Raw genomic sequence first — 69,723 nt, forward strand, 5'->3', positions numbered from 1 at the left:
TCTGTATAATTGGCTCCAGTTTCATCCACCTCATTAGAACTGATTCAAATGTATTCTTTTTAATGGCTGAGTAATATTCCATTGTGTATATGTACCACAGCTTTCTTATCCATTCATCTGCTGATGGACATCTAGGTTGCTTCCATGTCCTGGCTATTATAAACAGTGCTGCAATGAACATTGGGGTAGACATGTCTCTTTCAATTCTGGTTTCCTCAGTGTGTATGCTCAGCAGTGGGATTGCTGGGTCATATGGCAGTTCTATTTCTAGTTTTTTAAGGAATCTCCTCTTTCTTTCCACCTTTAATTAGATAAAATTGAAAAAGATTGTGTATAGGTATAAAGATGATAAGCTGATGTATGCATGCATTGTGAAAAGATTGGGCTTCCCTCTATTGTTAAAGAATCCTCCTGCAATGTTAGAGACCCTGGTTTGATTCCTGGATCAGAAAGGTCCTCTGGAGAAGGGATAGGATACCCACTCCAGCCTTCTTGGGCTTCCCTTGTGGCTCAGCTAGTAAAGAGTCCACCTGCAATGTGGGAGACCTGGGTTCAATCCCTGGATTGGGAAAATCCCCTGGAGAAGGGAAAGGCTACTCACTCCAGTATTCTGGCCTGGAGAATTCCATGGAGAAGTCCATGGGGTCGCAAAGAGTTGGATGTGACTGAGCTACTTTCACTTCACTTCATGATTACCAGAATAGGATTAATTAACATGTTTATCACATCACATGGTTACCATTTTTAGTTTTTTTATGAGAACAGATCTTACTGTATTGACAAATGTCAAGTTTACTTGACATACTATTGTTAAATAGAGTGACCTTCTTCATTGAAATCCCAGAACTTGTTCATTGAATATCAGAAAGTTTGTATAGTTTGACCCAACATCTCCTACTAACTCCACATTAAATATCCTGGAGACCATCAATCGATTTTGAGAAGGTTTGATCTTTTTAGGTTCAATATATGTGTGAGATCATAAACAGCTTATCTTTCTCTGACATTCCAATTCACATACTGTCCTCAGAATTTTTCCATGTTCTGGAAAACATAATTCTTTACTTATAAAATATATGGACTTGTCCACATGAATAACTGACTAAAATTGCAAAACCCACTGATTATTAACTCTAAATCTCTCAATTTGAAATATTTTTTAAATCTGAGATTAATATATCTATCCAGAGTTAATTAGTTAATTGATGCTTACTATGATGCTGAGAAATGCAAAAAAGCAAAATGGCCGTCTGGGGAGGCCTTAAAAAGAGCTGTGAAAAGAAGAAAAGTGAAAAGCAAAGGAGAAAAGGAAAGATATAAACATCTGAATGCAAAGTTCCAAAGAATAGCAAGAAGAGATAAGAAAGCCTTCTTCAGCGATCAATGCAAAGAAATAGAGGAAAACACCAGAATGGGAAAGACTAGATAACTCTTCAAGAAAATCAAAGATACCAAAGGGAACATTTCATGCAAAGATGGGCTCGATAAGGGACAGAAATGGTATGGACCTAACAGAAGCAGAAGATACTAAGAAAAGATGGCAAGAATACACAGAAGAACTGTACAAAAAAGATCTTCATGACCCAGATAATCACGATGGTGTGATCATTGACCTAGAGCCAGACATCCTGGAATGTGAAGTCAAGTGGGCCTTAGAAAGCATCACTACGAACAAAGCTAGTGGAGGTGATGGAATTCCACTTGAGCTATTTCAAATCCTGAAAGATGATGCTGAGAAAGTGTTGCACTCAATATGCCAGCAAATTTGGAAAACTCAGCAGTGGCCACAGGACTGGAAAAGGGCAGTTTTCATTCCAATCCCAAAGAAAGGCAGTGCCAAAGAATGCTCAAACTACCACACAATTGCACTCATCTCATATGCTAGTAAAGTAATGCTCAAAATTCTCCAAGCCAGGCTTCAGCAATATGTGAACCGTGAACTTCCTGATGTTCAAGCTGGTTTTAGAAAAGGCAGAGGAACAAGAGATCAAATTGTCAACATCTGCTGGATCATGGAAAAAGCAAGAGAGTCCCAGAAAAACATCTATTTCTGCTTTATTGACTATGCCAAAGCCTTTGACTGTGTGGATCACAATAAATTGTGGACAGTTCTGAAAGAGATGGGAATACCAGACCACCTGATCTGCCTCTTGAGAAATTTGTATTCAGGTCAGGAAGCAACAGTTAGAACTGGACATGGAACAACAGACTGGTTCCAAATAGGAAAAGGAGTATGTCAAGGCTGTATATTGTCACCCTGTTTATTTAACTTCTATGCAGAATACATCATGAGAAAAGCTGGACTGGAAGAAACACAAACTGGAATCAAGATTGCGGGGAGAAATATCAATAACCTCAGATATGCAGATGACACTACCATAATGGCAGAAAGTGAAGAGAAACTAAAAAGCCTCTTAATGAAAGTGAAAGTGGAGAGTGAAAAAGTTGGTTTAAGGCTCAACATTCAGAAAATGAAGATCACGGCATCTGGTCCCATCACTTCATGGGAAATAGATGGGGAAACAATGGAAACAGTGTCAGATGTTATTTTGGGGGGCTCCAAAATCACTACAGATGGTGACTGCAGCCATGAAATTAAAAGACACTCCTTGGAAGGAAAGTTTTGACCAACTTGGATAGCATATGCAAAAGCAGAGACATTACTTTGCCAACAAATGTTCATCTAGTCAAGGCTATGGTTTTTCCAGTGGTCATGCATGGATGTGAGAGTTGGACTGTGAAGAAGGCTGAGCCCTGAAGAATTGATGCTTTTGAACTGTGGTGTTGGAGAAGACTCTTGAGAATCCCTTGGACTGCAAGAAGATACAACCTGTCCTTTCTGAAGGAGATCAGCCCTGGGATTTCTTTGGAAAGAATGATGCTAAAGCTGAAACTCCAGTAGTTTGGCCACCTCATGTGAAGAGTTGACTCATTGGAAAAGACTCTGATGCTCGGAGTAATTTGGGGTAGGAGGAGAAGGGGACGACAGAGGATGAGATGGCTGGATGGCATTACTGACTCGATGGACGTGAGTCTGTGTGAACTCTGGGAGTTGGTGATGGACAGGGAGGCCTGGAGTGCTGCGATTCATGGGGTCGCAAAGAGTTGGACATGACTGAGCGACTGAACTGAACTGAACTGATGATACTGAGCCTGAAACTCCAATAGTTTGGCCACCTCATGTGAAGAGTTGACTCATTGGAAAAGACCTTGATGCTGGGAGGGATTGTGGGCAGGAGGAGAAGGGGACGACAGAGGATGAGATGGCTGGATGTCATCACTGACTTGATGCACATGAAAGTGGGTGAACTCAGGGAGTTTGTGATGGACAGGGAGGCCTGGCATGCTGCGATTCATGGGGTCAAAAGAGTCGGACACTAATGAGTGACTGAACTGAACTGAACTGATTAGCTCTTAGCTTGGGGCTTCTCAGGTGTCTCAGTGGTAAAGTATTCTGGCCAATGCAGGTTGTTCAGTCCCTCAGTCATGTTCAAATCTTTGCAACCCTATGGGCTGTAGCCCACCAAGCAAGTATATTGGAATGGGTTGCCATTTCCTTATATAGGAGCCAATACAGGATATGCAGAAAATGCAGTTTTGATCCCTTGGACAGGAAGATATCCTGGAAGAGGAAATGGCAACCCACTCCAGTTTTCTTGGCTGGAAAATCACACTGACAGAAGAGCCTGAAGGGTCTGTCTGTTACCAAAGAGTCTTGGGATTCCAGCTGTTTGCTGCTCAAAATAGAATAAACAGGTTATGCTGGTGGAAAGGAAAATTTGCTTTATTTCAGACGCCAGCGACTGGGGTGTGGTGTTGGGCATAGAGTGTGCTGGACATCGGTTCAAAGGCAGACTTCCCCTCCATGGACAACCAGTGGGCCAAGAGTTTCATAGACAGAAAGAGAGAGCAACACACAGAAATAGCACAGTCAGTTATGACAGTCATCTTCAAATTGGTCAGCGGTGGCCTGACCAACATCACCTTGGTTGTTTTTAGGTACAATTAATCTTCAGTTCCAGGGTCAGTTGTTGCCAATTCTTTGTGGTCAATTCTTGGAATTATGGCAGCTCATGTCTGGGGTACTGTCTGGTCATCATGTTGTTACCTTCTCTGCCTGGGGATTTAGTGTCTTTAAGACAGCTCACAGGATATGGCTCAGAATATTATCTATGGCCATTAAGAAAGAACTAAGATCCTTGACTATGCCTAATAATTACATTATTATTTCTTCTCCTTTGATTATTTTCCTTTGTTTCCACATTTCTCACATCTCTGATTAAACTTAGTCTTGACTAAAGTTTTCCACAGGAAAAAGAAAAAAAAGGCAGGCAGAGAACATGGGGAGAGGGGAGGACAAGGACCACAGTGTCCTGCTCCTTCTTACATGGTGTTGCAAAGAGCCAGACACGGCTTATCAACTGAGCACCCACATTGCTTTAGCTTATATTAATTAGTCTAGAAAGTACAATATGAACAATATAATGTAAAAGACCTAAATGCTTAAATATATCTCAACAAACAAACAGAAAATCTAGTGTAATATTAAAAAAATTTTTTTTGAGTGAAAGAATGAACCATAAAATTTAGAAAATAAAAATAAATAAATAAATGAACTCTGGAAAGATTTTGGCAAAGAGGAGATATCATATATATTATAATTTTTGACACATAATGAAGCAGGCAATGTCTTGGACTATAATATTTTGGAAGATTGGACTTTATAACATGCATTCATTTACTAACAAGTACTTGAGGCAAACTTGTTTTTCTTCAGTCATGAATAAAATTTTGAAAAAGCAACAAATCTATGTATCTAGTGTCTTTTTCTGTGTATGTATAATATACATATTTTAAAACCACCTTTCATTTTTCAGTTTTTTCAGGGACTGTTCCACATCTCTATTTTCTAGGCTATTTATCAGAGGGTTTAACATAGAAATCACAAGAGATTAATTGTGTAAAAACAATGAGGTCATCTTGTCTTTATCCAGAGAATAGGATGGACTTGGACTGGAATACATGAAAAGTACAGTTTCCTGGAAAATTGCCACAGGAGTTAGGTGGGAGATACAGGTGTAGAAAGCTTTGAACCTTCCCTCAACAGAATGGATCTTCAAAATTGCTAGGATGATGTAACAGTAAGAGACAAGTACTCTTGAAACAGTAAACATCTCAGTGTAGCTAAAACTGGTTAATGTCACTAATTCATTGATCTGTATGCCAGAGCAGGAAAGGAGGAAAAGTGGAGGTGAGTCACAGAAGGAATGGTTAATCACATTTGACCCACAGAAACATAAGCAGGATGTTAATGCTATGTGCATCAGAGCATCTGCCATTCCCACTAGGTAAACCCCAGCTATGAGCAGAAAGCACACCCTGATGGACATGCTGACCACATAGAACAAGGGGCTGCTGATGGCCTTGTACTGATCATAGCCATCACTGCCAGCATGAGACACTCAGAATCATCAAGGATACAGAAGACCAACAATTGCACCACAACAGCCAGAGAGAGAAGAGACTTAAATTTTTCTTGGCAAATAGGTCCATGATCATCTTGGGGTGAATTGCTGTGGAATATTGCTGAAATATATAGGCTTATCTACATTGTGTTTGCATGGGTTTATATGTTTGTCATGTGTTTGCATGTGTATGTATCTTGGTTAATATGTAAAAATTGGAATGTGAGTGATGTGTATATTTTTTGGACCTAAAAAATATGACATATTGTTCACATGAAGTTCAGTTTATTCACAGGTTGTTATTTGTAAGATGAAACGACAACTACTTTTGAAATAAAACAGGAAGAACCCTTAAACTACTATTTATCCTTGGTAACTGTTGTTTTGTGGAGAAGGCAATGGCACCCCACTCCAATACTCTTGTCTGGAAAATCTCATGGACAGAGGAGCCTGGTAGGCTGCAGTCCATGGGGTCGTGAAGAGTTGGACATGACTGAGCAACTTCCCTTTTACTTTTCACTTTCATGCATTGGAGAAGGAAATGGCAACTGACTCCAGTGTTCTTGCCTGGAGAATCCCAGGGACAGGGGAGCCTGGTGGGCTGCCATCTATTGGGTCGCACAGAGTTGGACACGACTGAAGTGACTTAGCAGCAGCAGCAGCAGCTGTTGTTTTGAGACCCCCCTGGACTGTACCCACCAGGCTCCTCTGTCCATGGGATGCTATATGGTATGATACCATCTGACCATAGTCAAAATGAAGAATAACAGAATTCATCCCAGTTATTTAAACCTTGCCATTTTGAGACAGTGGTTATATAGCAAAAGAAAACTGAAGCAGTATGAATAGAATATAAGCAGAGGGGATAATGTTTCATTGATTATTAATTATTCCTGTTACATAATTTTATGAAATCATTTTAAGGCTATGATTTTCCTGTGGTCATGTATGGATGTGAGAGTTGGACTGTGAAGAAGGCTGAGCACTGAAGAATTGGTGCTTTTGAACTGTGGTGTTGGAGAAGACTCTTGAGAGTCCCTTGGACTGCAAGGAGATCCAACCAGTCCTTTCTGAAGGAGATCAGCCCTGGGATTTCTTTGGAAGTAATGATGCTAAAGCTAAAACTCCAGTACTTTGGCCACCTGATGTGAAGAGTTGACTCATTGGAAAACACTCTGATGCTGGGAGGGATTGGGGGCAAGAGGAGAAGGGGACGACAGAGGATGAGATGGCTGGATGGCATCACTGACTCGATGGACATGAGTTTGAGTGAACTCCAGGAGTTGGTGATGGACAGGGAGGCCTGGCATGCTGCAATTCATGGGGTCGCAAAGAGTCGGACACAACTGAGTGACTGATCTGATCATTATGTAACATAGATAGATGTTAGATTTATACATTAACTGAAGAAAATATTTGCAAAACAGATATGTAACAAGAAGTTTGTAGCCAGAATATACAAAAATACTTATAAATAATAAAAAGACAACCCAATTAAAATGAGGACATGATTTGAACGAATACCTCACCAAATAGATATACAAATGACAATTAAATAATTGTATAATAAAAAAATAATGATGAAAATCCAATATTTTGGCCACCTGATTCAAAGACCTGACTCATTGGAAAAGACCCTGATGCTGGGAAATATTGAAGGTTGGAGGAGAAGGGGACTATAGAGGATGGGATAGTTGGATGTCATCACCGACTCAATGGCCATGAGTTTGAGTAAACTCTGGGAGTTGGTAATAGACAGGGAGGCCTGGCATGCTGCAGCCCTTGGGGTCTCAAAGAGTCGGACATGACAGAGCGACTGAACTGAAATGAACTGAATGATGAAAATAATAATAAACAGCAAAAACATCAATTATGGAAATACATTTTGCAATTATATATGTCCTTTATGTTCAGGTTTCAAGTGCATGTTCTCTGTGGTGCTTTGCAATGTCATGTCAGTTGACCAGACTTTGAAGACGCAGATTATACACTCAGTAGCTAATTGTGTTTCTGAGATAACAGAGAAGGATGTTCCACATTTTCAGTAACACTTCCATGCATAAAAATAAAAGATAGGTAGGAAAACAAATGATTTTCTAGTAATTAACCTTTAGTCTGCAAGCTGCTACTTAGAAAAAGTTTTCAAATTAATTTGGATTAACTTGGGTATAGAAGGCTCTTGACTTGTTATTGGGCAGCACTTTAAAAAAAGGTATTTGATTTTGTATTATTCCTTTCTTTGCATCCCTTCATCACACCATCTCGTTGCACTATATGTATTTTAATTGATTAAATAAATATATGTATTTAAGATCTTTCAAGTGTTTAACATGGTTCAGGCATGATTCTCAGCCTTTAGTCAAACAGGTAACAGTCATTGATGTAGGTACTATACTCTTCTCACTTTACAGGTGAGACAATTGAGACAGAAAAATTAAGTAATTGATCAAAGTGAAATTGACTAGTTGGGTACAAGATATAGTACAGAAACCAAAGGAATCTGACTTCCTCACTAATATAGTAATTTTGTAATTATAATCTTGTTAATGAGATATTCTACACATGAAAACACACACAGACACAATATCTGAGGTTCTTACTATATCTTTTAAGACAACCTATTACAATCTGTTCTAGCATTAACTCCCAGCTCCTAATGGTTGGAAGCGACAGACTTTATTTTCTTGGGCTCCAAAGTCACTGCAGATGGTGACTGCAGCCATGAAATTAAAAGACACTTTCTTGCACCTTGGAAGAAAAGTTATGACAAACCCAGAGAGAGTGTTAAAAAGCAGAGCCATTACTTTACCAACAAAGGTCTGTCTAGTCAAAGCTATGGTTTTTCCAGTAGTCATGTATGGATGTGAAAGTCGGACCATAAAAGAAATCTGAGTGCCAAAATAACGGATGATTCTGAACTGTCGTGTTGGAGAAGACTTTTGAGAATCCCTTGGCCTGCAAGAGGCTAAAATAAGTCAATCCTAAAGTAATATTTATTGGAAGGACTAATGCTGAAGCTGAAGCTCCAATACTTTGGCCACCTGAGATGAAGAACTGACTCAATGGAAAAGACCTTGATGCCAGGAAAGATTGAAGGCAGGTGGAGAAGGGGACAATAGATGAGATGGTTGGTTGTCATCACCAGCTCGATGGACATGAGTTTGAACAAGCTCCAGGAGTTGGTGATGGACAGGGAAACTTGATGTTCTGCAGTCCACAGGATTTCAAAGAGTTGGACATGACTGAGTGACTGAAGTGAAGTGAATAGTTGGAAAGTTATTCAAATATAACATTGCAGCAGTTTTGAATCTTTTAAATGTTTACTTTATCTTGGGGCTATGAAATGTGTTTAAGTGTTTGATAAAATGCTTGTGTGAGAAGTTGTGTATGTGCTGGCAAGGTTGTTGGCAGGTTCTTAGCTACACTTTGTCCCAGGTATTGCAGGGGTAAAGAATCTGATTGTCAATGCAGGAAACAAGAGATGCAGGTTTGATCCCTGTGTGGGAAAGATCCCCTGGAGGAGGATATGGCAACCCATTCCAGTATTGTTTCCTGGATAATTTCACAGGCAAAAGAGCCTAACAGGCTATAGTCCATGGTGTTCCAAAGAGTTGGACACAACTGAGTATACACACAGCTGGAGTTTGTAATGAATCCTGGAACTTTATATCTCAGGAGGAATTTATCTTTGGTTTTAAGAGTTTTTTAGTAGTGTCTTTTATGTCTTTGTTTCTCAAACTATAAATCAAGGGATGCAACACTGGGATGATGATGGTGTAGAACACTGAGATGATTTTATCAGTGTTGGGAGAATACAAGTAGCTGGGTCATGAGTAAATGAAGAGCAGAGTTCCCTGGTAGATGGCCACGGATGTCAAGTGAGAAGCACAGGTAGAGAAGGTCTTCTTCCTCCCGTTGGAAGAACGGATCTTTAAGACTGAGAGGAGAATATAAAAGTAGATGATGATGACGATGAAGCAGATAATTTCCACTGAGCTGCCATATGTGGAGAAAAGCCACTCATTAAGTGATGTGTCTGTGCACAATAACTTAAGCAAGGGAGGGAGGTCACACACACAAAAAATGATTAATGACATTTTTATCACAGTATTTCAGAATAAACGCAAAGGATGTGTGCACCAGGGAACTCATATTGCCTCCAAAGTATGACAAGACGATCAACCATACGCAGATGCCCCGAGACATCACAGTCGTGTACAGTAAAGGGTTACAGATGGCGACATAGAGATCATATGTCATAGCAGCCAAGATAAAGGATTCGGTATCTGCGAAAGTACAGGCAAAATAAAACTGCAGTGCACAGCCATGACAGGAAATGGACTTATTCTGAGAGAGGAAGTTGACAAGCATTTGGAGAACAATGGTGGAAGAATAACAAATGTCTACAAAGTATAGGTTACTAAGGAAAAAATGCATGGACATTTGAAGATGCGGATCAACCCTGATTAGCATCATCAATCCAATGTTCCCCATTAAAATCATAGAGTACAAAGTCAGAAGCAGGAGAAACAAGACGAGTTGGAAACCCTAACAGAATAAACTCTGTTACCAAGGTATAGTTTCCATCTATAAAGTCCATATTCTGTGCTGTTTTCTTTTTATAAGAATTCTAACACTCTAAAATATTATATTAATGGAAAAAGAAAAATAGGTATAATGTTATTTTATTGCTTAAATAAACAACCAATTAAACAACCTCAACCCAAACATCCTTTCAAATATAAACTCTGAGAAATATATTTCAGAATTTAGCAGCTATATCTCATGGTTGATAATTACATTTTATTTATCTCATTAATGATGAGTTCTTCCATTGGACAGACATGCATGGATCATATCTGGTTTTTCTTACTTTTCTGTATCCCAAATATAATACAATAGCTGGTACAGAGGATGAAAGGAATAATGGAGTAAGGAATGAACTGATGATATCAAGAAAAAAAATATGTATTATTAAGAACATGTTGACTTAAAGAGAACATCTTGTAATGATAACTAAAGAACAGTTTACTCTTTCTGTCCAGTATTTAATAGATTGTAGTATGTTATATTCTTGACATGGTGATTGCAGTGATGTAATGAAATACATCAGCTTTAAAAAAAAAAATGAGAAACTAAAATAGATATTAATGAAATGAAAACAAATGTCAATTAATATCAGATGAGAGTGGGTTTCTAACATGGAAGACTATGGCAATTTCATAAATCCAGGCAAGATATTAAGTAAAGGAGATTAAAGTACTTAACTGCTTTTCTCTGGCATTTTTATAATTCTTGGCTTCTATTAAGCACACATACTGTTCATAGGATTCTCAAGGCAATGGAAGAGTACTAAGTGCAATACTTGTGTGTAATCTCAAAAATGACATAATGATCAGTTCTTTTCCAAGGCAAACAATGAAAATCACAGTAATTCAAGTCTATGCCCCAACAGCTAATGCTGAAGAAGTTGAGGTTGACCTATTCTGTGAAGACCTACAACACCTTCTAGAACTAAACACCAGAAAAATATGTCCTTTTTAGCATAGAGGATTGGAATACAAAATTAGCAAGTCAAGAGATATCTGGAATAACAGGCAAGTTTGGCAATGGAGAACAAAATAAAGCATGGAAAACACTAACAGAGTTTTGTCAAGAGAACGCACTGGTCACAGCAAACACTCTTTCCCAACAACACAAGAGATAACTCTACACATGGACATAATCAGATGGAAAATACCAAAATCAGATGGGTTATGATTTCTTTCAGCAGAAAGTAAAGAAGCTCTATGTGGTCAGGAAAAACAAAATCTGAAGTTGATTTTGGCACAGGTCATCAGCTCCTTATTGAAAAATTCAGGATTAAATTGACAAAAGTAGGGAAAAACACTGGGCCATTCAGGCATGGCCTATGTCAAATCTCTTGTGATTATAAAGTGGAGGTAATAACTAGATTCAAGGTACTAGATCAGGTAGACAGAATGCCTGAAAAACTATGGATGGATGTTCATAATATTATACAGGATGTGGTGACCAAAACCAGCCCCAAGAAAAAGAAATGCAGAAGGAAAAATGGATCTCTGAGAAGGCTTTACAATAGCTGAGGAAAGAAGAGAAGAAAAGCAAGGTGAAAGGGAAAGATATACCCAACTGAATTCAGAGTTCCAGAGAATACAAGGAGAGATAAGAAGACATTCTTAAATGAACAATGCAAAGAAGTAGAGGAAAATAATACAATGAGAAAGACTAAATTCTGGAGTCCAACTCCAGAAACCAGGGATTCAACCTGAAAAGATGGATGGTGTCAGTAAATGAGACAGCCTCTCAGTTTTCTATAGACTGCCTCTTTATTTCAAGTTTAAGATTGTCTTTTATACTTTTACAAAAACATTAGGCCAGAAGTTTGACATTTTCAGTCCCCCCCTCCTAGATTTAGTATCTCCATAAATAATTGTTGCTCTTCAGAGTTTGCTTCAGTGATTCTCTTGGAATCAGCCTTATTATCTATTATCTACCTCTTCTAATGAGTCCTATAGTTAATTTGTGATTACATAGTAACTCATGCTACCTTCCCTCAGTTTACTACTTATCTTCCTGAATCCTGTTTGCCTGTAACATCCTGAGCTCACTATCTCTTAAAAAAGCTTCTAGGTATAGTGTTTCTAAAAATTCATAACTTCTATTAGCTATAGTAAAATATGCTAACTTTACAAGATTCCTTAAATCTTTAACTTCTAACTATTTTAATTATTTCTAAGCCCTAAACTCAATAAACTCCTTTGCCATAAACATTCTCCTCACAAATAGGCTTCAGATATCAATCCCTCCCATGGCCTCAAGCTATGGTCTATGTGCTCATCCTGGAACACTCTTATGTAAAAGTCCTTGAACAAATGTCAATGATTAACTTTATGAGTGATTTTCTGAACAATGCTGCAGAAGGCTTTGTGCCTTCTCATGCTTCTCTCAAGAACAATAAGCACCTTAATATTCATTTTCAGTCAACTCAGCTGAGGAGAGGAAAAGACAAGTCAGAATTACAAGGTCTAACTCCTTCCGTGCCTGCGGAATGAGGAGAGGGGGGCTGGGGACCGCACCTTCATTTTGTCAGTAATGCCTAACACGGCTCCTGAAAACTAGAGAGTTCTTTAAAAAATTGGAAGTATCAAGGGAATATTTCACACAAAGATGTGCAAGATAAAGGAGAGAAATGGTAAGCACTTAACAGACGTAGAAGTTATTAGAAAGAGGTGGAAAAATACACAGAAGCACTATACAAAAAATGTCTTAATGACCCAGATAACCGCAATGGTGTTGTTGCTCACCAATAACTGGACAACTTGGAATGTGAGGTCAAATGGGCCTTAGGAAGCATTACTAAAAACAAAGCTAATGGAGGTGATGGAATTCCACTAAGCTGTTTCAGATCCCAAGAGATGATGCTATTAAAGTGCTGCACTCAATCTGCCAGCAAGTTAGGAAAACTCAGCAATGGCCACAGGCCTGGAAAGGTCAATTTTCATTCCAATAACAAAGAAGGGCAATGCTAAAAATGTTTAAACTACTGTACACTTGTGCTTATCTTGCAGGCCAGTAAATTTACACACAAAGTCCTTCAAATTAGACTTCAACAATACATAAACCAAGAACTTCCAGATGTACAAGTTGGGTTTAGGAAAGACAGAGGAACTAGTGATCAAATTGCCAACATTCATTGCATCATAAAGAAAGCAAAAGAATTCCAGAAAAACATCTGTTTCTGCTTCATTGGCCATGCTAAAATTTTTGACTGTGTGGATCATAATAAACTATGGGAAATTCTTAAAGAAATGATAGCATAGGAACACCTTACTGGTCTCCTGAGAAACCTGTATGTGGGCCAAAAAACAACAGTTAGAACTTTTCATGGAGCAACTGACTGTTTCAAGATTGGGAAAGGAGTTTAAAAAAGTTGTTTATTGCCTCCTTGTTTATTTAACTTATATGTAGATACATCATGTGGAATGTCAACTGGGTGAATCACAAGCTGGAATCAAGATTTCTGAGAGAAATATCAACAACCTCACGTATGCAGATGATACTCCACTAATGGCAGAAAGTGAAGAGGAACTAAAGAGCCTCTTCATGAGAGTGAAAGAGGAGAGTGAAAAAGCTGGCTTAAAACTCAACTTTCAAAAAATGAAGATCATGGCATCTGGTCCCATCATTTCATGGCAAATAGATAGCTAAAAAGTGGAAAATAGTGACAAATTTTATTTTCTTAGTCTTCCAAGTCACTATGGATGGTGACTGCAGCATAAAATTAAAACACACTTGCTCCATGGAAGAAAAGCTATGACAAATCTTGACAGTGTATTAAAAAGCAGAGACATAACTTTGCTGACAAAGGTTCATATTGTCAAAGCTATGGTTTTTCCAGTAGTCATGAATGAATATAAGAGTTGGGCCATAAATAAGGCTGAATGCTGAAGAACTGTGTTTTTGAATTGCAGTGCTGGAGAATACTATTGAGAGTCCCTTGTACTGAAAAAAGGTCAGACAAATCATCCCCAAAGGAAATCAACCCTGAATATTAATTGGAAGGACTGATGCTGAAGCTGAAGCTCCAGTACTTTGGCCAACTTATGTGAAGAGCCAACTATTTGGAAAAGACCCTGATGCTGTGAAAGGTTGACGGTAAAAGGAGAAGAGGGCCACAGAGAATAAAATGGTTAGATAACATCACTGACTCAATGACATGAATTTGAGCAAACTTCAGAGATAAAGAAAGACAGGGAATCCTGTGTTGCTGCATTCCATGGGGTCACAAAGAATCGAGCATGACTTAATGACTGAACGTGGAACACATAGTAAGTGCTGAATAAATATTAACTGAATAAGGTGGGAAAAAATTGGCCATAAGTTAACTTCTAATGCTTAAAATTTTCTATATATATATATATTATTTTCTTCCTCACTAACTATATAGGTGAGCAAACACAATTAAATGCCTTTAATTTTATCCTAGTATAATTCAGGGTGTTGAACCTAAGAGTTCTGTCAATTTCTGTTTCTGGAGTCTCAGAGCTTTTCCTGGTGTAGGAAGAATTTGAATATGACTTGTAAGAGAAAGAAATTTTATTTTAACCTTGAAGGATGACTTGGAAATCTGTAAAACAAATCAACAAAACATACAATGAGCTATGTTACCTTTGCCACAAACAAACGGGTCAAAACAAAATGGTTGGGGTCATTCTATCACTTGGGTAAAAAATATTGACAGCAACTATGCTGAGAACTTTATTGTTCTAGTCTTCTAATTCTTAAAACCATGCTCTGACATAGGCACAGAAAAGTCAAAGAGAAATGGAGTAGTTAGGGTACTGTCTTCTGTTATTACCTCAAAAAGTGTGACTGAGATGCAGCAGCTTGTCAGGAAAGTGGTTCTTATTCTTATTTTGTCTGTTTTCAAGGTATTCAGAGTGTTTATAAATGTAAGAGCTATCTTTATACTTAATAAGAATTTCATTAGAATCTCATACTAACTACCTTTGGGCTGTGTGCGATTGCACAATTAGGTGTGGAGAGAGAGAGAGAGAGAGAAGTATATTTCTATATATATATACAGCATATATGAACTCGGTTAGACTTTAACGTATACTTTAGAGTACTACATTTACTACATGTATACTATTATATATAACATATCACATATATATATGGATATACTTAGATCAGATCAGATCAGATCAGTCACTAAGTCGTGTCCGACTCTTTGCGACCCCAAGAATCGCAGCACGCCAGGCCGCCCTGTCCATCACCAACTCCCAGAGTTCATTCAGACTCACGTCCATCGAGTCAGTGATGCCATCCAGCCATCTCATCCTCTGTCGTCCCCTTCTCCTCTTGCCCCCAATCCCTTCCACCATCAGAGTCTTTTCAGAATGAGTGAACGCTTCACGTGAGGTGGCCAAAGTACTGGAGTTTCAGCTTTAGCATGATTCCTTCCAAAGAAATTCCAGGGCTGATCTCCTTCAGAATGGAATGGTTGGATCTCCTTGCAGTCCAAGGGACTCTCAAGAGTCTTCTCCAACACCACAGTTCAAGAGCATCAATTCTTCGGTGCTCAGCCTTCATAGTCCAACTCTCACATCCATACATGACCACTGGAAAAACCATAGCCTTGACTAGATGAACCTTTGTTGGCAAAATAATGTCTCTGCTTTTGAATATGCTATCTAAATTGGTCATAACTTTCCTTCTGAGGAGTAAGCGTCTTTTAATTTCATGCCTGCAGTCACCAACTGCAGTGATTTTGGAGCCCCCAAAATAAATTCTGACACTGTTTCCACTGTTTCCCCATCTATTTCCCATGAGGTGATGGGACCGGATGCCATGATCTTCATTTTCTGAATGTTGAGCTTTAAGCCAACTTTTTCACTCTCCACTTACACTTTCAACAAGAGGCTTTTTAGTTCTTCTTCACTTTCTGCCATAAGGGTGGTGTCATCTACATATCTGAGGTTATTGATATTTCTCCTGGCAATCTTGATTCCAGCTTGTGTTTCTTCCAGTCCAGCATTCCTCTTGGTATACTCTGCATAGAAGTTAAATAAGCAGGGTGACAATATACAGCCTTGATGTACTCCTTTTCCTATTTGGAACCAGTCTGCTGTTCCATGTCTAGTTCTAACTGTTGCTTCCTGACCTTCATACAAATTTCTCAAGAGGCAGATCAGGTGGTCTGGTATTCCCATCTCTTTCAGAATTGTCCACAGTTTACTGTGATCCACACAGTCAAAGGCTTTGGCATAGTCAGTGAAGCAGAAATAGATATTTTTCTGGAAATCTCGTTTTTTCCATGATGCAGCGGACGTTGACAATTTGATCTCTTCTTCCTCTGCCTTTTCTAAAACCAGCTGGAACATCTGGAAGTTCCCGGTTCACATGTTGCTGAAGCCTGGTTGGGAGAATTTCGAGCAGTCCTTTACTAGCATGAGATGAGTGCAACTGTGTGGTAATTTGAGCATTCTTTGGCATTGCCTTTCTTTGGGATTTGAATGAAAACTGACATTTTTCCAGTCCTGTGACCACTGCTGATTTTTCCAAATTTGCTGGCATGTTGAGTGCAGCACTTTCACAGCATCATCTTTCAGGATTTGGAATATCTCAACTGGAATTCTATCACCTCCACTAGCTTTCTTCGTAGTGATGCTTTCTAAGGCCCACTTGACTTTATATTCCAGGATGTCTGGCTCTAGGTCAGTGGTCACACCATCGTGATTATCTGAGTCGTGAAGATGTTTTTTGTACAGTTCTTCTGTGTATTCTTGTCATCTTTTCTTAGTATCTTCTGCTTCTGTTAGGTCCATACCATTTCTGTCCCTTATCGAGCCCATCTTTGCATGAATGTTCCTTTGGTGTCTCTGATTTTCATGAAGAGATCTCTAGTCTTTCTCATTCTGTTGTTTTCCTCTATTTCTTTGCATTGATTGCTGAGGAAGGCTTTCTTATCTCTTCTTGCTATTCTTTGGAACTCTGCATTCAGATGTTTATATCTTTCCTTTTCTCCTTTGCTTTTCACTTCTCTGCTTTTCACAGCTATTTGTAAATCCTCCTCAGACAGCCATTTTGCTTTTTTGCATTTGTTTTCCATGGGGATGGTCTTGATCTATGTCTCCTGTACAAGGTCACGAAGCTCAGTCCATAGTTCATCAGGCACTCTATCTATCAGATGTAGGCCCTTAAATCTATTTCTCACTTCCACGGTATAATCATAAGGGATTTGATTTAGGTCATACCTGAATGGTCTAATGGTTTTCCCTATTCTCTTCAATTTAAGTCTGAATTTGGCAATAAGGAGTTCATGGTCTGAGCCACAGTCAGCTCCTGGTCTTGTTTTTCCTGACTGTATAGGGCTTCTCCATCTTTGGCTGTAAAGAATATAATCAATCTGATTTCGGTGTTGACCATCTGGTGATGTCCATGTATAGACTCTTCTCTTGTGTTGTTGGAAGAGGGTGTTTGTCATGAGCAGTGCATTTTTTTTTGGCAAAACTCTGTTAGTCTTTGCCCTGCTTCATTTTGTAGTCCAAGGCCAAATTTGCCTGTTACTCCAGATGTTACTTGACTTCCGACTCTGGCATTCCAGTCCTCTATACTGAAAAGGACATCTTTTTTGGGTGTTAGTTCTTAAAGGTCTTGTAGGTCTTCATAGAACCGTTCAACTTCAGCTTCTTCAGCGTTACTGGTTGGGGCATAGACTTGGATTACTGTGATATTGAATGGCTTACCTTGGAAATGAACAGAGATCATTCTGTCATTTTTGAGATTGCATCAAAGTACTGCATTTCGGACTCTTTTGTTGACCATGATGGCTACTCCATTTCTTCTGAGGGATTCCTGCCCGCAGTAGTAGATATAATGATTATCTGAGTTAAATTCACCCATTCCAGTCCATTTCAGTTCGCTGATTCCTAGAATGTCAACATTCACTCTTGCCATCTCTTGTTTGACCACTTCCAGTTTGCCTTGATTCACGGACCTGACATTCCAGGTTGCTATGCAATATTGCTCTTTACAGCATCGGACCTTGCTTCTATCACCAGTCACATCCACAGCTGGGTGTTGTTTTTGCTTTGGCTTCATCCCTTCATTCTTTCTGGAGTTATTTCTCCACTGATCTCCAGTAGCATATTGGGCACCTACTGACCTGGGGAGTTTCTCTTTCAGTATCCTATCATTTTGCCTTTTCATAGTGTTCATTGGGTTCTCAAGGCAAGAATGCTAAAGTGGTTTGCTATTCCCTTCTCCAGTGGACCACATTCTGTCAGATCTCTCTACCATGACCCACCCATCTTGGATTGCCCTACAGGCATGGCTTAGCTTCATTGAGTTAGACAATGTGGTCCTAGTGTGATTAGATTGACTAGTTTTCTGTGAGTGTGGTTTCAGTGTGTCTGCCCTCTCATGCCCTCTAGCAACACCAACCGTCTTACTTGGGTTTCTCTTACCTTGAGCGTGGGGTATCTCTTCACAGCTGCTCCAGCAAAGCACAGCCATTGCTCCTTACCTTTGATGAGGGGTATCTCCTCACTGCCACCCTTCCTGACCTTCAACGTGGGATAGCTCCTCTAGGCCCTTCTGCGCTCATGCAGTCAGGGCTCCTTGGATGTGGGGTTGGTCCTCCTGGCCACCGTCCCTGGCCTCAGGCATGGATATACGTAAGTCTTTAATAATTACAACAATATTCACATGGTTACACTATGGATTAAATTAGGAATTTTATCCATCTATGTAAACTTTCTTGTCACATTTTAGACAGGCTGACATATAGTAGGTGTAGGATAAAAATTAATTGCAGTTACTTCACTGCTGTCTCATATTTAGCTTATATTTAAAACTATATTTACAACTATGTGGTGGGAAATCTTTATTAATAATAGTTATCTTTTATATAATTATTGTGATTTGAAATGCAATATTCTGAACACTACATATATTTACTTAAAGGTCACTGAAAAATATACTAACAAAATTACACAGCAGTTACTATCACTATCATTGTTCTTTTAAAGTTGAGGGATTTAAAGCACAGACAGCTGGAGAGCTAAGACGTAATGAAAACTGGATTGGAACCCAAGCTCCTTACTCCAAAGCTTAAGATAGATCTGCTCTCCATGAGTCAGATTCATATTATTAATTTTGCATTTTGCATAAGAACACTGAAGCTTAATATTTCAAGGCATTTGGGGAGTAGTTTACAGGTATAATACAAATTCAGATGTGTGTGAAGTCAAACTCATGATGTCAATCATGAAGGTGACTAGGGCATTAATAAGTGTGGTCACCATGAGACAGACTGAGGTGAAAGTTACTGAATGACTCACATATTTACTGAAAACACAGAACATTACTCTCAGGGACTCTCACTGAACATATTTTCTGATAGCTAAGATGTGCATGTGGAGATTTGAGTGAGAAGAGAAGGATGAGGGGACAAGTAGGAGAATATAGCAAATGTTAGATTCTTGCTTTAAACAGTTATGAACAACAACAACAAAAAAAGCCAGTCAAAATGCAGTGATTCACTAAATACTTCACAAACCCAAGAAAACAGCATTGGAATAGAAAGTAAATTAATTGAAACTATCAGGTAGCCAGCTATGTTTCATTTCACTATGTGTTAACAAAAATCTTAATTAAATAAAAACTGTTTCAGATCACTATATAAACTATAGAGTAACGAACAATATAGGTTTGTGGGAATGATACTAACTGATAAATGTGATTTCTTAAGTATTTAGACACATATTCTTCCTCTCATATCCACAAAAGTCTATTTTTGTACCAATAAAGCCAATCTGGTAACCACAGATTCTACTTACCAAGAAAGGAGCTATTTTCCTATTACCTGAATGAATAATTTCACCAACAGAATCAAGGACTTTTACATACATTCAAATATCATTAGGGAACTAATAAGTGAAGATTCCAATGGGATCTCGTTTCCAAGAAACTCCTAGGGTATAATTAGTAGGTTATTGCCATTGTGATTTTTTTTCTATTTCTGGATTATCTGTTTTATTGTTTTGATCTACATGTTTATCTTCACTGGATTATCATACTGTTATGATTCCTACAGCTTCATATTAAATCTTTTTTTAAAACTTTTATTTATTTATTTTTTGGAGGCCAATTACTTTACAATATTGTATTGGTTTAGCCATACAATGACATGAATCCACCACAGGTGTACATGTGTTCCCCATCCTGAACCCCCCTCCCACTTCCTTCCCCATCCCATCCCTCTGGGTCATCCCAGTGCACCAGCCCGAGAACCCTGTATCTTGCATCAAACCTGGACTGGCGATTCATTTCACATATGATAATATACATGTTTCAATGCCATTCTCCCAAACCATCCCACCCTCGCCCAAAGACTGTATATTCATGTCTCTTTTGCTGTCTCGCATGCAGCATTATCATTGCCATCTTTCTAAATTCCATAAATACTATATTGGAGTTTTTCTTTCTGGCTTACTTCACTATGTATAATCAAATCCAGTTTCATCCACCTCATTAAAACTGATTCAAATGTATTCTTTTTAATGGCTGAGTAATATTCCATTGTGTATATGTACCAAAGCTTATTTATCCATTCATCTGCTGATGGACATCTTGGTTCCTTCCATGTCCTGGCTGTTATAAACAGTGCTGCGATGAACATTGGGGTGCATGTGTCTTCCTCAATTCTGGTTTCCTCAGTGTGTATGCCCAGCAGTGGGATTACTAGGTCATATGGCAGTTCTATTTCCAGTTTTTTAAGGAATCTCCACACTTTTATCCATAGTGGATGTACTAGTGTGCATTTCCACCAACAGTGTAAGAGGGTTCCCTTTTCTCCACACCCTCTCCAGCATTTATTGCTTGTAGACTTTTGGATAGCATCCATTCTGACTGGTGTGAAATGGTACCTCATTGTGATTTTGATTTGCATTACTCTAATAATGAGTGACCAGAGCGCTAAGCACAGGCGGCTACAACCAGTGCACTAAGCATAGCCGAGAGGAGCTATCCCACGTCCAAGGTCAGTGGCAGAAGCCGGGAGGACCCCATGCCCAAAGGGCTGTGGCCAGGAGGAGTTACCCCGCGTCTGAGGTGAGGGGCAGCAGCCGAGAATGCCAGGCTGTGACAGCGCAGGAACAACCTAGAGGAGCTACCCCACATCCAAGGTCAGGGGGGGCGGCCGAGAGGAGCTACCCTACATCCGAGGCCAGGGGCGGCGGCCAGGAAGAGCAACCCCACGTCCAAGGAGCAGTGGCTGTGCGGGCTCAGGAGGGCCTACAGGAGCTATCCCACGTTGAAGGTCAGGAAGGGCGGTGGTGAGGAGATACCCCTCGTCCAAGATAAGGAGCAATGGCTGCGCTTTGTTGGAACAGCCGTGAAGAGATACCCCACGCCCAAGGTAAGAGAAACCCAAGTAAGACGGTTGGTGTTGCTAGACGGCATCAGAGGGCAGACACACTGAAACCATACTCACAGAAAACTAGTCAATCTTATCACACTAGGACCACAGCCTTGTCTAACTCAATGAAAATAAGCCATGCCCTGTGGGGCCACCCAAGATGGGTGGGTCATGGTAGAGAGATCTGACAGAATGTGGTCCACTGGAGAAGGGAATGGCAAACCACTTTAGCATTCTTGCCTTGAGAACCTAATGAACAGTACGAAAAGGCAAAATGATAGGATATTGAAAGAGAAACTCCCCAGGTCAGTAGGTGCCCAATATGCTACTGGAGATCAGTGGAGAAATAACTCCAGAAAGAATGAAAGGATGAAGCCAAAGCAAAAACAACACCCAGCTGTGGATGTGACTGGTGATAGAAGCAAGGTCCGATGCTGTAAAGAGCAATATTGCATAGCAACCTGGAATGTCAGGTCCGTGAATCAAGGCAAACTGGAAGTGGTCAAACAGGAGATGGCAAGAGTGAATGTTGACATTCTAGGAATCAGCAAACTGAAATGGACTGGAATGGGTGAATTTAACTCAGAAGACCATTATATCTACTACTGCGGGCAGGAATCCCTCAGAAGAAATGGAGTAGCCATCATGGTCAACAAAAGAGTCCGAAATGCAGTACTTTGATGCAATCTCAAAAATGACAGAATGATCTCTGTTCACTTCCAAGGCATACCATTCAATAACAAAGTAATCCAAGTCTATGCCCCAATGAGTAAAGCTGAAGAAGTTGAACGGTTCTATGAAGACCTACAAGATCTTTTAGAACTAACACCCAAAAAAGATGTTCTTTTCATTATAGGGGACTGGAATGCAAAAGTAGAAAGTCAAGTAACACCTGGAGTACCAGGCGAATTTGGCCTTGGAATAGGGAATAAAGCAGGGCAAAGACTAACAGAGTTTTGCCAAAAAAATGCACTGCTCATAACAAACACCCTCTTCCAACAACACAAGAGAAGACTCTATACATGGACATCACCAGATGGTCAACACCGAAATCAGATTGATTATATTCTTTACAGCCAAAGATGGAGAAGCTCTATACAGTCAGGAAAAACAAGACCAGGAGCTGACTGTGGCTCAGACCATGAACTCCTTATTGCCAAATTCAGACTTAAATTGAAGAGAATAAGGAAAACCATTAGACCATTCAGGTATGACCTAAATCAAATCCCTTATGATTATACCGTGGAAGTGAGAAATAGATTTAAGGGCCTAGATCTGATAGATAGAGTGCCTGATGAACTATCGACTGAGGTCTGTGACATTCTACAGGAGACAGGGATCAAGACCATCTCCATGGAAAAGAAATGAAAAAAAAAAAAAAAAAAAAACCAAAATGGCTGTCTGAGGAGGCCTTACAAATAGCTGTGAAAAGAAGAGAAGCAAAAAGCAAAGGATAAAGGGAAAGATATAAGCATCTGAATGCAGAGATCCAAAGAATAGCAAGAAGAGATAAGAAAGCCTTCCTCAGCAATCAATGCAAAGAAATAGAGGAAAACAACAAAATGAGAAAGACTAGAGATCTCTTCAAAACATTAGAGATACCAAGGGAAAATTTCATGCAAAAATGGGCTTGATAAAGGACAGAAATGGTATGGACCTAATAGAAGCAAAAGATATTAAGAAGAGATGACAAGAATACACAGATCTGTACAAAAAAGATCTTCACGACCCAGATAATCACGATGGTGTGATCACTGACCTAGAGCCAAACATCCCAGAATGTGAAGTCAAGTGGGCCTTAGAAAGCATCACTACGAAGAAAGCTAGTGGAAGTGATGGAAATACAGTTGAGCTATTTCAAATCCTGAAAGATCATGCTGTGAAAGTGCTGCACTCAAAATGCCAGCAAATTTGGAAAACTCAACAGTGGTCACAGGACTGGAAAAGGTCAGTTTTCATTCCAATCCCAAAGAAAGGCAATGTCAAAGAATACCCAAACTACCGCACAATTGCACTCCTCTCACATGTTAGTAAAGGAATGCTCAAAATTCTCCAAGCCAGGCTTCAGCAATACGTGAACCGTGAACTTCCAGATGTTCAAGCTGGTTTTAGAAAAGGCAGAGGAACCAGAGATCAAATTGCCAACATCCGCTGGATCATGGAAAAAGCATGAGTGTTCCAGAAAAACATCTATTTCTGCTTTATTGACTATGCCAAAGCCTTTGACTGTGTGGATCACAATAAACTGTCGGAAATTCTGAAAGTGATGGGAATACCAGACCACCTGATCTGCCTCTTGAGAAATTTGTATGCAGATCAGGAAGCAACAGTTAGAACTGGACATGGAACAACAGACTGGTTCCAAATAGGAAAAGGAGTACGTCAAGGCTGTATATTGTCACCCTGCTTATTTAACTTACATGCAGAGTACATCATGAGGAACGCTGGACTGGAAGAAACACCAGCTGGAATCAAGATTGCGGGGAGAAATACCAATAACCTCAGATATGCAGATGACACCACCCTTATGGCAGAAAGTGAAGAGGAACTAAAAAGTCTCTTGATGAAAGTGAAAGTGGAAAGTGAAAAAGTTGGCTTAAAACTCAACATTTAGAAAATGAAGACCATGACATCCCGTCCCACCACTTCATGGGAAATAGATGGGGAAACAGTGGAAACAGTGTCAGACTTTGTTTTTCTGGGCTCCAAAGTCACTGCAGATGGTGACAGCAGCCATGAAATTAAAAGACGCTTACTCCTTGGAAGGAAAGTTATGACCAAACTAGATAGCATATTCAAAAGCAGAGACATTACTTTGCCAACAAAAGTTCATCTAGTTAAGGCTATGGTTTTTCCAGTGGTCATGTATGGATGTGAGAGTTGGACTGTGAAGAAACTGAGAGCCGAAGAATTGATGCTTATGAACTTTGGTGTTGGAGAAGACTCTTGGGAGACCCTTGGACTGCAAGGAGATCCAACCGGTCCATTCTGATGGAGATCAGCCCTGGGATTTCTTTGGAAGGAATGATGCTAAAGCTGAAACTCCAGTAGTTTGGCCACCTCATGCAAATAGTTGACTCATCGGAAAAGACTCTGATGATGGGAGGGATTGGGGGCAGGAGTAGAAGGGGACGACAGAAGATGAGATGGCTGGATTGCATCACTGACTCAATGGACGTTAATCTGGGTGAACTATAGGATTTGGTGATAAACAGGGAGGCCCGGTGTGCTGCGATTCATTGGGTTGCAAAGAGTTGGACATGACTGAGCGACTGAACTGAACTGAACTGAATAATGAGTGATATTGAGCATCTTTTCATGTTTTGTTAGCCATTTGTACGTGTTCTTTGGAGAAATGTCTGTTAAGTTATTTGGACCATTTTTTGATTGTGTCACTTATTTTTCTGGAATTGAGCTGCAGGAGCTTCTTGTATATTTTTGAGATTAATTCTGTCAGTTGTTTCATTTCCTATTATTTTCTTCCATTCTGAAGGCTGTCTTTTCACCTTGCTTATAGTTTCCTTTGTTGTGCAAAAGCTTTTTAATTTTAATTAGTTCCCATTTGTTTAATTTTTGCTTTTATTTCCATTATTCTGGAGTTGGTTCATAAAGGATCCTGCTGTGATTTATGTCTGAGAGTGTTTTGCCTATATTCTCCTCTAGGAGTTTTATAGTTTCTGACCTTACGTTTAGATCTTTAACCCATTTTGAGTTTATTTTTGTGTATGGTGTTAGAAAGTGTTCTAGTTTCAATTTTGTACAAGTTGTTGACCAGTTTTCCCAGCACCACCTGTTAAAGAGATTGTCTTTTTTCCATTGTATATTCTTGCCTCCTTTGTCGAAGATAAGGTGACCATAGGTGCATGGATTTATCTCTGGGCTTTCTATTTTGTTCCATTGATCTATATTTCTGTTTGTGCCAATACCATACTGTCTTGTTGAGTGTGGCTTTGTAGTAGAGCCTGAAGTCAGGCAGGGTGATTCCTCCAGTTCCATTCTTCTTTGTCTAGATTGCTTTGGCTATTCAAGGTTTTTTGTATTTCCATACAAATTGTGAAATTATTTGATCTAGTTCTGTGAAAAATACTGTTGGTAGCTTGATAAGGATTGCATTAAGTCTATAGATTGCTTTGGCTAGTATACTCATTTTCACCATATTTATTCTTCCTATCAATGAACAAGGTATATTTCTCCATCTATTTGTGTCCTCTTTGATTTCTTTCACCCGTGTTTTATAGTTTTCTCTATATAGGCCTTTTGTTTCCTTAGGTAGATATATTCCTTACATACTGATAATTAAAGTAACAACTCAATTTAGGAAATTTTAACTCTTGGTAATATTGTGTTTGGTTTTACTGACACTTGGAATTTCATGAAGACCCCCTTTATGGTGGAAGTTCTTTGTAAATAGTATTTTTTAAAATGTAACTCCCATTATTTAAATTATTTCAAAAACCACACGGAAGTTCCCAAAAATGTTATTTGATATAATCAGCACTGAAATTTAATCTTTTTTGTGACATTGAAGAATAAGCCCAGTTGAAGCATCTGTAGAACTTTTAGTATGTGCTTTCTGAAAAGATGGAAGGAGTTTTAAATTAGGTGTCTTATGCCTGAGAGTATCAAAGAGAAGCAAAACCATCCCAGTAAGTTAACATATATTTTCATCATAATTTCATTAATCTTACAAGCATTTGTATGACAATATCACTAAAAAATTATATTTTTGCTGTGCTCAGAAAAACTTTCAGAACTTTGTGTAATTACACAGTATTAAAATATCAAAATATCAAACCTGGATATCTGTGTAACCCCAAACACACAGTTGTCTTCCTTTCACAATATTTGCCAAATCTTAAGTTACTCGGGGTAAGAGATTAAATATATACGCCAGAAACTTCTGAAACACAAAAGTAGATATTTTTCTATTCCCTTCTTGCTGAGGTAACAAAGAAAGTTCAAGTTCTTATGTGAAAACCCTGGATTACCATGCCCCAGCAAAGGGATGAGCTGGAGATACCATGCATGTTGCCAAAATCATAAGTATAAATTTTCGATTGGATGGAGCTTGAGTGTGTTTGTGTGCGAAGTCACTTTAGTTGTATCCGACTCTTTGCGACCCGATTGGCCACAGCCAACCAGGCTCCTCAGCCCATGGGATTCTCTAGGCAGGAACACTGGAGTTGTTTGGCATTCAATTTCTCCAGGGCATCTTTCAGACCCAGGGATCAAACCTGCATCTTTTATGTCTCCTATATTGGAAGGTGAGTTCTTTACTACTAGCGCCAACTGGGAAGCTCTGGATGGAATCTATCAGTGACAATTTCACCAGAATAATGACTGAACTCTCTTTGGTGGGAAAGATTTTCTAGAATATCTTTCAGTTCAGTTCAGTCACTCAGTCATGTCTGACAATTTGCAACCTCATGAGTCACAGCATTCCAGGACTCCTTGTCCATCACCAACTCCTGGAGTTCACGCAAACTCATGTTCATTGAGTCGGTGATGCCATCCAGCCATCTCATCCTCTGTCGTCCCCTTCTCCTCCTGCCCCCAATCCCTCTCAGCATCAGGGTCTTTTCCAATGAATCAACTCTTCGCATGAGGTAACCAAAGTATTGCAGTTTCATCTTCAGCATCAGTGCTTCCAATGAACACACAGGGCTGAGCTCCTTTAGGATGGACTGGCTGGACCTCCTTGCAGGCCAAGGGACTCCCAAGAGTCTTCTCCAATGCCACAGTTCAAAAGCATCAATTCTTTGGTGCTCAGCTTTCTTCACAGTCCAACTCTCACATCCATACATGATCATTGGAAAAACCATAGCCTTGATGAGATGGAACTTTTTTGGTGAAGTAATATCTTTGCTTTTCAATATGCTATCTTTTGGTCATAACTTTCCTTCCAAGGAGTAAGTGTCTTTTAATTTCATGGCTGCAGTCACCATCTGCAGTGATTTTAGAACCCCAAAAGATAAAGTCTGACACTGTTTCCATTGTTTCCCCATCTATTTCCCATGAAGTGATGGGACAAGATGCCATGATCTTAGTTTTCTGAATGTTGAGCTTTAACCTATCTTTTTCACTCTCCCCTTTCACTTTCATCAAGTGTCTATTTAGTCCCTTTTCACTTTCTGCCATAAGGGTGGTGTCATCTGCATATCTGAGGTTATTGATATTTCTCCCAGCAATCTTGATTCCAGCTTGTTCTTCTTCTAGGCCAGCATTTCTCATGATGTACTCTGCGTATGAGTTAAATAAGAGGGTGTCAATATACAGCCTTGACGTACTCCTTTTCCTATTGGGAATCAGTCCGTTTTTCCATGTCCAGTTCTAACTGTTGCTTCTTAACCTGCATATAGACTTCTCAAGAGGCAGATCAGGTGGTCTGGTATTCCCATCTCTTTCAGAATTTCCCACAGTTTATTGTGATCCACACAGTAAAAGGCTTTGGAATACTCAATAAAGCAGAAATAGATGCTTTGCTGGAACTCTCTTGCTTTTTGATAATCCAGCAGATGTTGGCAATTTGATCTCTGGTTCCTCTGCCTTTTCTAAAACCAGCTTGAACATCTGGAAATTCATGCTTCACATATTGCTGAAGCCTGGCTTGGAGAATTTTGAGCATTACTTTACTAGTGTGTGAGATGAGTGAAATTGTGTGGTAGTTTGAGCATTCTTTGACATTGCCTTTCTTTGGGATTGGAATGAAAACTGACCTTTTCCAGTTCTGTGACCACTGCTGATTTTTCCAAATTTGCTGGCATATTGAGTGCAGCACTTTGACAGCAGCATCTATCAGGATTTGAAATAGCTCAAATGGAATTCCATCACCCCCACTAGCTTTGTTCATAGTGATGCTTTCTAAGGCCTACTTGACTTCACATTCCAGGATATCTGGCTCTAGGTAGTGATCATACCATTGTGATTATCTGGGTCGTGAAGCTCTTTTTTTGCATAGTTCTTCTATACAAAAGTGCTTCTTAGAACCTCTTCTTAATATCTTCTGCTCCTGTTAGGTTCATACCATTTCTGTCCTTTATTGAGCCCATCTTTGCATGAAATGTTACCTTGATATCTCTAATGTTCTTGAAGAGATCTCTAGTCTTTCTCATTCTGTTGTTTTCCTCCATTTCTTTGCATTGATCACTGAGGAAGGCTTTCTTATCTCTTCTTGCTATTCTTTGGAACTCTGCATTCAGATACTTATATCTTTCCTTTTCTCCTTTGCTTTTCACTTCTCTTCTTTTCACAGCTATTTGTAAGGCCTCCTCAGACAGCCATTTTGATTTTTTGCATTTATTTTCCATAAGAATGATCTTGATCCCTGCCTCTTATACAATGTCATGATCCTCCATCCATAGTTCATCAGGGACTCTGTCTATCAGATCTAGTCCCATAAATCTATTTCTCGTTTCCACTTTATAATCATAAGGGATTTGATTTAGGTCATACCTGAATGGTCTATTGGTTTTCCCTACTTTCCTCAATTTAAGTCTGAATTTGGCAACAAGGAGTTCATGGTCTGAGCCACAGTCAGCTCCTGGTCTTGTTTTTGCTGACTGTATGAAGCTTCTCCATCTTTGGCTGCAAAGAATATAATCAATCTGATTTCGGTGTTGACCATCTGGTGATGTCCATGTGTAGAGTCTTCTCTTGTGTTGTTGGAAGAGGGTGTTTGCTATAAGCAGTGTGTTCTCTTGGCAAACCTCTATTAGTCTTTGCCCTGCTTCATTCCCTATTCCAAGGCCAAATTTGCCTGCTACTCCAGGTGTTTCTTGACTTCTTACTTTTGCATTCCAGTCCCCTATAATGAGAAGGAAATCTTTTTTGGTCTTTAGTTCTAAAAGATCCTGTAAGTCTTCATAGAACTGCTCAAGTTCAGCTTCTTCAGTGTTACTAGTTAGGGCATAGGCTTGGATCACCATGATGTTGAATGGTTTGCCTTGGAAATAAACAGAGATCATTCTGTTGTTTTAAAGATTGCATCCAAGTACTGTATTTTGGACTTTTTTGTTGACCACGATGGCCATTTGATGACCATTTGATGATCATTTCTTCTAAGGGATTTCTGCCTGCAGTAGTAGATATAATAGTCATTTGAGTTAAATTCACTCATTTCAGTCCATTTTAGTTCATTGATTCATAGAATGTCCACGTTCACTCTTGCCATCTCCTGTTTGACTACTTCCAATTTGCCTTGATTCATGGGCCTAAAATTCCAGGTTCCTGCACAATATTGCTCTTACAACATCAGACCTTGCTTCTATCACCAGTCATATCCACAACTAGATATTGTTTTTTCTTTGGTTCCATCCCTTCATTCTTTCTGGAGTTATTTCTCCACTGATCTCCTGTAGCATACTGTGCACCTATCGACCTGGGGAGTTCCACTTTCAGTATCCTATCATTTTGCCTTTTCATACTGTTCGTGGGCTTCTCAAGACAAGAATACTGAAGTGGTTTGACATTCCCTTCTCCACAAAGTCCAGTGACCACATTCTGTCAGACCTCTCCATCATGACCCATCCATCTTGGGTGGCCCCTCACGGCATGGCTTATTTTCATTGAGTTAGTCAAGGCTGTGGTCCATGTGATCAGATTGGCGAGTTTTCTGTGATTATGGTTTTAGTGTGTCTGCCTTCTGATGCCCTCGCGCAACACCTCCCGTCTTACTTTAGTTTCTCTTACCTTGGACTTGGGGTATCTCTTCATGGCTGCTCCAGCAAAGCATAGCTGCTGCTCCTTACATTGGATGAGCTTGCCTCTCCTGACCTTGAACGTGGAATAGCTCCGCTCAGCCCTATGTGCCCACTCAGCCACCACTCCTTGGACATGGGGTTGCTCCTCTCGACCACCGCCCCTGACCTTGGATGTAGGGTGGCTCTGTTATAGCCATGTAATGGGCTTCTCCAGTGGCTCAGAGTTAAAGAGTCTGTATGCAATGCAGGAGACATAGGAGACCTGGGTTCAATTATTGGGTAGGGAAAATCCCCTGAACGAGGGCATGGCAACCCATTCCACTATACTTGCTTGGAGAATCCTATGGACAGGGGAGCACAGTGACAAGATACAGCCTTGACATACTCCTTTTCCTATTTGGAAACAGTCTGTTGTTCCATGTCCAGTTCTAACTGTTGCTTCCTGACCTGCATACAAATTTCTCAAGAGGCAGATCAGGCGGTCTGGTATTCCCATCTCTTTCAGAATTTCCAACAGTTTATTGTGATCCACACAGTCAAAGGCTTTGGCATAGTCAATAAAGTGGAAATATATGTTTTTCTGGAACTCCCTTGCTTTTCCGATGATCCAGCAGATGTTGGCAATTTGATCTCTGGTTCCTCTGCCTTTTCTAAAACCAGCTTGAACATCTGGAAGTTCATGGTTCACATACTGCTGAATTTCACGGATCACATTCTCCTGGCTTGGAGAATGTTGAGCATTACTTTACTAGCGTCTGAGATGTGTATTGCAATTGTGTGATAGTTTGAGCATTCTTTGGCATTGCCTTTCTTTGGGATTGGAATGAAAACTGCCCTTTTCCAGTCCTGTGGCCACTGCTGAGTTTTCCAAATTTGTTGGCATATAGAGTGCAGCACTTTCACAGCATCATCTTTCAGGATTTGAAAAAGCTCAACTGGAATTCCATCACCTCCACTAGCTTTGTTCGTATTGATGCTTTCTAGCATCACTTGACTTCACATTCCAGGTTGTCTGGCTCTAGGTGAGTGATCATACCATCATGATTATCTTGGTCATGAAGATCTTTTTTGTACAGTTCTTCTGTGTATTCTTTCCACCTCTTCTTAATATCTTCTGCTCCTGTTAGGTCCATACCATTTCTGTCCTTTATCGAGCCCATCTTTGCATGAAATGTTACCTTGGTATCTCTAATTTTCTTGAAGAGATCTGTAGTCTTTCACATTCTGTTGTTTTCCTCCATTTCTTTGCATTGATCACTGAGGAAGGCGTTCTTATCTCTTCTTGCTATTCTTTGGATCTCTGCATTCAGATGTTTATATCTTTCCTTTTCTCCTTTGCTTTTCATTTCTCTTCTTTTCGCAGCCATTTGTAAGGCCTTCCAGTGGCTGCAAAGGCGTCCAAGTGTGGGCGGCTGCTATGGTGCACATGTGCGACTGAGAGGAGTATCGCACGTCTGAGGTCAGGGGCAGAAGCTGGGAAGACTTTATGCCCACAGGACAGTGGCCAAGAGGAGGTACCCCACGTCTGAGGTCAGGGGCGGCGGCCGAGAGTGCCAGACCGTGACAGCACAGGAGCAGCCGAGAGGAGCTACCCCACATCCAAGGTCAGTGGTGGCCGCTGGGAGGAGCTACCCCCACCCGAGGTCGGGGTGGCAGCTGAGAAGAGCAACCACAGGTCCAAGGAGTGGTGGCTCCGTGGGCACAGGAGGGCCGAGAGGATCTACTCCATGTTCAGGGTCAGGAGGGGCGGAAGTGAGGAGATACCCCTTGTCCAAGGTAAAGAGCCGTGGCTGCACTTTCCTGGAGCGGCCGTGAAGAGATATCCCATGCCCAAGGTTAGAGAAACCCAAATAAGATGATAAGTGTTCCAAGAGGGCATCATATGGCAGACACACAGAAACCATAATCACAGAAAACTAGTCAATCTTATCACACTAGGACCACAGCCTTGTCTAACTCAATGAAAATAAGCCATGCCCTGTGGGGCCACCCAAGATGGGTGGGTCATGGTGGAGAGGTCTGACAGAATGTGGTCCACTGGAGAAGGGAATGGAAAACCACTTAAGTGTTCTTTCCTTGAGAACCCCATGAACCATATGAAAAGGCAAAATGATAGGATACTGAAAGAGAAACTCCCCAGGTCAGTAGGTGCCCAATATGCTACTGGAGATCAGTGGAGAAATAACTCCAGAAAGAATGAAGGGATGGAGCCAAAGCAAAAACAACACCCAGCTGTGGATGTGACTGGTGATAGAAGCAAGGTCCGATGCTGTAAAGAGCAATATTGCATAGGAGCCTGGAATGTTAGGTCCATGAATCAAGGCAAATTGGAAGTGGTCAAACAGGAGATGGCAAGAGTGAACATTGACATTCTAGGAATCAGCGAACTGAAATGGACTGGAATGGGTGAATTTAACTCAGATGACCATTATATCTCCTACTGCAGGCAGGAATCCCTTAGAAGAAATGGAGTAGCCATCACGGTCAACAAAAGAGTCCAAAATGCAGTACTTGGATACAATCTCAAAAACAACAGAAGGATCTCTGTTCATTTCCAAGGCAAACCATTCAATATCAAAATAATCCAAGTCTATGCCCCAACCAGTAACACTGAAGAAGCTGAATTTGAACGGTTCTATGATGACCTACAAGACCTTTTAGAACTAACACCCCAAAAAGATGTCCTTTTCATTATAGAGGACTGGAATGCAAAAGTAGGAAGTGAAGAAACACCTGGAGTAACAGGCAAATTTGGCCTTGGAATATGGAATGAAACAGGGCAAAGGCTAATAGAATTTTGCCAAGAGAACACACTGGTTATAGCAAACACCCTCTTCTAACAACACAAGAGAAGACTCTACACATGGACATCACCAGATGGTCAACACCGAAATCAGATTGATTATATTTTTTGCAGCCAAAGATGGAGAAGCTCTATACAGTCAGCAAAAACAAGATCAGGAGCTGACTGTGGCTCAGGTCATGAACTCCTTTTTGCCAAACTCAGAGTTAAATTGAAGATGTAGGGAAAACCACTAGACCATTTAGGTATGACCTAAATCAAATATCATTTAGGTATGACCTAAATCAAATCAAATCCCTTATGATTAAAGGGAATCAAATCCCTTATGATTATAAAGTGGAAGTGAGAAATAGATTTAAGGGATTAGATCTGATAGATAGACTGCATGATGAACTATGGACAGAGGTTCATGACATTGTACAGGAGACAGGGATCAAAACCAACCTAGACAGTGTATTAAAAAGCAAAGACATTACTTTGTCAACAATGGTTTGTCTAGTCAAGGATAGGCTTTTCCAGTGGTCATGTATGGATGTGATAGTTGAACTATGAAAAAAGCTGAACGCCGAAGAACTGATGTTTTTGAACTGTGGTGTTGGAGAAGCCTTTTTGAGAGTCCCTTGGACTTCAAGGAGATCCAACCAGTCCATTCTAAAGGAGATCAGCCCTGGGTGTTCATTGGAAGGACTCATGTTGAAGCTGAAACTCCAATACTTTGCCACTTGATGTGGATAGCTGACTCATTTGAAAAGACCCTGATGCTGAGAAAGACTGAAGGCAGGAGGAGAAGGGGATGACAGAGGATGAGATGATTGGATGACATCACCGACTCAATGGACATGAGTTTGAGCACACTCTGGGAGTTGATGATGGACAGGGAGGCCTGGTGTGCTGCAATTCATGGGGTCGCAAAGAGTCGGACACGACTGAGCGACTGAACTGAACTGAAGCTGAAAAATGTTTCACTTTGGATATGTTTTGTTAATTTAGCCATGAGTTGGATGAAGATTGGTCACTTCTACTTTTGGATATGATAAATATTGATGCTATAATCATTCTTGTTTCAAAGGCACTTTCATCACCATATATTACTCCTATCATCCAACCATATGTCTTCCAGGGACATTTCACTGACTTTGTGACTCTATCATATTCTCTATGCTATTACTCTCTTTCTTCAATTATGTTTATTTTATTCATAAAGGAACTTCTCTACTACTGTTAATGCTTTGGAAATATCAATGTGTACTTTTGGTATTCCCTGAGGTCCTTAGTACAAAGATTTGCAAAAATTATTGTTTCTTAATATTTATTGTTAAATGTTTAAGGCTACTAAAAATAGAGGGTGATGTAAAAAGAACAGAAATAAACTGGAATGTGGGAGTTTTTTTCCCCCTAATGATATATCCCATATGTGCAAGGATGATATTGTAAAGTAATTAGCATCCAATTAAAATAAATAAATTTAAACTAAAAATAAATAAATAAAATAATGAGAGACATAAAAAATAAAGTTTTTGGCATGGATAATACTTTTTCTAAAAATATCAGACTTCAGCTTTATTTTCTGAAAATAATTTTATCTTGTTTGTATCCATATCACTTCATTGAAAAATTGTGTAGTATTGGAAATTTCAGTTTGTATCCTCTCTAAATCCTGCTCAGGAGCAATGATAGCAATGAATTTTCCATACTTCTTGAACCTTGGTAGCATCTTGGTATCTTGAACCTTGGTAGCATCTTGGTATCTAGCATGATTTGACTACTTCCAAAGCTCAGAACTAACACTGTTTTCACAGTGACCTGGATGATTAATATGTCTGTCACTCTCCTTTGTGTCTGTGGTTCTCAAGTACTATTTCATTCTGTGAATTTGCTAAGTACGTCCTCAGAAATAAATAAATAAATAAAGCATAATACATATTCACTAATTTTCTTAAAATGTTAAAAGCTATTCATAAAAAAATCTAGGATATGTAATTTAGCCTTCTACAACAGGCTGATGATAATTTGGGCAGATTAAAGATTGTTGTTATTATTCAGTCGCTAAGTCCTGTCTGACTCTTTGTAACCCTACGGACTGCAAGACGCCAGGCTCCTCTGTCCTCCAATATCTCCAGATTTTGCTAAATTCATGTCTTTTGAGTTGGTGATGCTATCTCACCTTCTCATCCTCTGCCTCTTTCTCCTTTTGACTTCAATCTTTCCTAGCGTCAGGGTCTTTTCCAATGAGTCAGCTCTTCACATCAAGTACCCGGAGTATCCAAGCTTCAACTTCAGCATCAGTACTTCCAGTTCATGCTCAAGGTTGATTTTCTTTAGGCTTGACTGGTTTGATCTTGCAATCCAAGGGACTTTTAGAGTCTTCTCCATCACCACAATTTGAAAGCATCAATTCCTTGTTGCTCAGCCTTCTTTATGGTTTAACTCTCACATCCATACATGATGACTGGAAAGACCAAAACTTTTGTTTTTTTAGGGCTGATATTTTACCACTGTAAGTGGTATGTTGAAAACTTCCCACCACAGAAGTTTCCTTATTCTCCCCTATCCTTTGTGGTAGTTGCCATGTATTACATCTACACACTTCAAAACTCCATTGTTATCGATAATGTTATGACAATATCTCTCAACTGCATACTTGAGTCAAACAACATAAGAGGAAAAGAATAGTTTATTATATCTATTTATATATTTATGATTTGTTTCATCCTTCCTTCATTGCTGATGTTCCGAGTTTCTCTCTGATATAAATTCACTCTACTTGAAGAACTCACCTTAGCATTTCTTTTATATAGCAGGTCTGCTCACAGCAGATTCTCTTGTTTTTCTTTTATCTGAGAATATTTTTATTTCATTTTTCTTCCTATAAAGTTTTTTTTTCTAGATATGCAGTTCTCAATGGATAGTTCTGTTCTTTCAGCACTGTTATAATGTTGTTGCACTGCCTTTTCTTTCCATGGTTTCTGATGAGAAATATGTGATTCAATGGATGAGGTCAATAGCAAAACAAAAATGACAGAAGAAAGAGTCGATGAACTGAAGAAAGAAATTATACCATCTGTACAGCAGAGAGAAAATGGTTTAAAAAAATTTAACAGAGACTCAGAGACTTCTGGAAAACAAAAGATCTAGTATTTATGTCATCAGAATCCAAGAAGGAGACGAGAAAGCAAAACACAGAAAACCTGCTGGAGGGAAAAAAAAGTCTGAAATTTTCCTAAATTGAGCAGAAGACATAAACTTATAGATGTAAGAAGCACAACAAATCTCCCAAAGGATAAACTCAAAGAAATCCACACCCAGACATGATGTAATGACTGCAAACTAAAGAAATAGAAAAAAGGAGCTAGAGAAATAAAATGTGTTATCTATAAGGAAACAATGATTGGAATGAAGACCAAAACTTTTAACTATATAGACCATTGTCAGCAAAGTGAAGTCACTTCTTTTTAATATGATATCTAGGTTTTTCATATTTTTCCTTCCAAGGAGCAAATGTCTTTTAATTTTATTGCTGCAGTCACTGTCCACAGTGATTTTGAAACCCAAGAAAATAAAATCTGTCCTAGCTTTCACTTTTCCGGCTTCTATTTGCCTGAAGTGATGGGACTGGATGCCAGACATGGAGGTACTTTATTTTTAAACATTTTCTTTAAACATTGCCAATTTACGACCTCTCCGAATTTCTGCTGTCCTTTAATGGTTATAATCACAGAAATTGGTAGAAATATTGTATGTCACTGCAGAGTCTAGCCTTTGCAAAAATAGATACTGACAACCAGGAGCTGGCATGTAAGAGTGATAACTAAGCTTCTGGATAAACTGTGTAACAGGACATGAGACTAAATAGAGAAGAAAAGGGAACCAGCTTAGTCAACTTTTGTAGATGTTCTTATCCTGGTGCCAGTATTGAGACCATACAGCGTAGTACAGCATTTGGTTCTATAAAAACTGTCCTCATTCAACATGATGAATAGCTACATATAGCTCAGTAGTCTTTATTTAATAACTGTTCCATTTAAGATGAGGCCTATATAATGAAATTAAACTGAAGCAGTATGAATAGAATATAAGCAGAGGGGAAAATTTATTTTTCTCTAATAATTTATTATTGCTATTACATAATTTAAGAAATCATTTTTAATACTATATGTAATTATGTAATACAGAAAGATGCTAGATTGATAGATGAACTGAAGAAAATATTTACAAACCATATATCTGACAGAATTTGTAGTCAGAATGTACATAATTTTTATACATAATGAAAACACAATTTGATTAAAAATGAAGAAATTATTTGAACCTAAGTAAAATGGGCCTTAGAAAGCATGACTATGAACAAAGCTAGTAGAGGTGATGGAATTCCAGTTGAGCTATTTCAAATCCTGAAAGATGATGCTGTGAAAGTGCTGCACTCAATATGCCAGCAAATTTGGAAAACTCAGCAGCAGTGGCCACAGGACTGGAAAAGGGCAGTATTCATTCTATTCCCCAAAAAAGGCAGTGCCAAAGAATGCTCAAACTACCACACAATTCCACTCATCTCACACGCTAATAAAGTAATGCTCAAAATTCTCCAAGCCAGGCTTCAGCAATATGTGCACCGTGAACTTCCAGATGTTCAAGCTGGTTTTAGAAAAGGCAAAGGAACCAGAAATCAAATTGCCAACATCCACTGGATTATCAAAAAAGCAAGGGAGTTCCAGAAAAACATCGATTTCTGCTTTATTGACTATGCCAAAACCTTTGACTGTGTGGATCACAATAAACTGTGGAAAATTCTAAAAGAGATGGGAATACTAGACCACCTCACCTGCCTCTTGAGAAACCTATATGCAAGTTAGGAAGCAACAGTTAGAACTGGACATGGAACAACAGACTTCTTCCAAATAGGAAAAGGAGTACTGGCAAGGAAAAAGTCAAGGCTGTATATTGTCACCCTGCTTATTTACCTTCTATGCAGAGTACATCATGAGAAATGCTGGGCTGGAAGAAACACAAGCTGGAATCAAGATTGCTGGAAGAAATATCAATAACCTCAGATATGCAGATGACACCACCCTTATGGCAGAAAGGGAAGAGGAACTCAAAAGCCCCTTGATGAAAGTGAAAGAGGAGAGTCAAAAAGTTGCCTTAAAGCTCAACATTCAGAAAATGAAGATTGTGGCATCTGGTCCCATCACTACATGGGAAATAGGTGGGTAAACAGTGAAAATAGTGTCAGACTTTATTTTTTTGGGCTCCAAAATCACTGCAGATGGTGACTGCAGCCATGAAATTAAAAGACGCTTACTCCTTGGAAGAAAAGTTATGACCAACCTGGATAGCATATTGAAAAGCAGAGACATTACTTTGCCAACCAAAGTCATCTAGTGAAGGCTATGATTTTTCCAGTAGTCATGTATGAATGTGAGAATTGGACTGTGAAGAAACCTGAGCACCTAAGAATTGATGCTTTTGAACTGTGGTGTTGGAGAAGACTCTTGAGAGTCCCTTGGACCTCAAGGAGATCCAGTCAGTCCATTCTAAAGGAGATCAGCCCTGGGTGTTCTTTGGAAGGACTGATGCTAAAGCTGAAACTCCAATACTTGGGCCACCTCATACAAAGAGTTGACTCATTGGAAAAGTCTCTGATGCTGGGAGGGATTGGGGACAGGAGGAAAAGGGGATGAAAGAGGATGAGATGGCTGGATGGCATCACCGACTCGATGGATGTGAGTTTGAGTGAACTCCGGAAGTTGGTGATGGACACGTAGGCCTGGCGTGCTGTGATTTATGGGGTCGCAAAGAGTCGGACATGACTGAGTAACTGAACTGAATCTCTTCTTGCTTGTTTAGTCTCTGAGTGTGTCCAATACATTGTGACCACATGTACTGTAACTCTACAAGTTCTTCTCCCATGGGATTCTTCAGGCAAGAATACTGGAGTGGGTTGCCATTCCGTTCTCCATAATCTCCTCTTACATGGTCAACAATTATATTAGATAAGATCTCCCCTAAAGGCATCATTGCCTCCTCAAAAACTTCTCCAAAGCAGTTACATTTGCCAGGGCCTAAGACTTCAATAAGCAGATATAGGATTTATTTGCATACACACAGAGACATATACACATGTAATCTTCACGTTAAACGTATATTGTCATATTCTGTCTCCATATAACTCAAAAATGATAGGTTCCCATTATAATTATAAGTGATCTGACTAGCTTGAACAAATACAACTCATGTAGAGCAAAACCACACCTCACATATTCCAATCCACTTTCCATGGAGTCAATGGCAACTAACTTCAGATTAAAACTGTGAAACAGATGAACTCTGCTTCATCTATACATGTGCAGCAGACTAAACCCAGGAAACTAAACCCAGCCTTTAATTCTTATAGTGCAGATGATGGAGCAAATTCCTGACATCACTACATGCTGTTTAAGAGGGTACTTTTTTTTTTTTTTTTTTCCCCTTTGCTTTTACTTTTTTTTTTTTTTTTTTATCCACAGCATGGACACTAAAACCACATTTTATTTCTTCACACTATACAGAAACTGCACACCTGCTTGCAAAGTCACTTCAGTCCTGTCCTACTGTTTGCGACCTATGGAGTGTAGCACACCAGGCTCCTCTGTCCATGAAATTCTCCAGGCAAAAATACGAGTAAGTTGTCATACCCTCCTTCAGAGGATCTTCCCAACCCAGGAACTGAACCAGTGTCTCTTATGTCCCCAGCATTGGCAGGCAGGTTCTTTACTACTAGCATCACCTGCAAAGCCCATACTTCTTGGCATTAGTATTTATCAGGATTATCAGTTCAGTGAATCATTTATGTCTGACTCTTTGAGACCCCACAGACTGCAGCATATCAGGCCTCCCTGTCCATAACAAAATCCCCTAGTTTACCCAAACTCATGTCCGATAACTCTGTGATGCCATCCAACCATCTCATCCTCTGTCATCCTCTTCTTCTCCCACCTTCAATCTTTCCCAGCATCAGAGTCTTTTCAAAAGAATCAGTTCTTCACATCAGGTGGCCAAAGTATTGGAGTTTCAGCTGCAGCATCAGTGTTTCCAATGAATAATCAGGATTGTTTCCTTTAGGATGGACTGGTTGGATTTTGTTGCAGTCCAAGGGACTCTCAAGAGTCTTCCCCAAGACTACAGTTCAAAAGCATCAATTCTTCTGCACACAGGTTTCTTTATAGTCAAACTCTCACATCCATTCTTGACTACTGGAGAAACCATAGCCTTGACTAGATGGACCTATGTTGGCAAAGTATTGTCTCTGCTTTTTAATATGCTGCTAGGTTGGTCATAACTTTTCTTCCAAGAGTAAGCCTCTTTTAATTTCATGGCTGAAATCACCATCTGCAGTGATTTTGGAGCTCCCCAAAATAAAATCTGCCACTGTTTCCACTGTATCACCATCCATTTACCATGAAGTGACAGGACCAGATGCCATGATCTTAGTTTTCTGAATGTGGAATTTTAAGGCAACTGTTTCACTCTCCTCTTTAACTTTCATCAAGAGGTTCTTTAGTTATTCTTCACTTTCTGCCATAATGGTGGTGTCTTCTGCATATTTGAGGTTATTGATATTTCTCCTGTCAATCTTGATTCCAGCTTGTGCTTCATTCCAGTTAAATAAGCAAGGTGACTATATACAGCCTGATGTATTCCTTTTCCTATTCAGAACCAGTCTGTTGTTCCATGTCCAGTTCTATCTATTGTTCCCTGAACTATATACAGATTTCTTAAGAGGCAGGTAAGGTGGGCTGATATTCCCGTATCTTTTAGAATTTTCAATGGTTTATCATTATCCACACAATCAAAGGCTTTGACATAGTCAACAAAGCAGAAATAGATGATTTTATGGAACTCTCTTGGTTTTTCGAAGATCCCGTGGATGTTGGTAGTTTGATTTCTGGTTCCTCTTCCTTTTCTAAAACTAGATGGAACATCTGAAAGCTCACAGTTCATGTATTGTTGAAGCCTGGTTTTGAGAATTTTGAGCATTATTTTACTAGCATGTGAGATGAGTGCAATCGTGCGGTAGTTTGAGCATTCTTTGGCATTGCCTTTCTTTGGGATTGGAATGAAAACTGATCTTTTCCAGTCCTGTGGCCACTGCTGAGTTTTCCAAATTTGCTGGCATATTGAGTGCAACCCTTTCACAGCATCATCTTTCAGGATTTGAAGTAACTCAACTGGAATTCCATCACCTCCACTAGCTTTGTTTCTAGTGATGCTTCCTCAGGCCCACTTTAATTCCAATTCCAGGATGTCTGGCTCTAGGTCAGTGATCACACCATCGTGATTATCTGGGTCATGAAGATCTTTTTTGTATAGTTCTTCTGTGTGTTCTTGCCAGATCTTAATATCTTCTGCTTCTGTTAGGTCCATAAATATTCTTTCCTTTAATGAGCCCATCTTTGCATGAAACATTCACTTGATATCTCTAATTTTCTTGAAGAGAACTCTAGTCTTTCCCATTCTACTGTTTTCCTCTATTTATTTGCACTGATCACCGTGGAAGGCTTTCTTATGTCTCCTTGCTATGCTTTGTAACTCTTCATTCAAATGGGTGTATCTTTCCTTTTCTCCTTTGCTTTTCACTTCTCTTCTTTTCGCAGCTATTTGTAAGGCCTCCTCAGACAGTCATTTTGTTTTTATGCATGTATTTTTCTTGGAGATCGTCTTGATTCCTGCCTCCTGTATGATGTCATGAACCTTTTTCCACAGTTCATCAGGCACTCTGTCTATCAGATCTAGTCCCTTGAATCTATTTCTCACTTCCACTGTATAATCATAAGGAAATTGATTTAGGTCATACTTGAATGGCATAGTGGTTTTCCCTACTTTCTTTTTTAAATCTGAATTTGGCAATAAGGAGGTCATGATCAGAGCAACATTCAGCTCCCAGTCTTGTTTTTGCTTATTGTACAGAGCTTCTACATCTTTGGCTGCAAAGAATATAATCAATCTGATATCAATGTTGACCATCTGGTGATGTCCAAGTGTAGATTCTTCTCTCTTGTTGTTGGAAGAGGCTGTTTGCTATGACCAGTGCATTCTCTTGCCAAAATTCTGTTAGCCTTTGCCCTGCTTCATTCTGTACTCCAAGGTCAAATTTGCATGCTACTCTAGATGTTTCTTGACTTCTTATTTTTGCATTCCAGTCCCCTATAGTGAAAAGGACATTTTTTTGGGGGGGGGTATTCTAAAAAGTCTTGCAGGCATTCATAGAACCATTCTACTTCAGCTTCTTCAACATTACTGGTCAGGGCGTAGACTTGGATTACCACAATATTGAATGATTTGCCTTGGAAATGAACAGAGATCATTCTGTCATTTTTTAAATTGCACCCAAGTACTGCATTTTGAACTCTTTGTTGACTATGATGGCTACTCCACTCATTCTCTTAAGAATCTCTGCTGATTCTTGTCCACAGTAGTAGATATAATGGTCATCTGCATTAAATTCTTCCTTTTCAGTCCATTTTCGCTGATTCCTAAAATTTCAGAATTCACTGTTGCCATCTGCTATTTGACCACTTCCAAATTGCCTTGATTCATGGACCTAACATTCCAGGTTTCTATGCCATATTGCTTTTTACAGCATTGGACCTTGCTTCCATCACCAATCACATCCATAACTGGCTGTTGTTTTTGCTTTGGCTCCATCTCTTCATTCTTTCTGGAATTATTTTTCCACTGATCTCCAGTAGCATATTGTGCACCTACTGACTTAAATCAGCCAAAATTGAATTAAAATTATTAAAATAGATAGTCTTGGTTCCTCATTACTTCCCAGAAATGAGCCACTTTACAGCCTCAGAAATCTTTCAATGAAGGGGAGTTTGAGTCCTCTAGAGAAGCATGTGACAATAGCCAGAATTTTTATTTGTAATATTTATACCACCCTCCCCAAAAGGACTCAAAGATTTTATCAAGGTAAATGCACTTGGGAAAAGGAAATAAACATTATTTTCTGAAACTACTGGATTCTTTATTTTGGGGGCTCCAAAATCACTGTAGATGGTGACTGAAGACTTGAAATTAAAATACACTTGCTCCTTTGAATAAAACATATGACCAACCTAGAAAGCATGCTAAAAAACAAAGACATTACTTTGCCCACAAAGGTCTGTCTAGTCAAAGCTATGGTTTTTCCAATAGGCATGTATCGATGTGAGAGTTAGACTGTAAAGAAAACTGAGTGCAGAAGAATTGATGCTTTTGAACTGTGGTGTTGGAGAAGACTCTTGAGAATTCCTTTTACTGCAATGAGATCGAACCAGTCCATCCTAAAGGAGATCAGTCCTTTAGGATGTCCTGAATATTCATTGGAAGGACTGATGCTGAAGCTGAAATTCCAATACTTTGGTCAACTGATGTGAAGAACTGCCTCAATGGAAAAGACCCTGATGCTGGGAAAGTTTGAATGTGGGAGAAGGGGACAATGTAGGATGAGTTTGTTGGATGGTATCACTGACTCAATAGACTTGAGTTTGAGTAAGCTCCAGGAGTTGGTGATTGACAGGGAGGCATGCCATGCTGCAGTCCATGGGGTTGCAAAAGTTGGCCATAAATGAGCAACTGAACTGAACAAAAAACTGGTTATGAAATGACATTGATTCCAAGAGACCCAAGTTACCACTGTAGTCATCCAGTGAAAGTAGAACTTTATGGGGGTTGAATGATCAACAGAACTTTAGCTCAGATTCACCTCATAGTGAGTTCAGGGGAGTTCCTGAACTCATTCTATAGTTATTTTCCATGTTCCAGAATGTATAATTAGAATAGATATTCTTAGCAGTTGGCAGCATCCCCACATAGGTTCCATAAACTGTGAAGTTAGGGGTGTCATGGTGAGATAGTCCAAATGGAAGCCATTTAAACTAACCATTTCTGGGAAATTTTTACAGTAGTACTACATTCCTGAAGGTGTTACAGAGATCGATACTGTCTGAGTGCATGCATGTGTGCTAAGTCGCTCCAGTTGTGTCCTACTCTTTAAGACCCTATGGACTGTAGCCCACCAGACTCCTCTGTCCATGAGATTCTTGGAATCAATGTCATCCCAACCCAGGGATCGAACCTGCATCTGTTAAGTCTCGTGCATTGGCAGGCAGGTTCTTAACCACCATCACTACCTGGGAAACCCAGGTGCTACAAGGACTTAAACGACACAGTGATGATAATTCTTCCTATATTCCCATTTAGCTCTCCCATTTGAATTATCTAGAAGACAAATATTGAGGAAAGAGTAATTAGCATGAGTTTAACCAAGTGTCTTCAGTTGTCTTAACCAGGTGTCTTCAGTTGCTCCTGATGAACCAGATGTAGTTTCACTGGTTGAGCAAATGACCACATCCCCAGACCGTGGCATGAAACTATTGGTGTTCTTCTCCACATTGTCTGTGCAGCCAACAAGACAGAGTTTGCTTTCTGCTAGCAAAACCAACAACACATCTTCACTCACTCACTTCAAGGCTGTATGAGCTCTCCATCTCTCCATCATAATTTAGTTTGTAGAGCCCTTCATCATCTTTGTCTTACAAGGAATATAATGCTGGTCCTAACATTGATGGTATGATGCTGACCAGACTGAGGGAACAAGAAGCAGCAACTGCTCTGGCTTGTTGGTAAAGTACTTTCTTACTTTTCTTATACTGGGTAAGAAATAAACATGACCAAATTTCAAGGGTCTTCTGATTCAGTGAAATTTCTAGTGGGCAAGTGAAATGGAGTATATTAAGATAGCTCTTCTCAGATGAATAGTCATTGCTGCATCTGTTGTCTCCTAGATCAAAGAAAGAAGGGTCAGATATACTAGGCCTTTTTAGAGTTGGGAGGCAACATATTCATTTTATTAAGTATGTTCCTGTGATCCAGTTCCCAGGTGACCCAAAAACTTGCTAGTTTTGAATGAAGCCTAGAACAACAGAAGGCTCTGAAATAGGTTCAAGCTGTTATCTAGGCCTCTCTATCACCTGGTCCATATTTTTCAGTAAATCCAATGGTGTTTGAAGTGTCCATGGCAAATAGGGATGCTGCTTGAAGCCTTTGACAGGTCCCCAAAGGTGAATTATAGCTCAAGCCTTTAGGATTTTTGAGTAAGACTCTTTCATTCTCTTCAAAGTGCTCATCTTTTTAATATTGAACTCTTAACTTGCTACTGGACATTAGTAGAAACTGAACACTTGTTCATTACATACCAAATTACCCTAAGACCTGTGATACCTTTGTTATGACCAGTGCATTTTCTTGGCAAAGCTCTATTAGTCTTTGCCCTGCTTCATTCTGTATTCCAAGGCCAAATTTGCCTGTTACTCCAGGTGTTTCTTGACTTCCTACTTTTGCATTCCAGTCCCCTATAATGAAAAGGACATCTTTTTTGGGTGTTAGTTCTAAAAGGTCTTGTAGGTCTTCATAGAACCGTTCAACTTCAGCTTCTTCAGTGTTACTGGTTGGGGCATAGACTTGGATTACTTTGATATTGAATGGTTTGCCTTGGAAACGAATAGAGATCATTCTGTCATTTTTGAGATTGCATCAAAGTACTGCATTTCGGACTCTTTTGTTGACCATGATGGCCACTCCATTTCTTCTGAGGGATTCCTGCCTGAAGTAGTAGATATAATGGTCATCTGAGTTAAATTCACCCATTCCAGTCCATTTCAGTTTGCTGATTCCTAGAATGTCGACATTCACTCTTGCCATCTCTTGTTTGACCACTTCTAATTTGCCTTGATTCGTGGACCTGACATTCCAGGTTCCTATGCAATGTTGCTCTTTACAGCATCGGACCTTTTTTCTATCACCAGTCATATCCACAGTTGGGTATTCTTTTTGCTTTGGCTCCATCCCTTCATTTTATCTGGAGTTATTTCTCCACTGATCTCCAGTAGCATATTGGACACCTACTGACCTGGGGAGTTTCTCTTTCAGTATCCTATCATTTTGCCTTTTCATACGGTTCATGGGGTTCTCAAGGCAAGAATGCTGAAGTGGTTTGCCATTCCCTTCTCCAGTGGACCACATTCTGTCAGATCTCTCCACCATGACCAGCCCGTCTTGGGTTGCCCCACAGGCATGGCTTAGTTTCATTGAGTTAGACAACACTGTGGTCCTAGTGTGATTAGATTGACTAGTTTTCTGTGAGTATGGTTTCAGTGTGTTTGCCCTCTGATGCCCTCTTTCAACACCTACCATCTTACTTGGGTTTCTCTTATCTTGGGCGTGGGGTATCTCTTCACGGCTGTTCCAGCAAAGCACAGCCATTGCTCCTTACCTTGGACGAGGGGTATCTCCTCACCACCGCCCTTCCTGACCTTCAACGTGGGATAGCTCCTCTAGGCCCTCCTGCACCCGCGCAGCCACAGCTCCTTGGACAACAACACAAGACTCTATACATGCACATCACCAGATGGTCAACACCGAAATCAGATTGATTATATTCTTACAGCCAAAGATGGAGAAGCTCTATACAGTCAGCAAAAACAAGACCAGGAGCTGACTGTGGCTCGGACCATGAACTCCTTATTGCCAAATTCAGACTTAAATTGAAGAAAGTAGGGAAAACCACTAGACCATTCAGATATGACCTAAATCAAATCCCTTATGATTATACAGTGGAAGTGAGAAATAGATTTAAGGGCCTACATCTGATACATAGAGTGCCTGACGAACTATGGATTGAGGTTTGTGACATTGTACAGGAGACGGGGATAAAGACCATCCCCATGGAAAAGAAATGCAAAAAAGCAAAATAGCTGTCTGGGGAGGCATTACAAATAGCTGTGAAAAGAAGAGAAGCAGAAAGCAAAGGAGAAAAGGAAAGATATAAACATCTGAATGCAGAGTTCCAAAGAATAGCAAGAACAGATAAGAAAGCCTTCTTCAGCAACGAATGCAATGAAATAGAGGAAAACAACAGAATGGGAAAGAGTAGGGATTTCTTCAAGAAAATCAGAGATACCAAAGGAATATTTCATGCAAAGATGGGCTCGATAAAGCATAGAAATGGTATGGACCTAACAGAAGCAGAAGATATTAAGAAGAGGTGGCAAGAATACACAGAAGAACTGTACAAAAAAGATCTTCATGACCCACATAATCACAATGGTGTGATCACTGACCTAGAGCCAGACATCCTGGAATGTGAAGTCAAGTGGACCTTAGAAAGCATCACTATGAATAAAGCTAGTGGAGGTGATTGAATTCCAGTTGAGCTATTTCAAATCCTGAAAGATGATGCTGTGAAAGTGCTGCACTCAATATGCCAGCAAATTTGGAAAACTCACCAGTGGCCACAGGACTGGAGAAGGTCAGTTTTCATTCCAATCCCAAAGAAAGGCAATGCCAAAGAATGCTCAAACTACCGCAAAATTGCACTCATCTCACACGCTAGTAACGTAATGCTCAAAATTCTCCATACCAGGCTTCAGCAATATGTGGACCGTGAACTTCCTGGTGTTCAAGCTGGTTTTAGAAAAGGCAGAGGAACCAGAGATCAAATTGCCAACATCCGCTGGATCATGGAAAAAGCAAGAGAGTTCCAGAAAATCATCTATCTCTGCTTTATTTTCTATGCCAAAGCCTTTGACTGTGTGGATCACAATAAACTGTGGAAAATTCTGAAAGTGATGGGAATACCTGACCACCTGATCTGCCTCTTGAGAAATTTGTATGCAGGTCAGGAAGCAACAGTTAGAACTGGACATGGAACAACATTCTGGTTCCAATTAGGAAAAGGAGTTCATCAAGGCTGTATATTGTCACCCTGTTTATTTAACTTCTATGCAGAGTACATCATGAGAAATGCTGGGCTGGAAGAAACACAAACTGGAATCAAGATTGCTGGGAGAAATATCAATAACCTCAGATATGCAGATGACACCACCCTTATGGTAGAAAGTGAAGAGGAACTAAAAAGCGTCTTGATGAAAGTGAAAGAGGAGAGTGAAAAAGTTGGCTTAAAGCTCAACATTCAGAAAACGAAGATCATGGCATCCGGTCCCATCACTTCATGGGAAATAGATGGGAAAACAGTGTCAGACTTTATTTTTCTGGGCTCCAAAATCACTACAGATGGTGACTGCAGCCATGAAATTAAAAGACACTTACTCTTTGGAAGGAAAGTTATGACCAACCTAGATAGCATATTCAAAGCAGAGACGTTACTTTGCCAACAAAGGTTTGTCTAGTCAAGGCTTTGGTTTTTCCTGTGGTCATGTATGGATGTGAGAGTTGGACTCTGAAGAATGCTGAGCGCTGAAGAATTGATGCTTTTGAACTGTGGTGTTGGAGAAGACTCTTGAGAGTCCCTTGGACTGCAAGGAGATCCAACCAGCCCATTCTGAGGGAGATCAGCCCTGGAATTTCTTTGGAAGTAATGATGCTAAAGCTGAAATTCCAGTACTTTGGCCACCTCATGCGAAGAGTTGACTCACTGGAAAACACTCTGATGCTGGGAGGGACTGGGGGCAAGAGGAGAATGGGACGACAGAGGATGAGATGGCTGGATGGCATCACTGACTCTATGGAAGTTAGTCTGAGTGAACTCCGGGAGTCGGTGATGGACAGGGAGGCCTGGCGTGCTGTGATTCATGGGGTCACAAAAAGTCAGACACGACTGAGCGACTGATCTGATCTGATCTGATGATACCTTTTATGAACTCGCATTATATAATTAAAATATTAAAATGCTTGTTTTAAAAACACATATGTATTGAAAATAAAATAGAAGTATAATATGTGATATTTATTCTTGTATTTACCATATTGTTTTTAGTTTATTTCTGATATGAAATTACCAATAGTGTCATGTTACTACTGGCTAGATATTTGTTTGACATTGCTGGTAGATCAAGACTGATAGTAACAATTACTCTTCGTTTTCTTTTAATGAAATTTTCTACTTTCAACCCCAATCTTTTAAAAATTTCTTTTTAACATTTTGCTAATGTGTGAAATTGAAAGTCGCTCAGTAGTGTCCAACTCTTTGGGGCTCTATGGACCATGCAGTTGATGGAATTCTCCAGGACAGAATACTGGAGTGGGTAGCTGTTCCCTCCTCCAGGGGATCTTCCCAACCCAGGGGTTGAACTCAGGTCTCCTGATTTCAGGTGGATTCTTTACCAGCTGAGCCACAAGGGAAGCTGAAGAATACTGAAGTGGGTAACCTGTCCCTGTTCCAGTGGATCTTCCAGACCCAGAAATTGAACCAGCATCTTCTGTATTGAAGGTGGATTTTTTTACCAGCTGAGCTGCCAGGGAAGTCCTAATGCATAAAGTGTAATAAACAGTGAATATTTAAAGCTTCTAATTAGACATATTTTGCACGTGTGTACACCAGTGAAACCACCATCTCAACCAAGATGAGGAACATGTCTATCATTTATGTAAATTTTCTCATACTCCCTCCCTTCATCATTCCCCACCACTCACAAAATATCATTTGCATTTAATTCCATTGTGCCCATAGAACATAATTTGATTTTTTTTTTTTTTGGTTGTTTGGTTGGTTTTAGTTTTATTTGTTTGTTGTTTAGTTTTACAGTTTTTGTTCTTTTTTGGTATTTTTTTTTCCTTAAAAATGTAAAGATGCACATACTATTGTATTGAGAACTGTAGACCTAAAAAAAGTAGGTCATGCATTTTTATCTTCACTAGGGGCTTCTCTGGTAGCTCAGATGGTAAAGAGTCTGCCTGCAATGCAGAAAATCTGGGTTTGATCCTTGGGTTGGGAAGATCCCCTGGAGAAGGAAATGGCAACCCACTCCAGTACTCTTGCCTGGAAAATTCAATGAATGGAGAAGCCTGGTAGGCTACAGTGCATGGAATAGCAAAGAGTCAGACACAACTGAGCAACTTCACTTCACTTCCCAGCATCTAACAGTGTGTGTGCTTTACTCCTTTGTAGTAATACTGAAGGTCATTCAAATTTTGATCTACAGTATTCAGCAGAGAGACTTTTATTTTAGTCCAAAGATATTAACTTTGTGAAATATATTTTCAGACATGGAAGTACTTAGAAAATTTTACCATATATGGGTATTCTAAAACAATTAAAATGCACATTTCAGTATAGAAAGAAACAGAGAAATTTTTAACATCAATGAATAATATACAGTTTAAATAAGTTGTAAATAATGTTGTATAATTGATTCAAAAATCCTTAAAGTAGCAGATTGCAAATCTGCTGAATTTGATTACATCTTTATATCATTTATACATGAGCTGTAGCTTCTTTCTATGTGCTCTTTAATTGTCCAGGAGTGTAGAGTGAACTTTTTAACACAGTGATTAAAAGATTTCCATTGTTAGAAAGGACAAATTCTAATGTCAAAGTGCTATTCATATTTACTAAAGTTTCCTTGCCAAAGGTAATCATATAGCTAAACAAAGGGTCAGTGTAGGAAGGAACGACAAAAAAAAAAAAAAAAATGTATACAAGAATAAATGATTTATTGGGGGCCCTTAGCAAATAGATGTGATGTTGTTTTTTTGGTAATGACTCTATATTTTTCTATCATATTTATGCACAATGTTTATTAAAACCTTTCTCAATATGAACATTCATTTTCCTTTTTTTGCTTAGAAAAATAGTGCTGCAATAAGCATTGACACTACACATAACTGTTTTTATAAGTACTTCTCATACTTATACCCTTACATATGTAAGCTATTTTTCCCTATGAAGAAATCACTTAGTGATGATTTTGTAGCATCTGAGGGCGTTTTATTTATTTAATAGAGAATATAAATGTAGAGTATAGAAAGGCATTGAAAATAAAGGGAAAACGGCATAATTTCAATTATAGCTCATCCTGAATATCACACCTTATTGTTTATTTAGACATATCTATTTACTAGTTTACAGTGAGGAAAAAAACTGATCTTTAAAAGTAAAACATTACTAAGTAAATGAACACAATTGCCATAAACTTGAGGACATAATTCTCTACTAAAAGGAAATTACAGCATGAGATTATTTCAAAATTTAGGACAATACTGAACAGTAAATTTCAGTTAAGTCTGTGAACAACTTACATACAGAAATGCAGCATAACTTCTGTATTATTTCAAATGTCTCATAATCCCGATAATTAGGGAAGATATTTTCTCATTGCCTTTCAAACGTCTTTGTTCCGTGGGCTATATATGATAGGATTGAACATTGGAGTCAAAATGGTGTAGAAAAGAGACAGCGGTTTGTCTAGTCCTTCATGCTCATTTGATTTAGGCTTTAAGTAGGTGACAGTGGCTGACTCGTAGAATAAAAGTACAACAGTGATGTGGGAAGAGCAAGCTTTGGTCCTTCCTGTGTTTTCTGGCAACTTTAGGATGGTGGAGCTAATTCTAATATAGAATCCAAGTATCAACACAAAGGGAACAGTGACAAACAATATAGCAAATATATAGACCACCATCTCATTAACAAAGATGTCTCTACAAGCCAGTTTTAACAATGGTGGAATGTCACAGAAGAAATGATTGACTGTGTTGGAGCCACAGAAAGACAGAAAGAAAATCTGGCATGTCTGGGTTATTTGGACCAGAGCACCACTGATCCAGGAGGCAACCACCAGCCTGATGCAGACCAGGAGGTGCACGACCAGGGGATAGTGCAGAGGGTCACAGATGGCCACACAGTGGTCATAGGCCATCACGGCCAGGAGGAAGCACTCAGTGGCTCCCAGCATAAGAAAGAAGCACATTTGTGTAGCGCAAGTGAAAAAAGAAATGGTTCCTGTCTGGGTCCAAATGTCCATGAGCATCCTTGGAACAGTGATGGATATGTAACAGATTTCTAGGAAAGAAAAATTGCAGAGGGAAAAATACATAGGTGTCTGAAGAGTGGCATCTACTCTGGTTATTATAATTATGACACCCTTCCCCAACAGGATAATCATGTAGATGACTAAGAATATCCCAAAAAGAAACCACTGAAATTGGGAGTATCAGTGAAACCCAGGTGGACAAATTCCATCATGACAGTGAGATTTGTTTCTGCAATTTTTAATTGATCTTCTCTTTCTAAATTTACATTTCTTGACTGCATTTTGTACAATTGGACTAGGACATGGGCTTTGATCTTAATCATTTCTCAGTTACTTTCTGACACCTTGTGTTCTGTGATTTGGGGATATTTGATTTGAAATCAGGATCTATAAGCTCATCTGCAGAAAAAAATCTTAAATGAATTATGAAGTTACATCTACATTCTAATAAAATCCATATGTCTCATCATTTTAATTTAAATTATGGTGTGAGAATGGAAAAAGCAGATAAACTAACTACTTCTTACAGTCAAGCCATCATTGAACTTCCATGATTTTTTCCCCCAATCAACCTATTCTATAATATAATAATACCTGGTCTAAAACATCTAACACAATGTTCTATTGACTATTTATGTATCTTTTTTACCCTTAATATTATATCTAATAACTCATTCTATAAAGATGTGGCATAAGGCTCTACCCTAATTTACTACTTCATAAATGCTTCTGAATTAACTTAAAAGTAGAAATTATAATTATAAATGGTTATTTTCCAAGAAATGATAAAGTTAAAAGTATAAGAATGTAAGAGACAAAGCTTTCATATTCAAGATCATAAGGTTCCACCATTACAATTCCAAATTACTGAATTAAAATACATCTAATTGATTAAAACACAACATTTTGACATTTAACTATTTTTAGTCCTATTAATTTTGGATGTTTAAATACTTTTAGACAAAGTTAAATGTTCTCAGGTAAAAGAAAGATCAATATATATATAAGTTTCACAAATGTAGTCAGATATTGTGTCCAATTCCTTCCCTGTTTGCTGTCTGATTTGATTAAGCAAGATAAACAATAATAAAAATTAACCAAAAAGGCTAAGCTAAATACTCTCTTTCAGAAAATTATAATTTGGACGCAAAAAAATGCTTCATATATTCCCCTATGGAGGGAAGTGCTCAGATGTTCAGTCGTGTCCAACTCTTGTTGACACTGTAGCCTGCCAGGCTCCTCTGTCCATGGGATTCTCCAGGCAAGAATACTGGAATGGGTTACCATACCCTCATCCAAAGGCTCTTTCAGGGATTGAACCCATGTCTCTTATGTCTCCTGCACTGGCAGGCAGATCCTTTACCACTAGTGCCATTCAGGAAGCACTATAGAAGGAAAATCACTAATAAAAGGTGATTCTTTCTCATTAAAATTATTTTAGTTTTAATGGCAACATTTACTTTATTGACAGTTTAGCAAAATATGCTTGATTAATTTGAAGGCAATATAACATTCTTTGATCACAGTTTTCTTAATAGATTATTTTTATAAATCAATAATATTAATGTTAGTATTATGTTAACAATAGACAAATTAGAAATAAATATTTCAAATGCTTCAAACACATTATTTAACTTTTTAATGCAGAAAGTAAGAAACCTAACTTAAATAAGGCTATCTTAAAGAATAAATAGGTGCTCAACCTATATATACTCATGATTTTAGTTGTTTGACATGTGTATTAGTAGTTCAGTCATGTCAGACTCTTTGTGACATCATGGAGTTGTAGCCTATCTATTCTGTGAAATTTTCCAGGGAAGAATACTGGTATGGATAGTCATTCCCTTTTCCAGGGGATGTCCCCAACCCAGGGATCAAATCTGGGTCTCCTGCATTGTAGACAGATTCTTTACTATCTGATCCACAAAGGAAAGCCCATAGTTGTTTGATATTATTTACTAAATCTTGATCCTGAAATTTAGAAACTATCTTGAATTAAAATAGAATATTAATACATAATAGTTTATATTTACCTTTTTCAAATTTTTCTGATTACTTTATTCCTGTTGATTTTTAAATATATTTTTAAATGTTACATTGTTTAAGAACTGTAAGATTTTTAAACAGGAACTTAACTTGCTTTTATAAAGCAAGACTCTTTAGAGAGGAAATCCTCACTTCTTCCTCAAGGGAATATTTCTTTCCTTCTATACATCTAAATTGCTAGTTAAATGCTCCTGTTGGCAATTAAGTTGGTGTGTTTTTGCAAACAATTCTTCCACGGTAGACCAGACTTTGCTTCAGGACTTCCACAGAATATAATTTCATGCCTTCTCCACTTCCTAAATTCAATCAGCTGGCAAAGACATCCTAGAAGAAGAAACACCTTTAATGGTCCAACAGTACCTGCAAGAAAGTGTCCAAATTCTTTACTAACTGGTTTCTTACCTGTGTTATTTTATTTTCTTTAATCCCTCTGAATAGTCATTTTCCAAAAACCATGCATTGTTATCATCTTGCTCTACTTATTCTTGCACCTTTAAGAGAGACTCAGATTATTTTATTCAAAGTATGATTATCTCTCAGACACCCTGGGAATCCCTGAATAGACACATACAGTTCATTAATGAAATCTATAAACAAAGATTAAGAAAACTATATTATTTGAAGATTTATTTAATGTGGATTATTTTTTAAGTTTTTATTAAATTTGTTTCAATATTGCTTCTGTTTCATGTTTTTTTTTTTTTTTTTTTGACCAGGGATCAGACCTGTGTCCCCTGCACTTGAAGGTGAAGTCTTAACCACTTGACTACCAGGGAAGTCCCAAGAACAACCATTACTTATAACCTTTTCTAAATTAAAAACTCATTTTTCTTACTGAAACATTTAGTAATTTACATTTCTCAGTTTCAACCCACATGCATTTATTCTGTGGAGAGAAGCACTTCAATCATGAATCTAATATTTACAGACTAAGTTTTGCTATTGTTCCTGTAACAGAATCATTTTCCAGTCATTTCTGCTCATCTACACTGTATTAGGAGACTATTTCTTTGAATTTTGATCTTCGGTGTTAATCCTCCTTAATCAGGAGGTTTTACTCCCTTGCAATTATTTTTACCACGCTTCTATAAGAGGACCTTATAGAATAAATTAGGTAATTTCAAATAGTACCCAACACTGACCTCTACCGGCTGGATCCCACTTTCACTGCCAAAAAGGTAGAATTAGACTCTAAGTAAAAGAATAAAGTCTGTATTTTCTGACTCTAACTCATGTGCCCCTACCATCCCCAAAGGTTTTAGGGCAAACACTTGCCACACAGCATGTGCCAGCAGAAACCTTATGACTTTGTTATACACAGAATTTTGACCAGGAGCCCTGTGACTCAATACCCAGTATGCACATAGTGAGAATTTGAGGATCATAACTAGGCTCTGAAACGAGCTCTCTGCAGCCAGAAAAGAGAAGATGCGTCTTCTACCCCCCACCCTCGGCCCGTGTACACACATACAACACTCATCAGTGGGAGGAATTTTTACAAAAATCTCCTTCCTGAAGCTGGAAAATATTCTTATTACCAACAAAAGCTTATTTGTTTATAGAAGTTTATTGATGAAGCAGTGAAACAAGATAAACTACGTATAGTGCAAGCAAATGTCTGATTCATTTCCCCCATTTTTAATATAAATTTATTTATTTTAATTGGAGGCTAATTACTTTACAATATTGTATTGGTTTTGCCATACATCAACATGAATCCACCACTGGTGTACACGTGTTCCCCATTCTGCCTCCCCATACCATCCAGCTGGGTTATCCCAGTGCACCAGCCCCGAGCATCCTGTATCATGCATCGAACCTGGACTGGCAATTCGTTTCACATATAATATTATACATGTTTCAATGCCATTCTCCCAAATCATCCCACCCTTGCCCCACCTTAGTGCTGCTTTAAAAATGCTGTCTGGTCAACCACTTGTAAAAGAATGAAACTAGACCACTTTCTAACACCATACACAAAAATAAACTCAAAATGGATTAAAGATCTAAACATAAGACCAGAAACTATAAAACTGCTAGAGGAGAACATAGGCAAAACACTCTCTGACATACATCACAGCAGGATCCTCTATGACCCCCCTCCCAGAATATTGGAAATAAAATCAAAAATAAACAAATGGGACCTAATTAACCTTAAAAGCTTCTGCACATCAAAGGAAACTATTAGCAAGGTGAAAAGACAGCCTTCAGAATAGGAGAAAATAATAGCAAATGAAGCAACTGACAAACAACTAATCTCAAAAATATACAAGCAACTCCTACAGCTCAACTTCAGAAAAATAAATGACCCAATCAAAAAATGGGCCAAAGAACTAAATAGACATTTCTCCAAAGAAGACATACAGATGGCTAATAAACACATAAAAAGATGCTCAACATCACTCATTATCAGAGAAATGCAAATCAAAACCACTATGAGGTACCATTTCACACCAGTCAGAATGGCTGCCATCCAAAAGTCTACAAATAATAAATGCTGGAGAGGGTGTGGAGAAAAGGGAACCCTCTTATACTGTTGGTGGGAATGCAAACTAGTACAGCCGCTATGGAGAACAGTGTGGAGATTCCTTAAAAAACTGGAAATAGAACTGCCTTATGATCCAGCAATCCCACTGCTGGGCATACGCACTGAGGAAACCAGAAGGGAAAGAGACACGTGTACCCCAATGTTCATCACAGCACTGTTTCTAATAGCCAGGACATGGAAGCAACCTAGATGTCCATCAGCAGATGAATGGATAAGAAAGCTGTGGTACATATACACAATGGAGTATTACTCAGCCATTAAAAAGAATACATTTGAATCAATTCTAATGAGGTGGATGAAAATGGAGCCTATTATACAGAATGAAGTAAGCCAGAAGGAAAAACATAAATACAGTATACTAATGCATATATATGGAATTTAGAAAGATGGCAACAATAACCCGGTGTATGAGACAGCAAAAGAGACACTGATGTATAGAACAGTCTTATGGACTCTGTGGGAGAGGGAGAGGGTTGGGAAGATTTGGGAGAATGACATTGAAACATGTAAAATATCATGTAAGAAACGAGTTGCCAGTCCAGGTTCGGTGCACGATACTGGATGCTTGGGGCTAGTGCACTGGGACGACCCAGAGGGATGGTATGGGGAGGGAGGAGGGAAGAGGGTTCAGGATGGGGAACACATGTATACCTGTGGTGGATTCATTTCGATATTTGGCAAAACTAATACAATTATGTAAAGTTTAAAAATAAAATAAAATTTTAAAAAATAAAATAAAAATGCTGTCCTATTTTGAAAGTGTTCTTAGAGAGCTGTATTTGCTTCTGATTTTGACAGATTTGCTTTATACTCAGCACACACTATAGGGGGCGCTAGAGTTAAAGACCCCATCTGCCAGTGCAGGAGACATAAGAGATACAGGGTTCAAACCCTGGGTTGGGAAGATGCCTTGGAGGAGGGCATGGAAACCCAATCCAGTTTTCTTGCCTGGGAAATCTCTGACGTAGGAACCTGGAGAGCTATAGTCCATAGGGTCACAAATAATCCGATGTGACTGAAGCAATTCAGCACACACACACACACCATGCTGAACATACTTGCATGATGACCTCTTTAATAACTAATATATATATACATTTTTCTTATACCTTGCTTCCCTGGTGGCTCAGACGGTAAAGCGTCTGCCTGCAATGAGGGAGACCCCGGTTCAATCCCTGGGTGGGGAAGGTCTGCTAGAGGAGGAAATGGCAACCCACTCCAGTACTCTCGCCTGGAAAATTCCATGGACTGAGGAGCCTAGTGGGCTAGAGTCCATGAGATCTCAGAGAGTTGAACACGACTGAGCGATTTCACTTTATTTCTTCTTTATACCTTATCTCATTTTTTTTTATTCTCTCCATTTTTGCACATTCAAAAATATTTATTAACAATTTATTATATGGAAATTATCTCACTTTCATTTCTTTTACTTTCAATCATTTTTAGTCTGTTTATTCAAAATGCAGTTCAATGTGGCTGATATTGAACATATAGTTTTTTTTTTTTATTTTAATGTTTACCTTTCATTTGGACTGCTTAGTCTGCATTTGTTTAACTTTTTTCTTTTTTACTATAAATTCCTATTTGTTTCCATTTATTCTTTCGTTTTGCTGCTCTTCTGCCAATTTTGGAATTAATTGTTTTATATTTTACATTGATATCTTGCTCTTTTTATTATCATTTCAGTGATTGTTTCAGGGCTTACAATTTAAAATTTGCAGGTTATCAATGTTTGCCTACAGTTAAAATTGTTCCTCTTTGATCTTTGTTTACAACTTTCCACATTCCACTTCATGTCTTACATTAAGCACTTCACACCTGACATTTCACAAACATCAAAATCTTGTAACAGTATACTGCCAGTTCCTCAGATTGCATTCTTTATGTTATTGATGTCATATATTATACTTGTATCTATATTATAGTCCCAACTTTCCCTGGCAATATTTTAGCTTTAAGTAGTCATTTGTCTAACAGATCAGGACCCCTATTGCACCTCCCTGACATCCTCTGTCTAGCTCCTCTATGAGTACCCAGGTAATAGTATTTCATGCACATTCCCTGGGTTTTTCAGATGCTAAAGAAGTCAAGTGTTAGTTGTTCAGTCATGTCCTACTCTTTGGGACTGCAGCCCACTAGGCTTCTCTCTCCATGGAATTCTCTAGGCAAGAACACTGGAGTGAGTTTCCATTCCCTTCTCCAGGGGATCTTCTCGACCCAGGGGTCAAACCCAGGTCTCCTGCTTTACAGGCAGATTCTTTACCATCTGAGCCACCAGGGAAGTCCTCATATGCTAATAACCACTACCAAGTGGAAGAAATTAACTGCTTGATTTCCAGACCCACTGGCACCTAATGACTGATAATGTTAGCTGCTCTGCTACCTCAGAATCAACCAAATGCATAATTGTACATGAGCTGATCATGTACACTGGGGCCCTCTCCTTCATCTGGCCTTTAAAATGCTTTGGTAAAATGGTTGCAAGAGTACCAAATGTTTTTGGAGTATGAGGCACCTGTTCTTGCATGGCCCTGCAGTCAAGCTTTCTCTGCTTCAAACTGGGAGGTTTCAGCTGTATTTTGCTTCACTGTGCATCAGGGACACAATCTTGCATTCTGTAACAGTCTCACTATAGTGTGATAGATTTTATTCTTATTCATTCTAAAGGGGCTCACTATAATACATATATTCATGATTTCCAACAAATTTGAAAATTATTCTATCACTATAATTATTTTTTATACTTGGCCTTCAGTTATTCATATTTTAGGCAATTTTAGACAATCCCTTTCTTGAGGCTGTTACTTTTTTACATCATTTAAAAAATACTCTTTATGTGTTTGATTTTTTCCAGAATTTGAATTCAAGTTCACTGGCATTTCTTTGCACATGTCCAAATTGCTGTAAATCTAATCCCTTTAATTTTTCTTTTTACTTATATTTCACTTCCTTTCTTTTTACCTTTCATTCTAGAATTTCAGTGCATTTTTTACAGGTTTTAAGTATTTGTTGAAACTCTCTGTGTGTGAAAGTGAAAGTCATGCAGTTGTGTCTGACTCTTTGTTACCTCATGGACTGTAGAATGCCAGGCTCCTCTGTCCATGGAATTCTCCAGACCAGAATACTGGAGAGGTTAGCTGTTCCCTTTGCCAGGGAATCTTCCCAAGACAGGGATCAAACCAAGGTCTCCCTCATTTCAGGATGATTCTTTATCATCTGAACCACCAGGGAAGCCCTGAAACTCTGTATTTAACTCAAATTTTGTTTAGCTATATTTTATTTCAAGTCCTTGGTTATCCTATTCAAAGATTATGGGAGGCATTGCTAAATCCATCACTTGAGACATCTTGCAGTCATTTTCAACTGATTTTTTTTTTTCTGAACAGGTTAATCTTCCTGAGGTTTTGATATTCTAGATAATTTAAATAGCCTATGGTGCATGGGATGAAAACCAAGCATCCTAGCCACAAGACCACTAGCGTCTAGAATTAAATTGGCTCTGACTCTTGCCCCTGGCTGAAAGCAAGAATGTTTCAAGAAGAGAAAAATGGTAAAAACAGGTACAAATTTTACTATTAGAGATATAGCTCAATGCATGGGAGATCATACAGGAAAACAGTTTGTTTACCCAACTAAGAAGCAGAGCAGAGATGCACCCCCAGAAAGAAAGGGTATGGACATTGTCTATAATGAAGAGGAGTGCAGTACATCAGAAACTAGGCAGAGATACACACCCTGAGAGGAAGGGTGGGGGGGTGTCCTGCGTGAGGAGGAGTGCAATGTGGAGGTGTGTAAATCACACACATAGGAGCATCCTTCCGGGGCTTTGTTTACCTTTGGCCAATTGTCTTGTTTCTTCCTTCAATCTGACTGGTCCATGGGTCTTCCTCAAGAGGAGTGCACAATTATTTTTTCTAAGATGGATTCCACCACAGAGGCCTATGGGTGCATGATCACACTTTTTACAGGGTGGGACCCCCTTCTCTTTCAACCCCCAAGAACTCCCTGCACATGTGCAGACAGGGAAGTCTTCCTTGACCTCAGGAGTGGGCACCTACCTGTCTATTGGCTTTATCAGGGCTCAGCTTTTACCACTGGCTTTGTCCTTGGAGTTTTGGGGTGAGAACAAAGGCTCAACTCTACCCCACTTGACAACACCAGGTGTCTGGCCCAGAGGCCCACTGTCTCCCACCTCACAAATATACTCAGATGTTGACTGTTCTGGTTTGGAGGCAACTCCTATGACTCTGAGCTATGCTTTATCTCTAGTAGCTCCATTTTTTCGCAACCACACAATAATCATTTTCTTAGAATCCCCCTGTAACCTTTTCTGGAATATGTATATCCCATTGTTCTCCCAGAGACTCTCAGGAAAATTTAATGCAGGTCTATTGGTCAGTCCCCAGCCGCAGCCACCAACACACCTCCCTTGTTTTGTGCCTTGGAACAGATCTTAGGATCTTTTGTTGAGTTCTGATCTCTGCCCTGTCAGCTCAGTGATACATGTGTGCTATTCTTTCAGTTCTATTTATCCATACTTTGATCAGGAAATTGTCTCCAGACATAAAAGCAGCATGGTCATATGATTAACATTGTGAATTTCCTTCCATGATGGACAGACTCTTAAGGTGGGTTCTGTGGTCCCTACCTACTGATAGCCATACTTTTGGTCAATGCCTTCCAACTGACTGTAGTTTGCCATGTCTCCTGCTACTAGTCCAGGCAGGGAAGTATGGTAGGATGCCTATGATCACGTAGATAAGAATCCATTACAGAAGCCTGTAACATCCATCTCGGTAGGAGGCTCTATTGCCCACGCTGCCTTAAAGAAGCAAACTATCATATTAGTTGTTGCTTATGATGAGGACCATGCAGCAAGGAACAGAGAGCCTGTGGCCAGTATCTAGCCAGAAGTGACACCTTCAGTCTGACAATTTCAAGCAATTGAATTATGCCAACAAAACTGGGCCCTTCTCCAATTAATCCTTAGCTGAGTTTACAACCCTGGATAATATCCTGATAGCAATCTTGTGAGACCCTACACAGAACAGTATGCAACTCCTTCATAAAACTCCTGGCTTACAGAACTCAGGAATAATTACTGTGTATCTGTGTATATATATATCTGTGTGTGTGTGTGTGTCTGTGTTTAAACTAATATTTTGATAATGTGTTATGCAACAATAAAAAATTAATGTACACTGCATTGTATCACAACCTTTTAACTCTGAAGTCTAATTCCGGAGTACAGTAATATGTAACATTTTTTCTCTTTTATCTTGATGGTTGTGTAATAGGACCCTCAAAATTAAAACTGTTTGACGAGTGATTCTGTTCTTTGTTTTGTGTTTTTCCCCTCTGTGTTCTCCTGTCATTGCTGAGAACTAAAATTTGCATTCTTTGTTAATGTGCAATCTTTGTTGCTGATTCTTGTGCATGGAATTTTCACTGTTTCTGTTAGGGGAAACACACTGACTGAAACTGCCCACCCTGTCTAGAAACCTTAGTACATATTTGGATGAATTATTTTACCATGGGAAGTCCTGGTCAGGAACTAACAAGACACCATCAACTGGAAGAATCTGGGAAAGGTCAAAAGGAGACCCCACATGTCCTACCACCTCCCAGAAGCCTTCTTGTTGACACTCACCTTGGTTGACCAGTGCATGCACCACCAGAAAGGACCCTGAAGCAGAATGATCAGCCAAAGACAGCCTGGAAACCAATTCCATCAACATAGAGCCCTAGCCTGTGAGTTGCAAGGCAGGGCAATCCTCCTGGGCTCCCTCACCACCCTGGCCTCTGCCTGGGCGTCCCTTCCCAATAAAGTCTCTTGCCTTTTCAGCGACTGTGTCTCCTCTGACAATTCATTTCTGAGTGTTAGACGAGAGCCCCCTTTTGGGATGTGGAAGGGGTTTCCCTTCCTTAAACTTTTCTGCTCCTCCCTCCTGACTTGACCACAGAAACCCAAGGCCATGTTCAGTGAAGCAAAAATTATCAAAGGAGGACTATTTTGAACAGGACCAGGGGACAAAATAAATGGTTGAAGAAAATGTCATGGAAAAAACTCGCCTCAAGAAAGCAATCAACCATATGTGACAATTATTGTTCAAATCATGTCTGACTCTGTGACCCCATGGACTGCAGCACAGCAGGCTTTTCTGTCCTTCACTGTTTCCCTGAGTCTACTCAACTCATGTCCATTGAGTCGGTGATGCCATCCAACTTCTCATCCTCTGACACCCCTCCTCTTCCTGCCCTCAATCTTTCCCGGCATCAAGGTTTTCTCTAATGAGCTGTCTTTTCAAATCAGACTGAGTATTGGAGCTTCAGATTCAGCACCAGTCCTTCCAGTGAATATTCAGGGTCAGCTGCTTTCTGAATAAAGTCATTTTCCTTGTCTCAATGCTTTATCTCTCAGATTCATTCATTGGCCTGTCATGTGGAGAGCAGAGCAAACTTGGACTCAGTAACAAAAGGGTGCCTCCTAGAATTCTGTTCCTCCCTATTTTTATTGCAAAACCATAAAACGATGCCAAAAACCATGAAACTCACCAGTGGAAAATATCAAAGCCACCTGTCCCTGAATGATTGTTTGCAGTGAAGCTTCACCCTAAATTAGGATGTGTATGTGTTTGTCACTCAGATATGCAGATGACACCACCCTTATGGAAGAAAGTGAAGAGGAACTAAAAAGCCTTTTGATGAAAGTGAAAGAGGAAAGTGAAAAAGTTGTCTTAAAGCTCAACATTCAGAAAACTAAGATCATAGCATCTGGTCCCATCACTTCATGGGAAATAGATGGGGAAACAGTGGAAACAGTGTCACACTTTATTTTGGGGGGCTCCAAAATCACTGAAGATGGTGATTGCAGCCATGAAATTAAAAGACATTTACTACTTGATCAACCTAGATAACATATTAAAAAGCAGAGGCATTACTTTGCAACAAAGGTCCGTCTAGTCAAGGCTATGGTTTTTCCAGTAGTCATGTATGGATGTGAGAGTTGGACTGTGAAGAAACTGAGAGCCGAAGAATTGATGCTTTTGAACTGTAAGGTTGAAGAAGACTCTTGAGAGTCCCTTGGACTGCAAGGAGATACAACCAGTCCATCCTAAAGGAGATCAGTCCTGGGTGTTCATTGGAAGGACTGAAGCTGAAGCTGAAACACCAATACTTTGGCCACCTCATGCGAAGAGTTGACTCATTGGAAAAGACTCTGATGCTGGGAGAGATTGGGGGCAGGAGGAGAAGGGGACGACAGAGGATGAAATGGCTGGATGGCATCACTGACTTGGTGGACATGAGTTCGAGTGAACTCCGGGAGTTGGTGATGGACAGGGAGGCCTGGCGTGCTGCAATTCATGGGGTCGCAAAGAGTCGGACACTACTGAGCTACTGAACTCATCTGAACTGAGCCTCCAACTCTTTGGAAATATTCTGCTTTAGAACACTCAGATCTTAGAAATGCAGGAGTTTCCTATCTTTGTCAGAGTTTAACCAAGTTAGCACAGATGTACTACTTTTTTTTTTTTTCTGCTCTCCCTCTGCATAAATTATCCAAGAACATTCTTCACACTCATCTCCCACATTTCACATAGCCATTGAACTAAAGTGTGAATGCACTCACCTGGCCACAGGTGATTGAGTCCACAGTGCCTGTTATACAAAGATGGCTCAACCAAACTATTTACTTCAGCTCTTTAAAGAAGAACCAAGAGAAAGTGTTTATCTCTCTTTGTAGTGTATTTTCTTTTTTTTTTTTTTTTTTAGACTGGGAATTGTTTTCCATATCTTCCTCAGTATTGACTGGAGAAAATTTAAAGTCAAACATCAGGGAGATAGATGATAATCAAACAGATGTATAAAAATATGTATGCAATTTTCATCTTTCCGTTTTCCTAATGACTGACACACACAATGCAACCATGACTAATAAATTATATTTTTACTTCTTATTTGTTTTATAACAAAGGCAAACATGATAATACAATTTCAGGAGATTTAATGCTTTGAGCCCAATTCACAAATTCAGTTTTTGACATAGAAATGTTTCTGTAGAAGGGCTAGTATCACAAAGTTTAAAGAGAACGCTAACATAAGTACTCATCAATTTCCCATCCAAGGCAGTAAATTATATCTCCGTTTAGCAAAAAATGACCACATTTCTGTTTTCTGGTGTCATACTTTCCATTTGGCCTATATCCCATATAATTTCAATAATCTTATTTGTTTTAAAATTATTTCTATAAGGCTAAAGATTGGCAATAGAGCTATCCAATTACAATGTTATATATTTGCAACCAACTCCAGTATTCTCACCTGAAGAATAGAGGAGCCTGGTGGGCTACAGTGTGTGGGATGGCAAAGAATTGGACAAAACTAAGCAACTAACATTGCAACTACTACTACTTATTTGCAATAAAATTATGTGCACATTAACCTACACAGCTTACATATTTTCACATAAATTCAGCTACTTTATGATGGCATTTTTATTCTTCTGTACTTAGCCATTTGCATTTTACTTTCTTGGCATTATACTGTTTATTGTCCTTTGAAACATGATTATCTGAGTATGTGTACATGTGTCTTTGTGTTTATGTACTAATATTTGGAAGAGAGTAAGTGAGAGAAGGATAGGAAGCTTTTGAGAAGAAAATAAAGAATAGAAGAAAAACTATCATAAATGTGTGCATTCAAATCAGAGAGCTGCTTTTATAGATAGCACTCTTTTACACCAATTTATATTTTTTTTCCTTAACAGATATGTGTGTTTTTCCAGGGATAAAGGAAATGATAGTTGGTATGTTTACTTCTGCAATTGAAAGGATATTCCTGAATTTATACTTAAGCAACTCTGCAGGAAATAATTCCATAAATAAAACTGGAATCTATTTTAATGTTTAAAAAGTTTGATATATGTTGTATATAACACGCTCTCACAGACTATAAATTGTGAAAAAAACATGCATCATGAAAAAATAAATTGACAATTGCAAATACACGGCATGGTCAGTTTCATGTGATATTGTCACTTTCGACTCTAAATACTGAATTGCTTATTTTCATAACCCAAATTTCTTTACAAATTATCCCTATTTCTGAGAACCTAAAAGAAAAATAGAATGATTCGATGACACTTCCATAGTTTTATATAAAACTTTGGTAATTTCACTTATATCTAATTGGATACGTGTATGTGAAAATGAATGGACTTGATTAATTAGAAAATATTCTTTTTTTTCTTTTTTTTAATATATATTTTTTTATTTTTTATTTTTTTTTCTAATTTTATTTTATTTTTAAACTTTACATAATTGTATTAGTTTTGCCAAATATCAAAATGAATCCGCCACAGGTATACATGTGTTCCCCATCCTGAACCCTCCTCCCTCCCCCCTCCCCATACCATCCCTCTGGGTCGTCCCAGTGCACTAGCCCCAAGCATCCAGTATTGTGCATTGAACCTGGACTGGCAACTCGTTTCTTACATATTCTAATGAAAAACTAACTTGAATTCAGCTTTCCAAATTTCAATTTAATTTGAAATTAAATTGCTCTATTTTATTTAAAGTACTCTATTTAATGCAGAAAATTCACCAAATAATTCCAGAGGTGAAAGGACTCTTCCTAGTAATTACATTCCATAAACCCTTCTTTACTTCCCTGTTCTGGAGACTGTAGAACAGAGGATTCAACATGGGGATCACCACTGTGTAGAACACAGAAGCTACTTTGTCCTGAGTCAAGGAGTAGCTGGAGGAAGGTCTCAGATAAGTATAGATGGAGGTGGAATAGAACAGGATGATGGCTGTCAGGTGAGATGCACACGTGGAGAATGCTTTGTGCCTTCCCTCCCCTGTATGCATACGGTAGATGGAGAAGAGAATGTAGAAGGTGAGGATCATAAGCAGAGTTCCGACCATATTCACACCAGCAAAAATGGACATGATACTTTCATATAGGCATATGTCAGAACAAGAGAGTTTGAAAAGTGGGGGACTGTCACAGAAGTGATGGATGACATTGGAACTGCAGAATGACAAGCTGCTCACATAACCTGTGTGAATTACAGAGTTCAACAGTCCTGCTCTAAAAGCCCCTGCTGCCATTTTCAGGCAGACCATCCTGGACATGATCAAGGAGTAAAAGAGAGGGTTGCATATGGCCCCATAGTGGTCACGGGCTATTAACCCAAAAAGGATGCATTCAGTTGTGGCCAAGGCTATAAAGAAGTACATCTGCAGAAAGCAGACGGATTAGGAGATGGACTTCTTCTCTGATAATAAATCTACCAGCATCTTTTGGGTGATGGTGGATTAATAACAAACATCTACAAAGGACAGGTTAGCCAGGGAGAAGTGCATGGGTGTGTGAAGTCGGGAATCAGCTCTGATTAAGAGGATCATCCCAACATTTCCCAAAACTGTCATTGTGTAAATCACACAAAAAAAGAAAAAGAGGACAACCTGCTGCTCCTGTGTGTCCGCTAATCCCAAAGGATGAACTCAGTCAGCAGAGTATAGTTTTTTCTGGCCATTTGTCACAGGTATAGTATGTTTAAACTTACATTAGGTGCCAATATTTCATTGTCCAAATTTTACAGGAAATAGTAGTAATAAGAATGAGGTTTAGTGGTTAGCATATAGAAAAAATAACCCATAGGGTAATTGGAGAAGGCAATGGCACCCCACTCCAGTACTCTTGCCTGGAAAATCCCATGGACGGAGGAGCCTGGTGGGCTGCAGTCCATGGGGTCGCTAGGAGTCGGACATGACTGAACGACTTCACTTTGACTTTTCACTTTCATGCATTGCAGAAGGAAATGGCAACCCACTCCAGTGTTCTTGCCTGGAGAATCCCAGGGGCGGGGGAGCCTGGTGGGCTGCCGTCTACAGGGTCGCACAGAGTCGGACACGACTGAAGCGACTTAGCAGCTAGAGCATAGTAAATACTGAAAAATGATGCAATAGTTAAATTAGTTCAAAAAAATGAATGAATGTTCGAAATTATTAAGCAGTTGTATCACATTTGGGTTGAGGAATTAAAAACTACTGGTCAAGGCCCACATATTTCACTTTAGATTATTATTATTATTATTTTGCAAATCCAGTATCTATGTTACATTCTTTCTCTTCTAATCCACATACAAAATAAAATAATACATTTGAATCAGTTCTAATGAGGTGGATGAAACTGGAGCCTATTATACAGAGTGAAGTAAGCCAGAAAGAAAAACACCAATACAGTATACTAATGCATATATATGGAATTTAGAATGATGGTAACAATAACCCTGTGTGCAAGACAGCAAAAGAGACACTGATGTATAGAACAGTCTTTTGAACTCTGTGGGAGAGGGAGAGGGTGGGATGATTTGGAAGAATGGCATTGAAACATGTATAATATCATATACGAAACGAGTCGCCAGTCCAGGTTCGATGCACAATACTGGATGCTTGGGGCTGGTGCACTGGGACGACCCAGAGGGGTGGTACGGGGAGGGAGGAGGGAGGAGGGTTCGGGATGGGGAACACATGTATACCTGTGGTGGATTCATTTCGATATATGGCAAAACCAATACAATATTGTAAAATTAAAAATAAAATAAAATTAAAAAAAAAGAATATAGAAGTGTCCTTGCTGAAGCCTCTCCCATATCTTCTGAACAGACACTTAACTTTAACTCAAATACATTTTTTTCCTTCTCCTCAAGATCACTCTGTATGTTCTTCAACTCATTAATTCATGCATCACCACCTGGAAGTTGCTTTTGTGTTCTCCAAGCAGCAAAAGTAGCCCATTTCAAATAACCAAAAATTGAGCATATATTATATTGTTAAGAGGAGGAGAACAAGGCAACCTACTCCAGGATTCTTGCCTGGAGAGTTTGATGGACAGAGGAGTCTGGTGGGCTACAGTCTATGGGGTCACAAAGAGTCAGACACAACTGAGTGACTAAGTATAGCACAGCTTACTGTTAAGAATGATTTTGTAGTAAACCTAATAACCATTCTCATCATAAGCCACACTATCAAATGAATGCCATATAGTAACAGACACTATACTGAATGACAGAGCCAAGTTTTTATTGCATTCTTCCCAGTACTAACCTATTTGGTCAAGTATTTTCTTTTTTGTCAAAATCCCTAATAAATCAGTTGAGGCACAAAAATAAAAAGAAGAAAGTTTTCATGTTTTAAATGAAATTAAAAGCGTGAAAACTTGAATTAGCTCTTTGTAAAAGTTTAAGGCAGCTTCTGATTATATACATATTGCTGCCCCTTAATTTTGTTCTCCTTAAACAGCATTGGGTGCACTTGGGGACTGGTTTATAGATTTTGATTGTGAAATGAATCATCTAAAAGCAGAAACTTCAGTCTCAAAACTAATTAAAATGTGATCACACACAGAGAGATGGAATCAAACAGTAGTGTGATCTTCATCATAACATGGTTCCTGATCTCTTTTTTAAAGTTTTTGCTTTATTTAAAAATGGTTATTTAATTGCCTCTTTCTTTGTATAGTTAGCAGCTTAGTCCAAATGTGTATATAACCTACTACCATACTACTGTCCTTCCCTGTGTGGGTTTGTGTGTATCCCTCCCCTTAGCAGAGTAATTTTAACTTTCATTCCACATTTGTTCTTGAGTGAAATTAATCAGAAGAAGAAAATAACTACTAACCTCATGCCCAGATGAATATTTATTGACCAAGATGAACAACATGGACCACAGATGGTTGAGGTGGATGACAATTTCATGACAGGTCATGAGGTCAGCTCTGCCATATCCCAGATGACTTGAAAATCACAGCTTCTATCAGCTGCAGCTTCAGTAGCAAATGCAAGGGAAAGTTCTGGGGAATTCCCCTCCAAAAACTTCAGGTATGGTTATTATCTTAGCAAGCCCTGCACACCACTCAATTTCCTCCCAGATTCTACAAAGGCACTCCCATTCCGCCTATATTGTTGTTGGTGGTGGTTTAATTGCTAAATTGTGTTCAACTCTTGTGACCCCATAGACTGTAGCCTGCCAGGATCCTCTGCCCATAGGGTTTTCCAGGCAAGAATACTGAAGTGGGTTACCATTTCCTTCTCCAGGGTATCTTCCTGACCCAGGAGTCGAACCCAGGTCTGCTGCATTGCAGGCAAATTCTTCATCGACTGAGCTAGGAGGGAAGCCCAGGTATATATCATTGCTTACCTTTAATATTAAAGTTAACTTTAATGAATTGAAATTGGTATTTGATAGATCATTTACATAGTCAGGAAATCTATGAGACTATTATACAGCATAGGTGTCAGTTTCACCCTTTAAACATTGATCTACCTGCTTTGGAACTATTCATTAATTCAACTCTGCCATAGCTGAACATGTGTGTATGTGGCTTTGTGTGTATGCATCAGTTTGGGAAGAGATAAAG

The 69,723-nt window shown here is 39.1% G+C and overlaps 1 protein-coding gene, 1 long non-coding RNA gene and 3 pseudogenes across 2 annotated transcripts; 1 reads left to right on the forward strand and 4 right to left on the reverse strand.

Moving 5' to 3' along the window:
- Window positions 1-4,952: 4,952 nt before the first annotated feature.
- Window positions 4,953-6,242, reverse strand: LOC139177687 (olfactory receptor 5W2-like; annotated as a pseudogene).
- A 2,894-nt stretch (window positions 6,243-9,136) lies between these two features.
- On the reverse strand, window positions 9,137-10,065 carry LOC109569317 (olfactory receptor 5I1). Its single transcript, XM_019974653.2, is given in 3 exon segments — window positions 9,137-9,538; window positions 9,540-9,999; window positions 10,001-10,065. Coding segments are annotated over 3 exon segments (927 nt in total).
- Window positions 10,066-18,028: 7,963 nt separating this feature from the next.
- Window positions 18,029-55,921, forward strand: LOC139177495 (uncharacterized). Its single transcript, XR_011561886.1, has 4 exons — window positions 18,029-18,667; window positions 31,474-31,714; window positions 39,459-49,162; window positions 54,464-55,921. It is a non-coding gene; the product is annotated as an uncharacterized lncRNA (long non-coding RNA).
- Window positions 51,027-51,982, reverse strand: LOC139177494 (olfactory receptor 10AG1-like; annotated as a pseudogene).
- A 9,973-nt stretch (window positions 55,922-65,894) lies between the features above and the next one.
- Window positions 65,895-66,838, reverse strand: LOC139177688 (olfactory receptor 5F1-like; annotated as a pseudogene).
- Between the last annotated feature and the right edge of the window lie 2,885 nt (window positions 66,839-69,723).

The sequence above is a fragment of the Bos indicus genome, chromosome 19 (assembly GCF_029378745.1).
Source record: "Bos indicus isolate NIAB-ARS_2022 breed Sahiwal x Tharparkar chromosome 19, NIAB-ARS_B.indTharparkar_mat_pri_1.0, whole genome shotgun sequence".
Taxonomy (NCBI): Eukaryota; Metazoa; Chordata; class Mammalia; order Artiodactyla; family Bovidae; genus Bos; species Bos indicus.